This window comes from Muntiacus reevesi, chromosome 1, assembly GCF_963930625.1.
Source record: "Muntiacus reevesi chromosome 1, mMunRee1.1, whole genome shotgun sequence".
Classification (NCBI taxonomy): Eukaryota; Metazoa; Chordata; class Mammalia; order Artiodactyla; family Cervidae; genus Muntiacus; species Muntiacus reevesi.
The window spans coordinates 74,379,932-74,452,020 of record NC_089249.1 but is presented as its reverse complement, the minus strand read 5'-3'; the positions used below and the strand labels follow the sequence as shown (position 1 = coordinate 74,452,020).

At 36.7% G+C, this 72,089-nt stretch overlaps 4 protein-coding genes and 1 non-coding gene across 5 annotated transcripts; 3 read left to right on the top strand and 2 right to left on the bottom strand.

Annotated features, from left to right (window-relative positions):
• Positions 1–6,124: 6,124 nt before the first annotated feature.
• Positions 6,125–7,069, bottom strand: LOC136161213 (olfactory receptor 10T2-like). The gene has a single exon (XM_065925877.1). It carries the CDS (start codon positions 7,067–7,069, stop codon positions 6,125–6,127), a length of 945 nt encoding a protein of 314 aa, XP_065781949.1.
• Positions 7,070–27,730: 20,661 nt separating this feature from the next.
• On the top strand, positions 27,731–28,699 carry LOC136174210 (olfactory receptor 10K1-like). Its single transcript, XM_065944236.1, has one exon. It carries the CDS (start codon positions 27,731–27,733, stop codon positions 28,697–28,699), a length of 969 nt encoding a protein of 322 aa, XP_065800308.1.
• A 12,223-nt stretch (positions 28,700–40,922) lies between these two features.
• Positions 40,923–41,029, bottom strand: LOC136156645 (U6 spliceosomal RNA). The gene has a single exon (XR_010661136.1). It is a non-coding gene; the product is annotated as a U6 spliceosomal RNA (small nuclear RNA).
• A 7,017-nt stretch (positions 41,030–48,046) lies between these two features.
• Positions 48,047–48,988, top strand: LOC136161207 (olfactory receptor 10K1-like). The gene has a single exon (XM_065925864.1). The coding sequence runs from the start codon at positions 48,047–48,049 to the stop codon at positions 48,986–48,988; it is 942 nt and encodes a 313-aa protein (XP_065781936.1).
• Positions 48,989–62,540: 13,552 nt separating this feature from the next.
• Positions 62,541–63,488, top strand: LOC136161204 (olfactory receptor 10R2-like). Its single transcript, XM_065925849.1, has one exon. The coding sequence runs from the start codon at positions 62,541–62,543 to the stop codon at positions 63,486–63,488; it is 948 nt and encodes a 315-aa protein (XP_065781921.1).
• The last annotated feature ends 8,601 nt before the right edge of the window (positions 63,489–72,089 follow it).

Here is a 72,089-nt window from a genome sequence, read left to right as displayed (position 1 = left end):
AGATCTTGTCAACTAAAAAAAGATGTACAACTTGAGAGCTGTGAGTTAAGTTTTATTCGGTGCAAAATGAGGATTGCAGCTCTGGAGACAGCACTTCAGTTAGTTCTGAGAGATTGCTCCAAAAATGCAATGGGGGAAGATTAATATATGATTTTGGGGAAGGGGTAGTTCAGGGTAGTTCATTGCAATTAAGCCCTCATTTTACAAAAAATTCTCTGCTAGTCATGAGGAGCTGATGAAGGGATTTAGTGCTTTTCCAGATATCAAGAGATGCAAAGATTAGGATCATGAAATCAGTTCCTGAAAATATCTAAAGACCTGTTCCACAAGATTCCCTGAAAAACAGAGTGCCTCACTTCACCCTGAACTCCCTCAGGGGTGTTAAGGTCAACAGCGACAGCAACACAGGATCCAGTCTCCATAGAGGCAGATGGCAAGTGCCCTTGTTGTTCAGGTGCTGGCAATGCTCTTGGCAAGTGCCAGTTTGTAGTCAGCAATCTCAATACATGAAGAAATAGTCTACGTTGATAGGAAGGCTGAATTTTGTTAAAATGTCAGTTCTTCTCAGAGTGATCTGTAGATTTAATGCAATCCCAGTCCAAATTCCAGCAAGTTATTTTGTGGGATATCAAGACTGATTGTAAAGTTTATATGCAAAGGCAAAAGATCTAGAATACTAACATAATACTGCATATTAACTATATTTTCTAGGGTCTATGTCAGATGTTTCGACTCTTTGATCAGCCTTGATGGCCTTTTGGAGCCTCAATTATCAAGGAGGGACTGCTCTTCCTAACTAGGGTTAGAATTTTCCAGTTCCTGGAGATAACAAGGGACTTTGCTTAGAGCAAGTCTTTCATATGCAAATTAATCAATTCAGAGCCCATAGCTCCTAATGAGTTAATGTGCTCTTTGTGAATCCCATGGACTGTAGTCTGTCAGGCTCTTGTGTCCATGGGATTTTTCAGGCAAGAATACTAGAGTGGGTTGCCATTTCCTTCTCTAAGGCATCTACCTGATCCAGGGACAGAATCTGTATCTCCTGCATTGCAACTGGATTCTTTATCTGCTGACCCATCTGGGAAGCCTACTTGTCTGCTTTTTCAGGCTCTTACACTGTTCTGTTGTCCTAAGCATGGCATGTCCCATCTTCTCTTGGGAACTGTGTGCAATTAACTGTCTTTCCAATGACAATTACTTCCTGATGTGTTGTCCTCACCACATTTGAAGAAAAGTTAAATCTTCATTTAAAAACATACTGAGATAGGAAAAAAGTTAGAAAACTGATACTACCCAACCCCAGCAAATTTGGCAGCCTATGGCTCTTTTTAATTTAGTCTCCACAGCAGTGGACTTGCTGGGTCATAATTAGCAAGAGCTATTTTTCCCTTTCTAACTCTTCTGCTCTGTGACTTTGCAGTTGCACCTTTTAGATGCAGAGTGTAATTCTCAACCACAGAACTTTGGGCTTGGTATTGGGATTTAATTCCAAGAAAAAGAAGAGCAAAAAGGCAAAATGGTCTCCCAAGGAGACAATACCTGAAAAAAGAAGAGAAGCTAAAGGCAAAGGTGAAAAGGAAAGGTATACCCACCTGAGTGCAGAGTTCCAAAGAATAGCAAGGAGAGATAAAGAAGATTTCCTCAGTGATCAATGCAAAGAAATGAGGAAAACAATAGAATGGGAAAGACCAGAGATCTCTTCAAGAAAATTAGAGATATCAAGGGAACATTTCATGCAATGATGGAACTACCTAAAGGACAGAAATGGTATGGACCTAAAAGAAGCAGAAGAGATTAAGAAGAGGTGGCAAGAATACACAGAAAAACTACATAAAAATGATCTTAATGACCCAGATAACCACGGTGGTGTGATCATTCACCTAGAGCCAGACATCCTGGAATGTGAAGTCAAGTGGGCCTTAGGAAGCATCATTATGAACAAAGCTAGTGGAGATGATGAAATTCCAGTTGAGTTATTTCAAATCCAAAAAGATGATGCTGTGAGTGTTGCACTCAATGTGCCAGCAAATTTGGAAAACTTCAGTGGTCACAGGATTGGAAAAGGTAAGTTTTCATTCCAATCCCAAAGAAAAGTAGTTACAAAGAATGTTCAAACTACAACACAATTGTACTCATCTCACATGCTAGCAAAGTAATGCTCAAAATCCTTCAAGTGAGGCTCCAACAGTATGTGAAACAAGAACTTCCATATGTTTAAGCTGAATTTAGAAAAAGCAGAGGAACCAGAGATTAAATTGCCAACATCCACTGGATCTAAAAAAGTCAAGAGAGATCCAAAGAAACAGCTATTGTTTTATTGACTACACCAAAGCCTTTGGCTGCATGGATCACAACAAACTGTGGAAAATTCTTAAAGAGATGGGAATACCAGACCACCTTATCTGCCTCCTGAGAAATCTGTATGCAGGTCAAGAAGCAACAGTTAGAACTGGACATGGAAAAATGGATTGGTTACAAATTTTGAGAGGAGTGCATCAAAGTTGTATATTGTCACCCTGCTTATTTAACTTATATGCAGAGTACATCATGCAAAATGCAAGGCTGGATGAAGTATAGTTGGAATCAAGACTGCCTGGAGAAACATTAATAACCTCAGATATGCAGATGCCACCACGATTATGGTAGAAAGTGAAGAGGAACTAAAAAGTTTCTTGATGAAGGTGAAAGAGTAGAGTGAAAAGCTGGCTTAAAACTCAACATTCAAAAAATGAAGATCATGGCATCTGGTCCCATCACTTCATTGCAAATAAATGAGAAAACAATGGAAACAATGACAGACTTTCTTTTCTTGGGCTCCAAAATCATTGCAGATGGTGACTGAAGGCATGAAATTAAAAGACACTTGCTCCTTGGAAGAAAAACTATGACCAACATAGACAGCATATCAAAAAGCAGAGACATTACTTTGCCATCAAAGGTCCATCTAGTCAAAGCTATGGTTTTATCAGTAGTCAAGTATGGATGTGAGATTTGGACCATAAAAATAACTGATGACTGGAAAATGGATGCTTTTGAACTGTGATGTTGGAGAAGACTCTTGAGATTCCCTTGGACTGCAAGGAGATCCAACCAGTCCATCCTAAAGGAAATCAGTCCTGAATGTTCATTGGAAGGACTGATGTTGAAGCTAAGCTCCAATACTGTGACCACCTGATGCGAAGAGCTGACTCCTTAGAAAAGATCCTGATGCTGGGAAAGATTGAAGGTAGGAGGAGAAGGGGACGACAGAGGATGAGATGATTGGACGGCATCACCGACTCAATGGACATGGGTTTGGGTAGACTCTGGCAGTTGGTAACGGACAGGGAGACCTGGTGTGCTGCAGTCCATGGGGTCGCAAAGAGTCAGACATGACTGAGCAACTGAACTGAACTGAACTGACTGGGATTTATGTTAGCCAATGAAATACAGGCAGAGGGATAGTTTGCCAATTTCAAAGTATTGTTAGTCATTCAGTTGTGTCTGACTCCTTGAGACCCCGTGGACTGTAGCCTACCAGGCTTCTCTGTCCATGGAATTATCCAGGCAAGAATACTGAAGTGGTAGCCTTTCCCTTTTCCAGGAGATCTTCCAGACCCAAGGATGGAACCCAGGTCTCCTGCACTGCAGACAGATTTTTTACCATCTGAGCCACCTGGTCAAAAAATGCATTGCAGGTTTTTTCAATAAATGCTGGAGAGGATGCAGAGAAACGGGAACCCTCTTACACTCACTGTAGGTGGGAATGCAAAATAGTACAGCCACTATGGAGAATAGTGTAGAGAGTCCTTAAAAAATTGAAAATAGAACTGCCATATGACCCAGCAATCCCACTCCTGGGCATACACACCGAGGAAACCAGATCTGAAAGAGACACGTGTACCCCAATGTTCATTGCAGCACTGTTTACAATAGCCAGGACATGGAAGCAATCTAGATGTCCATCAGCAGATGAATGGATAAGAAAGCTGTGGTGCATATACACAATGGAATATTACTCAGCTATTAAAAAGAATGCATTTGAGTCAGTTCTAATGAGGTGGATGAAAACTGGAGCCTATCATACAGAGTGAAGTAAGTCAGAAAGAAAAACACCAATACAGTATATTAATGCATATATATGGAATTTAGAAAGATGGTAACAATGTCCCTACATGTGAGATAGTAATAGAGACTAGATGTAAAGAACAGACCTTTGGACTCTGTGGGAGAAGGCGAGGGTGGGATGATTTGAGAGAATAGCATTGAAACACGTATATTACCATATGTGAAATAGATCACCAGTCCAGGTTGGCTGCATGAGACAGGGTGCTCAGGGCCAGTGCACTGGGATGACCCTGAGGGATGGGATTGGGAGAGAAGTGGGTGGGGGGGATCAGGATGGGGAACACATGTACACCCATGGCTGATTCATGTCAATGTATGGTAAAAACCACTACAATATTGTAAGGTAATTGGCCTCCAATTAAAATAAATACATTAATTTAAAAAATGCATTGCAGGTTTTCTACTACCAGCATGAGATGATCTCTCCCAGTCTTTTAGACCTGGTAACTAGAATGAAAATAGCCGATGCAAATCTAATTCCAACCAATTCAAAATGGTCAAATCCAACGAATGTGAAACCTGAAGCAGAGTTACCATGTTGAGCTCAGCTAAGAACAGCAAACCATAACATAACCTGCTGACACATAACAAGACCTATTTTTATTGTAAGAAAAGCATAACATAAAATTTGCTATCTTATCCACTTTTATGTGTGTAGTTCAGTAGTATGAACTGTACTCACATGGTTATAAAACAGATCTCCAGAACGCTTCCATTTTTCAAATCTGAGATGGTAACCATTAAATAATAACTCTCCCTTCCCTAAGTGAAATAAGCCACTCTTAAAAGACAAGCTGTATATACCATAAGGCATTTCCTAATTTAATTCTTATGTAAACAGTGTTTTATTTATTTCCATTTTATAGAATTTAAGTTATAGGTATATGCTCACCCAGGACTTATTTTTAGATCTATGTTATGTGACACTTCAACTTTTACCCCCCTCCACATACCCAAGTAAGAACTCCTACTACATGTTGCTCAATTGGAAGGCTGAGAAATGAACACTTAAGAAATTAGGTTCATATAAAATTATGCTGCTTTATTGAGACACATCTTTTAAAAAATCCTCAAAAAATAGTCATGCAAATAAGTGTAATCCTCCTATATAGGTGATTACCATTTGGTTATTTCTTATAGCAAAGCATGAAAGAAAGAGGGAACCATAGTTTATTACTCTTTTCCTACAATATCTAGTTTAATGCTTTGCTCATATTGGCAGATTCATAAAAGAACTCTTGGATGGTCAACTCAATTTCACACTCCAACTGACATTATTGCAATCCTAGTTTAGGGAATAAAGAAAGGAAAATGAAAGGAAGTGGGAAAAAGTTAGCAATTTTTAATGCTTTCTGTCAGAAGAGCACCAAATTGCTTTGTGTCTGTTAACTCCTTTAGTTCTTACCATGCCCAGATGAGAAGGTGTCACGTTACATAGGGAATAACTGACCGTGAGAGAGGTTAAGTCTGACCCATGACATTTGGCTGGACAATGATTCAAATCAATATTCAAACCTAGGTCTTTATGATTCCAAAATCCGTGTGTTCTGCTTTACCATCAGCCTCATGGAACTTTGATCTCTCATCTATCCATAAATGAATTATTCTTTTTGTCTATAATTTTTTATTGTAAATATTTCTTTTACCTCAAAAAATATATGGAAGCATTCAGACACTTAAACAACATTCTCTATTGTTTCCTTCAGTGTAGGAAGAATATTAACAGACTGAACATTTTCAGAAAAATAATGCAGTATTTGTAGTGTTGATCTGAGAAAACTGACATTTTAAATGTCCAATAATAACATGGATTGAGTCTTTGAAAGTTGCCACATTCACATAACTTTCTGGCAACCAAATGGTACAACCTCTACAGTGAATAGAGGGCAAACAGAAAGGTCTTTCCAATAAAAACAACACGAAATGCTTTCTTGTTTTCTTTTTTTAAACAAAAACTATGTTTATTGGCATCCTTTCCTGGATACTTTCATGAATATAATTTTCCTGATTTATCAACTCACACAGTTTTGGAAAGCAAGTACCTACTGAGAACCTTTTTCAGAGCTGTCTTTACTTCTTTATTTCTCAGTGTATAGACAAGAGGGTTAAGTAGTGGGGTAATCACTGTATAGGTCACTGCCACAAGCCGATCCTTATCTGAGGAGTATAGGGATGTGGGCCTTAAGTAGATAAAGGAAGCACAACCATAGTGGACAATGACCACTGTGAGGTGGGAGGCACAGGTGGCGAAGGCTTTGCACTGTCCTTCTACTGAGGAGATCTTGAGGATGGTGGAAACGATGAAGACGTAGGAGATGAAGATCAGTACTAAGGGAACCAGCAACACCAGAATGCTGAGGAAGAAGATAACCATCTCCTTCAGGTTGGTGTCTGTGCAGCCCAGTTTTATGACTGGGGAAATGTCACAGAAGAAGTGGTTGATCCGATTGGAGGCACAAAAGGGCACACTAAAGACCAGGACGTTGACAACCACAGAGATCAGGAAACCACAGAAACTTGAGGCTAAAACCAGCTGTGTGCAGGTGGCTCTGCTGACAATGAGTGTGTAGTTGAGAGGGTTGCAGATGGCAACATAGCGATCATAGCCCATTACAGCAATTAGGAAACAGTTGGTACAAGCCAAGCCCACAAAGAAATAGAGCTGGGCCACACACCCAGATAATGAAATAGTTGGAGCTGTGGAAAGCAGGTTGGCCAGCATTTTTGGTACAATGACCAAGGTGTAGCAGGTTTCAGAACAGGAGAGGACAAAGAGAAAGAAGTACATAGGGGTGTGCAAAGTCCGATCCAGACGAATGACTGTCGTGATGGTGGCATTGGCCATCAGAGTGGTCAGGTAGACCAGAAGGAAGATAAAGAAGAGAAGGATCTGCAGATCCCCTAGGTTTGAGAAGCCTATAAGGATGAACTCGGTGATCATGCTCTGGTTCTGCCTTTTCATTGGTCACTCCAAATCAAACTCAGACATTCTGCAACTGGCAATAGAATGAATTTGACAAAAGTGAATGCCCCGGAATAGACCATGTCTGTGTTTCTGTACAAAATTGACAATACTAATCTGAAAAAATTAGTAACAAACAAGCACATTGATCAAGGGGTGAGGGGAAAGCAGTAGGCTTGAGGAGTAGTGGCATAAGAAAATCCCCAATTCAATGATATCTGAAGACATTATTTTCATTTTTGTAAGTTGTTTCCATTTCTCTGTCTTCTTATTGGCATAGAAGCTTTATACATAATGTACTAAATCAAGAGGTGATCTTAAAGTCATCTCATCTAAACCTGTGAGTTTATGGAAACTGAATTTCAAAAAGATTAAACCATTTGCTTAACCCACATGAGAGTGACAGTCCTGGAAATCACCTATCTTCAAATTAATTTTATGAAAGTATGAACTAGAAAAAGCAATTGAAATGTCATCTCTCTAGTCCCTTATATACTTGAGACAAATACTGCTTGCTTACATATACCAAAGTTTTGAGAATTATTTGCTCATGATTAGTTGTGAAACCTTTGAGATGGGCTTAGAATGACCCCATATATTGGGGTTTCTCTTGTCATGAGTGCATGGTAATTTGGGATTAAGAATCTAGCTAAAGTTCAAGTCAGGCTCAGAGCATGTCAATTCTTGGACTGATACCTTGACTCTCTTGACCACTGCCTCGATCTCTGAAAATGCCTCATTAATGTTCTCAGAAAAAAAGTCACCATTTTCTGTGGGAGACCTGTGTTTTGATTCAGAAATAACGTAATTCTAAAACCTTTACACTAGCGACTCATTTGAAAAGAGCCTGATGCTGGGAAAGATTGAGGGCAGGAGGAGAAGGGGACGACAGAGGATGAGATGGTTGGATGGCACCACCGACTCAATGGACATGGGTTTGGGTAGACTCTGGCAGTTGGTGATGGACAGGGAGGCCTGGTGTGCTGTGGTTCATGGGGCCACAAAGAGGCAGACACGACTGAGCAACTGAACTGAACTGAACAGAAGTCTTCTTTCCTAATTTGCACCTAAGTCTATAAACTTTTTAACATAAATATGTGTTGTCCAATCACAGTAGTCAAGTTCCAGTTATAAGAAGTCTATTACCTCACAAAGCAGACTGCTCTCTTGACAGATGGCTTAATTGGCCAGAGTCTCCTTACCCTGAGATGAACTATGGCTCCTTAAAATTTCCACACTTTGGTCTTGATTTGTTCTTTGAAGATACAAGAAAATTCATCATTCTTAAAAAAAAAAAAAAAATGACAGTCTTCTTGTTATTGGAATAAAATTATCATATCCCTTTATGGGTCTTATTTTCTTCTTAAGTTCTTAATTTTCTTATTTCCCCATGATTATCTCGAATTCTCTGTTCTGATCACTATCTCTGAGATTTTATCATTTTATCACTCTTTAGCTAGTCTACAGTCATCACACATGATAAATTTCTATCTTTGCCAATAAAAAATTGCTTTTCCTTTCTCATAATTCTTTAGCCAACACAATTAACTTTCATCAGTCCCTCAACACCCCATGTTAATATTTCTCTCCTAAAAGGCTTTGTTGAGTAATTCTGAGATTTGATTACTGTATGCAGTTACTTCTCTGTCAGCTTGCTCTGGGATCATTTGCTGTAACATAAGCATAGTGAGGCCAGAAGTGTGTAGGCTTTGGAGCTCGACTGCCTAGACAGGGAACATGGCTCTGCCACCTACTATATTTATGACCTTGTAGAAATTGCTTTCAAGTGCCTCAGGTTTTCATCTGAAATGGCAGTAATAATAATAGCAGAAACAAAACATTTTTGTGAGTACCAAATGTTCACAGCTATGTTTCTAAATGACATTAGTATTTGATGTGTTAGCTCTTAGTATGTAGTTCAACCCCTTCATGTTATAAAGAAATGGAGTCCCAAAAAAGTAAAATGTGAAGATCTAGGTTGCACAGCCACTTAACAGCAGAGGTGAGATTGTATCCCAAATATCCTAAACTACCCACTGTAAGACTGTATCTTCTAATTAATCAGAATCCTGTTTATAATATTTTCAATATTTCTTTTGTACTGTGTGCTTATGCACCACTGGAGTAGGAAATTGATCAGTATGTTCTTTATTCCCTGTGATCCTCACACAAGCAACATTTTTCACACTTCCATTTACTCCTAACTTTTATTCTTCCACCTTCAATACAGCAGATACATTTTTCCCCTTTTTGCTAAAATATATACCTGTTCTGCTCTTCAGGCATTTCCTTATTATTTTTCCTACCTTAAGTCATTTTAGGAATATTTTTGTTTTGTGTACATATGTGCTTAGTTGCTCAGTCATGTCCAACTCTTTGCAACCCCACGGTTGCAATATGCCAGGCTCTTCTATCTATGGGAATTCTCCAGGCAAGAATACAAGAATGGGTTGCCATGCTCTCCTCCAGGGGATCTTCCCAACCCAGGGATCGAACCCAGGTCTTCCATACTGCAGGCAGATTCTTTACCATCTGAGCCACCAGGGAAGCCCAAGAATATTGGAATGGGTAGCCTTTCCCTTCTCCAGGGGATCTTCCTGTCCCAGGAATTAAATTGGAGTCTCCTCCATTGCAGGAGGATTATTTGCCAGCTGAATTACCAGGGAAGCCCATTTTTGTTTTACATTTTAAAATATTTTTCTAAGTTTAGTCTTTCTCCATATCCAGATTGTACTTTCTTCAGCTGAATCTCTGCCTTCCATATATGGTCTCTGTCCCTGGTTTCTCTCTGGATCCTGATCCTATGACCCGCTGCATTTGTGCATGGTTCTCACCAGTCCTTCTGCCTTTGAATCTTTCTGTGATTCCCAATATATTTGTACAGTTTGATGGAAAGATGATATTGCTAAAAGAAAAGAGTTATCCTACAACTATAATACAAATGAAGCACTTACAGAGTTCTGGCACAATCTCAGTTTTCTTTATCCTGTATATCCCATCAAAGTATAAAGAAAGAGAGAAATGGAGAAATTTGTGAGAACATCATGCAGTATATTTTTCCAGAACTGATTGGGGAAAAATCTGGGTGCTAAGATTAGCCTTTAAAGATGAAAGAAAGCTCTGCTTGCTAGCTGAGCTAGAGCTAAGTGGACAGATGCAGTTTTAGCTGCTCTGTGTTCCTGATGGTAGAAGCTCCAGCAAATCCTTGGGTCTTATAGAGTTAGGGTACTCCAGGGGATAAATGCCTTGCAGGGAGTTATTCCTTTGGATTCTAGGCATTAATATAACTTTTAAAAATAAATCAAATAAATTATTTACTTTACTTGATTCATACAGGAGATATATAGTTTGAAATACTATGTTTTCTTCATATATAACTTATTGTGACTCAAGTTTTCACTTGCTAATAAGCTGTTACTCCCTTAATCATTAATTAGCCTTATAGAATATGGATATAGATAGACTCTTTTGAAGAATTAAGTAAATGCCATTTTTTAAAAATTTCATGTAGTCTCCTCTTTCTCCTTCAAGTTTGCTAATAGAATAAGCCAGATAATATTTCCTCTATCTCGCTGGCTTTAAGTATCTTAGTTATGTCTGTATTCTAAGAGAGCACAAATTATTTTTCTACATGTCACTATCTGCTAGATTCATCTCTTAAATACATTTTTTCAATGTGACATTCACCTATACATCCACTAATTCATTTATTAAATCAGTATGTTTTAAATATTGATGATATTCCAGGCACTTGATAATTGTTTTGACAAGGAAGATTTCACAAAGATAAGGATGGCACAGAACATGATAACAGTAGTTTTTGGACCACATAGACTTGAGCCTTCTGAAATGCATGTGAAGATGCCTATTGCTGGGTTCTGTTCAGGATACTCTGAATTAGAAATATTTGACATGGAGCCTGTGGATATTTTGTAATTATTTCAGGTGATTTCCTTATTCTTAGAAAGTTTAAAACAGTATACTGTCTTCTGTCTGAAAATAATTTAGTGTTTAGAGAGGAGGATGGAGAGAAAAAAAAATTCCAGAAGACAAAGAGGGCTAAGACAGGGTAATTACAAGGTGCTGTAACATTAATAAGGGGTATCATGATTTTCACATCCAGTAGCAAAAACTGTGTCTCAGACTTGTCGAACTGCCCTTAGATATCTATTCCTTCCAGGAATATTCCTCTTCCTGAAGAATTCAAGAGTTTTGTTCTATATAAAGAGAGAAGAAATCATGGATTTCTTGTTTTAATTTCTAATTATGAGAACTATAATGTTCTCAATTGATGTATGTGTGATATGGGCTAATAAAAAGATGACATCTTGTTGTTCCACTGTTTATCTGACTTCTGTGGAGAAAGAGATAGATATTAAGGAGCATGAATTATTTAAATTGATGACTGTGACTTTGTAGTAGAGTCTGAAGTCAGGCAGGTTGATTCCTCCACTTCCATTCTTCTTTCTCAAGATTACTTTGGCTATTCGAGGTTTTTTGTATTTCCATACAAATTGTGAAATTATTTGTTTTAGTTCTGTGAAAAATACCGTTGGTAGCTTGATGGGGATTGCATTGAATCTAGCTCTACAGGTCTGCAGAGCTATAACACTAAGCCTTTCTTTCTACTCATTTTTCATACTGCAAATCTAATACTAATAGTTTTTTGAACATTCATTAAGCAGCTATCATTATCCATTCATTAACTTGTCTATAATAACCTCATTAGGTAAGACAATGTGTGCTCAATCACTCATGTCCAACTCTTTGCTACCCCACAGATTGTAGCCCACCATCCTCCTCTATCCATGGAATTTATCAGGGAAGAAATACTGGAGTGAGTTGCCATTTCCTATTCCGGGGAATCTTCCCGACGCAGAGATTGAACCCATGTCTCTTGTGTCTTGTGCATTCGCAGGCAGGTCTTTGACCACTGCACCACCTGGGAAACCCAAGGTAATACTATTTCCGTTTTACAGAAAGAATCCAAGGAAAGCACAGCAGTACTGCTGAGCTAAGGAGAGTGAAATGAGTTTTGGGAGGCTAAAGCAGCTATACTTTGTGGAGCAAAATACCAAGGTGTTGGGTCAATTTAGAGGAAGAATTTCAGAAATACCCATATGGGTACCTTTTCATAATGAGCTGCATACTGAAATGCTTAGGCATAATATGAAACTCTACAAGACTAAACAACGACCTATGAGGAGTCTAAGTTACACAGTTCCTATAACTCACTTGCATTTGGGAGATGTTTGAGATCCAACTAGTTAGATTCAAAAAACATCATAGAAAACTTGGGGTGGTCAACAAAGAAGCAAAAAACATGCTTTAGTCATAAGGATAAACTAGATGTCAGTAAATGCCACTATCTGTTTTAATAAAACTTAAAAGTAAGTCTCAACCTACATATATGTGGTCAATTGATTTTCAACAAAGGTGTGAGACAATTCAATGAAGAAAGAAAAATCTTTTCATTGAGTAATGCCAGAAAATAGATATACTCATGTAAAAAAATAAATGTAGAACTTTTCATATAAGAAATTACTCAGAAGGGATTATATACCTAAGTATAAACATTAAAATGATGAAACTTCTAAAAGAAATTGTTTGTGATGCTAATGTAGCCAAGTTTTCTTAGAAAGAACACAAAAGTGCAAACCAAAACAGAAAAATAAAAATAGATTAGATTTTATCAAAATATTGACAGTAAAATATTTTGCTTTTCGAAGGACACCGTTAAGAATATGAAATGGCCAATTGGGAGAGAATATTAGGAACACACATCAGACAGAGAATTTCTTGTATCCAGAATATATAAAGAACAATAAAAAGTCTTATCATTTCATGGTAAATAAATGGGGAAAATTCAGAAACAGCGTCAGATTTCATTTTTGAGGGTTCCAAAGTGAATGTGGATGGTGACTGCAGCCACAAAATTAAGTTTAAAAGATTCTCCTTGAGAGAATAGCTATGTCAAACCTAGAAAGTGTGTGTGGTTTTTTTCTTTTAAGTAATTTAATTTTTGATTGAAGGAAAATTGCTTTACAAAATTTTGCTGTTTTCTGCAAAATATCAACATGAATCTGCCATAGGTATACATATGTCCCCTCCTTCTTGAACCTCCCTGCCATCTCCCTCCTCATCCCATCCCTCTAGGTTGTTATTGAGCCCCTGTTTGAGTTCCCTGAGTCATATAGCAAATTCCCAATGACTATCTATTTTACATATGGTGATGTAAGTTTCCATGTTATTCTCTCCCTACATCTCATCCTCTCCTTCCTCCCCTCCACCTCCATGTCCCTAAGTCTGTTCTCTATGTCTGTTTCTCCATTGCTGCCCTGCAAAAGAATTCATCAGTAACATCTTTCTAGATTTCATATATATGCATTAGTGTATGATGTTTCTCTTTCTGATTCACTTTACTCTGTATAATAGGCTATAGGTTCATCCAACTTATTAGATCTGACTCAAATGCATTCCTTTTTATGACTAATATTCCATTGTCTATATGTACCACAACTTCTTTTTCCATTCATCTGTTGATGGACATCTAGGTTGCTTCCATGTTCTAGCTATTGTGAATAGTGTAGCAATGAACATTGCGGTACATGTGTTTTTTTTTTCAATTTTGGTTTCCTCAGGGTATGTGTCTAGTCATGGGATTGCTGGGTCATCAGTTCAGTTCAGTTCACTCGCTTGGTTATGTCTGACTCTGCGACCCCATGAACAGAAGTATGCCAGGCCTCTCTGTCCATCAGCAACTTCCAGAGTTTACCCAAACTCTTGTCCATTGAGTTGGTGATGCCATCCAACCATCTCATCCTCTGCTGTCCCCTTCTCCTCCTGCCCTCAATGTGTACCAGCATTAGGGTCATTTCAAATGAGTCAGCTCTTCACATCAGGCAGCCAAATTATTGGAGTTTCAGCTTCAACATCAGTCCTTCCAATGAACACCCAGGACTGATCTCCTTTAGGATGGACTGGTTGGATCTCCTTGCAGTCCAAGGGACTCTCAAGAGTCTTATCCAATACCACATTTCAAAAACATCAATTTTTCAGCACTCAGCTTTCTTTATAGTCCAATTCTCACACCCATACATGATCACTGGAAAAACCATAGCCTTGACTATACAGACCTATGTTGGCAAAGTAATGTCTCTGCTTTTTAATATGCTGTCTAGGTTGGTCATAACTTTCCTTCCAAGGTGTAAGAGTGCCGGGAGCCAGCACACGAGATCCCACCCATGACAAGGTCATGAGGGAGAAAACCTAACGGGCAAGGCGGAGCAGGTTTTCAGGGATTCCGAAAAGCTGCCCCCGCGCTCACCTTAAAGATGATATCTGTCTTTCTGTTGCCTGCCTCAATGGACTACTCCCTAATTTCTGTAACATAGGCAGAAGGCCTTCCCAGATTTCTTTCCAAATAAGAGTCAATTTAGAACTTTAATCTATAAGTTTTTTGGGTGGTGGTATTTTATGAGATTATCCAGGGTGAAAGGAGTGTTTTAATTTAAACTCCTTTGCTGGTAGTTTGTTAGCCAAATGCATTTATGCCCTTGGTACTAATATGCATGATTGCTTATATTATCCTAATCATAAAATAGCATAAAGAACCTGATTATATAAAAGCCCTAATAGACATAGAGCCTTTTTGAAGGGTGGAGGCGTCCTATTAAAAAACATAAGAAAAATTACTCTATAGGTGGTTATTGGATTGTGATTTGCTTGCTGTGTTTTTGCTTGCTGTATTTTTGCCTTTAATGTGCTAAGGTTGTGTTATAGAAACCATTGTTAATATAGTTAAAGATCTAGAGAAATAAGAACTTAGCCCTAGTGTGGTAACAATGAGATGGTTGTTAATTGTCAGCCAGGAGTGCTAGGCAGAAGCTGCCTCACCGAAGCCGCAGAGTCAGTCTGGGGTAAACTTCTTAGATAAATGCAACTGACAACTTCTGCAGAAGGATTAATTTTTGTGTTAACAAGGTTAGACTTCTACTCTGTACTGTTGCCCTATTAGACTGCTACCTTTCAGTTAAGGTCACCAGAGAAACAGAAAATAGGTTTACATTCACCTGACTTGCATAAAATGTTAATAGGCCCCAAGGCCAGAAGATAATGAACAAGACCCTCATAAACAAAGAAGTATGCAGAAAACACCCTGGTTTCGTGAAGGATAAGCTGAAGTAATGTTAAACTATCTTCCCCTTAGAAATGTACTAATTTAGGGTATAAAAGTCATGGTAAAAAATAAAGCATGGCCAGACTGTTCCAGACTCTATGCACCCCCATCTGGTCATTCTCTCTCTCTCTCTCTCTCCCTTGCAGACTTGGCCCTATCAAGGCTAGTCTCACGTGTCTTCTCTCTTGCGCGCCAACGCCGTCCATCCTGAGAGTACCCCCTGGATCCTACCGAGGCTGGATCCCGGCATAAGAGTCTTTTCATTTCACTGAAATCAACATCTGCAGCGATTTTGGAGCCCCCCCCCCCCCCAAAATAAAGTCTGCCACTGTTTCCACTGTTTTCCCATCTATTTGCCATGAAGTGACGGGACCAGATACCATGATCTTAGTTTTCTGAATGTTCAGCTTTAAGTCAACTTTTTCACCCTCCTCTTTCACTTTCATCAAGAGGCTCTTTAGTTCTTCTTCACTTTCTGCCATAAGGGTGGTGTCATCTGCATATCTGAGGTTACTGATATTTCTCCTGGCAATCTTGATTCCAGCTTGTGCTTTATCCCGTCCAGCATTTCTCATGATGCACCATATGGTGGCTTTATTCCTAGTTTTATTTAAGGAATCTCCATGCCATCTGCCATAGTGGCTATATCAATTTATATCCCCACCAATAGTGGGAGAGCGTTCCCTTTTCCCACATCCTTTCCAGCATTTATTGTTTGTAGACTTTTTGATGGTGTGAGGTGATATCTCATTGTAGTTTTGATGTGTATTTCTCTAATAATGAGCGATGTTGAGCATCTTTTCATGTGTTTGTTAGCCATCTGTATGTCTTTGGAGAAATGTCTGTTTTGATTCGGTTGTTTGCTTTCCTGGTATTGAGTTGTATGAGCTGCTTGTTTATTTTGGAAATTAATCCTTTGTCTGTTGTTTCATTTGCTATTATTTTCTCCCATTCTTAGGGTTGTCTTTTCACCTTGTCTATAGCTTCCTTTGTTGTGCAAAATTGTTTAAGTTTAATTAGGTCCCAGTTGTTTATTTTTGTTTTTATTTCCACTGCTCTAGGAGATGGGACATAGAGGATCTTGCTTTGATTTATGTCACTGATTATTCTGCCTATGTTTTTCTTTAAGAGTCTTATAGGTTCTGCTCTAAATACATTTAAGTCTTTAATCCATTTTGAATTTATATTTGTGTATGGTGTTAGAAAATGTTCTAATTTCATTCTTTTACATGTAACAGTCTAGTTTTCCCAGCACCAATTATTGAAGAGGCTATCTTTGTCCCATTGTATATTCTTGCTTCCTATGTCAAAAATAAGGTACCCGTAGGTGTGTGGATCTCTGGGCTCTCTATTTTAAGACAGTTTTAAAAAGCAGAGACATCACTTTGGTGACAAAGCTCTGTACTGTCAAAGTTTTCATTTTTCCAGTAGTCATGTTTTGGATGTGAATATTGGACCATTAAGAAGGCTGAACACCAAAGAATTGACTCTTTCAAACTGTGATGCTAGAGAACACTCTTGAAAGTCTCTTGGATAACAAGGAGATCAAACCAGTTAATCCTAAAGGAAATCAACCCTGAATATACATTGGAAGGACCGACGCTGAAGCTGAAGCTCCAATATTTTGGTCACCTGATGCAAAGAGCTGACTCATTGGAAAAGACCATGATGCTGGGGAAAAATTGAGGACAAGAGGAGAAGGGGGTGACAGAGGGTGAGATGGCTAGATGGCATCACTGACTCAATGCACACAAGTTTGTGCAAACTCAGGGAGATAGTGACGGAGAGAGAAAACTGGTGTGCTACATTTCATGGGGTCACAAAGAATCAGACATGATTTAGCTACTGAACAACAACAGCAGCAGGTCAGTAAGAAGAACAAGGACTAAATAAAACTTGTCAATATCACAAAAACTGATATGGATCAATGGAACAGAATGGAGAGTCCAGGAATAAGCATATATATCTAAAGTCAACTAATCTTTGATAAAGAAGGCAAGAATATACAATGGAAAGAAGACAGTCTCTTCAATAAGTGGTGCTGGGAAAACTGGATAACTACATTTAAAGAAATAAAATTAGAACATTATCTAATACCATATACAAAATAAATTGAAATGGATTAAAGATTTAACTATAAACTGAATACAGTAAAACTCTTAGAGGAAAACAAAAACAAAACACTCTTTGGTATAAACTGCAGCAAGAGCTTTTATGATTGACCTTACAATAATGAAAATAATAAAAAGAAAATTAAACAAGTGGGATCTAATTAAGCTTAAAAGCTCCACAGAGCAAAGAACCATAAGCAAGTGAAAAGACAAACTACAAACTGTGAGAAAATATTTGCAAATGATGCAACTAACAAGGGTTTAATTTCTAAAATATACAAACAGTTCACATAGCTCAATATCAAATACAAAACAAACAAACAAATAAAAAGCAACCCAATCAAAAAATAAACAGTTTCATCCATCTCGTTAGAACTGATTCAAATGAATTCTTTTTAATGGCTGAGTAATATTCCATGGTGTATATGTACCACAGGAGACCTGCAAATGGCCAATAGGCACATGAAAAAATGCTCAACATTTCTATTTATTAGAGACATGCAAATTAAAACTGCAATAAGGTATCAACTCATAGCAGTCAGAATGACCATCATCAAAAAGTCTACAAATAATAAATGTAAGATACAGTGTGGAGAGAAGGGAACTCTCCTACATTGGTGGGAATGTAAATAGGTGCAGGCATTATGGAGAACAGTATGGAGATTCCTTAAAAAAAAAAAAAAAAAAGAAAAAACAGTATGGAGATTCCTTTAAAAAAAAGAAAAAAAAAAAAAACTAAATAAAGAGGTACCATATGATCGAGCAATCCCACTCCTGGGCATATATTTAGAAAAGACAAAAACTAATTCAAAAAGATGCATGGACCCCAAAGTTCATATCAATATGAACTATTTACAATGGCCAAAACATGGAAGTAACCTAAATGTCCATCAGCAGATGAGTGCATATTGAAGATGTGGTATGCATATATGCAGTGGAATACTGTCGTTGCTGTTTAGTTGCTAATTTGTACGTGACCCTTTGCCATCCCGTGGACTACAATCCAACAGGCTCCTCTGTCCATGGGATTTCCTAGCCAAGAATACTGGCGTGAGTTGCCATTTGCTTCTTCAGGAGATCTTTCCGACCCAGGGATAGAACTTATGTCTCCTGCTTGGTAGGTGGATTCTTTACCATTGAGCCACCTGGAAAGACCTACAATGGAATACATCTGGGTCACAAAAAAATAATGAAATAATGACATTTGCAGCAACATGGATGGGCCTAGAGATTATCATACTAAGTCAAGTAAATCAGAGAAAGACACATCATATGACATCACTCATATGTGGAATCTAACTGAAAAAAATGATATAAATGAACTTATTTACAAAACAGAAACAGACTCACAGATTTCCAAAACAAACTTATGTTTACCAAAAGGAAATGCAGGGGATGGGTGGGGCAGGTGGAGGAGCTTGGCATTAATACACATACACTGCTGTTTGTAAAATAGATAATCAATAAGGACCTACTTACTATATGGCACAGGGAGCTCTACTAAATATTCTGTAATAAACTATATGGAAAAAGAGTCTGAAAAAGAATAAATGTATATATTTGCTTGGATCAATTTGCTGTACACCTGAAACTAACACAACTTTGTAAATCAATTATATGTCAATAAAAAAGAGTATATTAAAAAAGGAAAGCAAAAGATAAGATAATTTTTAGTCATCAGAATGTATCAATGAGGATTCTACAGGGCTTTCTTAAAATTGAAATAAAATGATTGACAACCAAAAACATGGGTTCTACTTGAAGTAATGCCAAGTTCTGGAAATGGCAAACATTTCAGTAAATATAAAAGCTATTTTTTAATATAATGTTTTTTAAAGCCAGCCAAATATGTAAAAAATAAAATGAAATACAAAATGGCAATATAATATGAGAGTTATAATGTTTAGAAATACAATATATGAAAAATAGCATACAACTCAAAAGGAGAAATGGATGTACAGTGTTGTGAAAGGAATCTTGTATATGTAAAGTGTACTGACTTTACATTACGTTTGGAAGACTTGCTGTGATAAAATACATATTTTAGGGAAAAAAAACAAAAATTAAACAAAGATATTGCTAAAAAAAATTTAAAAGATGTAACAGAATACTAAAAACATTCTGTTAGCAAAATGAAAGTCAAGAAAAGGAGAAAACATGGATCAAAGATCTAATAGAACAAATAGATATCAGAAAGCAGAGTGATACACTTAAACCCAAAAATAAAATAAAGCATATCAATTTTTAATTATCTAAACACATCAATTAAAAGACAGAGATGAACAGACTTTGATAAAAATAGTAAGATTTCAATTATAAAGAAAACCTTTTGAAATATAAATGTTCATATAACTGTAACAGTTCAGAGAAAAAGCATAAAAACTCTAATTAGAAAGTCAAGGGACTATTTTAACATCAGACAAAGTGTATTTCAGAATTAAGAATATTAACAGAAGTAAAGGTTGACTACTTTTTAATGATTAAAAAAATGAGTAAAAATTCTAATGGTTAAAATGAATATGCATAATTATAAGAGAGATTCAAATTCCAGGAAGGAAAAAGTGATGATAAAAAAAAAGCAAATTCCAAAATTGCAGATAAAGATTTCAAACATATTTTTTCTGTAATTGATAAAAAAAAAAAGAAGCTAATAAAAGTTATATGGCCTAAACAATAACACCAAACATCATATAATTCATATTTATAAAGCATCATATACAACAAAACGCTTTTTCTTTCAAAGCCTATTTGCATAGGCAGAACACTTCCTGGGTCATTAAACACATAATTTAAGTGATTTCTCGACTCAAAATAAATCAAGGATGTCTACTTTTGTACCTTCAGTTCAGTGTTGTACTGAGAAAATTAGCCAATGCAATACAGTGAGGAAAACAAATAAAAGGCAATCATGTTAGAAAATTAGTAAAAACTATTCACTAAAAAATGTGCTTATTTAAATAGAAAAATCCAAAACAATCAAAGTAAAAAGCTAGTAAAACTTTTTAGTTACAAAAACCTGGTAAATGAATTTAGCGAGGTTGTAAGATATGCAAGGAATACAAGGTCATAAGCTGATATGTGAAACAGAACTGTATTTCTTCACAATACCAGCAAAAAAAGTGGAAACTGATATTTATTACAATAGCAATATATCAATAAAATGTCATCAAAATCATGAAATACGTAGGTATGGTAAATACTAAAAAAAAAAGAAAGTTACTGAAGAAAAGCAAAGGAGACAGAAATAAATGTAAAATTATAATATGAGCGTAAATTGAGAAACTCAAAGTTGTTAACAGAGCAATTAACATGTTAGATTTATTGTTAAACACAAGTGCAATATAAACCCCAGCATGCTTTTCCCTAGAAATTGACAAGTTGATTCTAAAATTTACATGGCAATTCAAACCACATAGAATAACCAAAAATAATTTAGAATAGATAAAACATTCACTCTATATAAGCACAATTTAGAAATAGATGACTCAGATTTCAATGCATACTCTATCACAATGTTGACCAACTGGTACTGGCACAAGAATTGAGAATTGGCATAAGTGACAGAGATCAAGAAGTGCAAATTTCCAGTAACAAAAGAAACAAGTCATGGGATGAAATATACAGCATAGGGAATATAGTTATTTATACTGTAATATCTTTGTATGGTGACATTGTATTGTATAGAAATACCAACTCACTATGTTGTACATCTGGAACGAATGTAGTAGTTCAGTTATACTTCAATTAAAGAGATATGCAGACACTGGGAGAAAATCATCAAAATGGTAACAATGGTTACCTCTAGGGCAGTAAGGAATACGGGTGACTGTTAATCTTCAATTTGTGCTTTTATATTAAAAATGAAACAGTATAGACACATGAGTCAATGCAACAGAATGTAAACAATGAAAATAATACTATAAATATAAGGTCAATACATTTTAAATGAAGTTGTCAAGGAATTTAAATGAGGACTGAAAAGTTACTTCAACATACCATACAAGGAAATATTGAGTGTGCACAAAAATCTCAAAACATACATTTCATAATAAAGCATAGGAGATAGTTTGCAGCTTGAAGTAGACATATATTATACAGGATAAAGTAAAAAAGAATAATAAGAAAAATAATGATAATTTAGACTATATCAATATTAAAACATCTGCAAACCTGCAATTACATAAAGTTGATTGTTGGACATATATGTCCATATTTATATATGGACATATATATTCATATGGATGTATATGTCTATATTCATGTCTGTGAATATGTTAAAAAACCACTGAATTGTACACTTCAAAAGTGTATATTTTATGGTATGAAAATTATATTTTATTAAAACTGTCAAAAAAAGGCATGATTTTATTTGCAAAGCAGAAACAGATTCAGAAGTAGAGAACAAGCAAACGGATGCCAAAGGGTATCCCCCTTTAGCATGGGATGAATTGGGAGAATGGGATTGGCATGTAACACTCTAGGTACCACATATGAAATAGACAACTAATGAGAACCGCTGTATAGCACAGGGGACTCTAATCCATGCCCTGTGGTGACCTAAATGGGGAGGAGACCCCCAAAACGGGACATACGCGGGCTTCCCTGGTGGTCAGATGGTAAAGAATCCACCGGCAGTACAGGAGACCTGGGTTTGATCCCTGGGCTGGGACAGTCCTCTGGAGAAGGGCACGGATACCCACTCCAGTAATTTTGCCTGGAGAATTACATGGACAGAGGAGTATGGTGGGTTACAGTCCATGGGGTCACAAAGAGTTGGAAAAACTGAGCGACTAACGCACGTATAGGAATAGCTGATTTACTTTGCTGTGCGGCAGAAACGGTCACAGAAGTGTAAACCTGTGTCCGACAAAAAAAAAAAAAAAAAAAAGCATGATTAATAAAATGGAAAAATAAACCATATAGCAGGAGTAAATATTTGTAAAATATATATCTAATAAAGGACTTGTATTCAGATCACAATGTCTGAATACAAAGACAAAAAAGAAAAACAAGCAAAAATTAACACATAGTAAAATATTTGAATACATACTCACAAAACAAGATGTACAAATAGCCAAAAACACATGAAAAATGATCAATATAATATTCTTTCTTTTTTATTAGTTGGAGGCTAATTACTTCACAACATTTCAGTGGGTTTTGTCATACATTGATATGAATCAGCCATAGAAAAACACATGATAAAAGTGAAGTAAAATATCACATTTAAGAAATTTAAAAGACTAATTACACCAAGAGTTGGCTGGGATGTGAAAACACTGATATAGGCATACATTGCTGATGGGAATTAATTATGAAACCTCTCTGAAAATGATTTGGCAGTTTATAAACAACTAAAAAGCCTCTCTACTCATGGGTACTCACCAAACATAAATGAACATATATGTCTACATGAGGACATAGAAACTAATATTCATAGGCATTTTCCTCCTATTAGCCTCAAACTGGAAATAATCTAAATGTCTTTCAACAGATCAACAGGTGAATAAATTGTGATGATTAATAAATGGGATACTTTAACCAACAACCATATTAATTAACAAAAAATGGAATACTCATGAAACTGTATGTCTCCAAAACATAGTAGGTGAAAAAAACGAGACAAAACTGAGTAATCTGCTTGTTTCTGTTTATATTAAATTTTAGAAAAGAGCAAACTGTATCAACAGAAAGAAAGGTTACTATTTCTCTTGTGCCAGGACTCAGTGAAACTTGACCACAAAAAATAGAAGGAAAGTCTTTTGGGTTGAAGAAATATTTTGTAACCTTATGGGGTGGCTGTTGCTTGGATATATGCATCTGTCAAAACTCATTATACTATACATTTAATTGGGAAAACTTATTTTATGATATTATTAAGTTAAACCTACAGAAGGTTAATATAATTATTTTTTTATCCACACATACCATTTATTTTAAACTTAAAGCTTTATTTGTAAGATAGCAAGCATTAATTATAATGCTCAATTAAGTACAAAACTACTTGTTAAAAATTTAGATTTTTGTGGATCATCCCAATATTCCTGACTAGAATTTTTATGAACAAGAATATGAAAACATGAATTTGTAATTAAGCTCACCTTTGATTCTTATAAACACTAAATTTGAGAATTGCTGGATAAATATGCTAATATTCTGATTTAAAATTCTATGAAAAATGTCCACTTGGTCTTCAGCACTATAGATAAGATTGCAGTGATTTTCTTTTTTTTTTTTTTCAGAATCCATCAGAGATAGACTGAACATCCAATTCTGATATGGGCTAATTATGTTCATGGCTGCTACTCCCCAGTTTCCTTACTGAGGGTATCTTTGAGAAACTGGCAACATTGTTTTTTTTTTTTTTTTTCTTTTTTTTTGGCATAAGTTCGACTTCTAATTAACCTTAAGGAAAAGTCTTCAGGGCAGTAGATCAGGCCTCAGGAGTCCAGTGATCATAGTACATGCTTCTAATAACCACATCCCGTGTGGTTCTAAGAATTGTATGAACCAGAACTTCTCAAGATTGTGACTCTGGCTGGACAAACAGGTTCCTGTTAGATAGAAGAGATTACTTCTCTTGACATAGAGGAGAGTTTCTGTCACAAGGAAGATTCACTCTCTTTTGCTGTTATTTTCTCAGATTCTGGTCTCTGGCTTAAGAATCTCCTTTCCTAAGGGACTCCAGATACTGACTAACTGCTTCTGTCTGAGTTGAAAGCAGGAGAGCAGTGTAGGTACTTGCTCAAGAGTGGGAATATTGATCTAGTTAGTCTGGGGCTTTGTGGGGTCTAGAGCTTGGTGAGGAGTAGTGCTTATGAGTACCTCCCCCACTGCAGTTCTGGCAAGTGGCAGGGTTAAGAAGGAGAACCAGGGTCTGCTCTTAATTGAGGTCCTAAGAGTGATTGAGCATGGTCTGTATAGTTTCCTAAATTTTTCTTGATGATTATTCTGGATCACTTTTGTTCCCACTAGATTTTCCTTCTTTCTTTCCCACTTCCTTCTTTGTTTCCTTCCTTCCTTTCTCTCTCTCTCTTTTCTCTCTCTTCCTCTTTCTTTCTTTCATTTCTTCCTCTCTCTTTTCCTTTCTTTTGTGTTTTAGTGTGATTGACATGGATCAAGTGAAATAACACTTATCAAATCTTAGGTTCTCTTTCTTCTGTCTACTCATGGATGTATGATTTTAGCTATAATTGGAAACTGAAACTTAAATTTCATTTTAGTAAGGCAAATTCAGGATGTTCATGTGTACTTAAGAATATAAAAATTCACTTCTTTGCTGTCTGAGACTGTCTATAATTTCTCTCAGTTAATTGACTGATACTTTCCCTAAGATAAATATTTGAATATCTTAAAAGTATTGCATCTAAAAAATGTATTGATTTTTCTCTCTTTCAAGGTACACACTATCCTCAAATATTGAATCACTATTTAAATCTAAACTACATAAAATCCCTGTGGAGTATCTAAGGGCTTAGAAAAGTAAAGGTGGGGAAGTGTCATCTCCAAGGATCATAACCTGAATTCCATCTATAGCCTCTAGAATATTATAAGGGGACTTGCAGATCATCTACCTGGAGGATCTTGGAATCTATGAGTTGAAAAGACTGTTAAGGGTCAGTACTCAACTGCTAGCCTAAATAAAATCTCCTTCTGTGTAATATCATGCAAAAAGCCTCTGCTTAATTACATTCTATGCACCCTAATTGTTTGTTACAATTATTGCCCTGTTCTCTTTAATTTTAAAATAAAGAGACTGAATATCCAAGAACTTTGCCCAAAGTCACACAAAGCTAGACTGGAAATGTATATCTCAATCCAAATTAAGGGATCTTTTACTTTAATCTTATAGCCAGCAGGTATTTGACTGGATGATCTTTTTATTCTTCTGCTTGTATATCTTTCTATCCCTAGTACCAATATAACACACTGTGGTGGTCTTTGAAGTCTTCTTGAGCAGAGGGCCCTGCCTTCTCAGAGACACTGTGCCAGTGGGTCTCCATACACCATGAAAGTTATATCAGTCACATAACTCGTTTAGATTATGGGACTATATTAACAGTATATAAAAATCCACTTAACTGAAATCAGTTGCCTTCATGAATCTTCTTGTCCCTACTTCATGAGGGGCAAGTAGTCCAGGTTTTTTTTGTGGGGGTGGGGGGTGTGGATATTGGGTCGGTAACAGGCATTATTTCAGAATCAGGTCTTTCTAACTTCTGGGGTCTACATATGATTCATAATGGGGATTAGACATAGATTAGTTGAAAGGAGGGAGAAGGCTATGGCACCCCCCTCCAGCACTCTTGCCTGGAAAATCCCATGGATGGAGGAGCCTGGTAGGCTGCAGTCCATGGGGCCGCTAAGAGTCGGACACGACTGAGCGACTTCACTTTCACTTTTCACTTTAACGCCTTAGAGAAGGAAATGGCAACCCACTCCAGTGTTCTTGTCTGGAGAATCCCAGGGGGCGGAGCCTGGTGGGCTGCTGTCTATGGGGTCGCACAGCGTTGGACACGACTGAAGTGACTTAGCAGCAGCAGCAGCAACAGCAGTTGAAAGGAGATCCAGAAAGATCTTGGGAAAGTGATATGACAAGGATAAACAATGATCACCACTGAGATTCCCTCAGTGTCTTGGAATAGACGGAAATTCATTTGTAAAGATAGAAGCATTCTATAAGGAAACTGTCTCATTAGTTTGTGTTTCTTGATACAGAAATCATATAATTAGTATACACGGATATATGTATATAATGGGGATGAACATAGTATATGCATTCTTTATACTTATATATAACAGAAATAATTTTTTTTTGGTTACAGGATGAAAAAATTTCTATTATTTGTGTTAAAGAGCTTTAAGACAAGTGTACGTGAGTATTCTAATACTAACTTCAAATAAATGAATAATTATACCTACTAAGCTTAGGACCAGTTTCTAGTAATTAAGAAAGTACAAAACTTATTACCTTCAGATTCTTACAATACATACAATGAGCTTCAGAAATTTCCAATCATTTAACTTAGTGTCTTTGGTATTGACTAGGAAAACACACACACACACACACATACACACACACACACACAAATTGTGGTAGCAGATGCAAATAATTCTTCAATAAAAAGTGATGTAAAAGCATACAAATAAACTGAAAAGCTTATAAATAAGCATTAGACACAACCAATACATGCTAGGTTATTTTGCATCCAGAGAATACTTTCTTATTTCTTAGGCTTGGTCAGTAGGAAATACACCTGGAAAAAACTTTCTGACCTAAAAATGAATTTTTTTTTAGCAGTTTGAATTTCTTTCTAGCAGTTTGCAAACTGTGTTTAGTAACAGAATATTCAAAAGCAATCTTTTGACATATCAATATATAAAAGATATAGCCTATGATATATGTCAGGGGTTGAAATTTGGAAAACTGCTCAATTTTCCCATTCTCTCTTACACTCTGTAACAAGTCCTTGGCCATTTTTGCAAAATTCTATTTTTCTGTGTTTCTTTGAGGCACCTATAATGGGCTTCCCAGGTGGCACTAGTGGTAAAGGAACCCGCCTGTCAGTGCAGGAGATATGAGAGATATGGGTTTGATCCCTGGGTTGAGAGGATTCCCTGGAGAAGGGCAAGGCAACCCACTCAAGTATTCTTGCCTGAAGAATCCCATGGACAGAGAAGCCTGGGGTCTACCGTCCATAGGGTCTCAAAGAGTTGGGCATAATTGAAGTGAATTAGCACAATCATGTACATAATAGGAAAAGTGAAGAGAGTTGCAAAATGCCACAGGTAACGAGTCTCTCTGTTTTTTTAACCAACTTAGTGACACTCCTTTTCCTGAAAAATAATATTTGCTTAAACTAATGTTATCTGTTCCATCCTTGGCTCATGATGTCTGAACACTACTCATTCTTTATTCCATAGTCTGATCAAGTTCAGATAACTGAAATCAACCATCCATATTTTTCACTTTTGGAGAGTTGGCTTCCTTGGGCTTGTAGTGAGCAAAACAAACAAACACACAAACAAAAAACAAACAAACAAACAAAAAGCAAAAAAAAACCCAAAAACCCACAATAATTTGTAATTAAGACACAAGGAAAAAAAATCAGGTAATTCCAATTCTTTTCTTTTAGAGATAACATGTTTATAGTCTTGGGAAAAGTCCGCTCCTAGATTGTCAATTATTCTATTCCATATTCAACCTTAATTCTTATTTTGGCAGACTATTTTGGAGGGAATGAATGAGTCCCATCAAACATCTGGAGATGCCTGCCACCTGAAGACTTTGTGCTGAGCTCCCCATGCCTTTCTCCATCCCTGGATCCTGGCCTGTGGCTCTGGCTCTAGCTCTCCTGTATAGCAGTGACCATGGAGTGGGCCAATGAGACCTTAGTGACGGAGTTTGTCTTCCTCGGCTTCTCCTCTCTGGCTGGGCTGCAGCGGCTGCTCTTTGCTGTCTTCCTGCTTGTGTACTTGTTCATGCTGGGCACCAATGCCATCATCGTTTCCACCATTGTGCTGGACAGAGCCCTCCACACCCCCATGTACTTCTTCCTTGGTGTCCTCTCCTGCTCTGAGACTTGCTACACCTTCGTCATTGTACCCAAGATGCTGGTGGACCTGCTAGCCCAGAAGAAGACCATCTCCTTCCTGGGCTGTGCCATCCAGATGTTTTCCTTCCTCTTCCTCATTTGCTCTCACTCCTTCCTGCTGGCAGCCATGGGTTATGATCGCTACGTGGCCATCTGTAACCCTCTGCGCTACACAGTGCTCATGGGTTTCGGGGTGTGTGTGGGACTTGTGGCTGCTGCCTGTGCCTGTGGCTTCTCTGTCTCACTGGTCACCACCTCCATGATATTTCACCTGCCATTCCACTCCTCCAATCAGCTCCATCACTTCTTCTGTGACATCTCTCCAGTCCTCAAGCTGGCATCTCACCACTCTTATCTCAGTCAGTTGGTGATATTTGTGCTTGGTGTGTTTGTCTTGGTTATCCCCCTGTTACTTATCCTGGTCTCCTACATCCGCATCATCTCTGCTATTCTAAAAATCCCATCCTCTGTTGGAAGATATAAGGCCTTCTCTACCTGTGCCTCCCATCTCATTGTGATAACTGTTCATTATGGTTGTGCTTCTTTCATCTACTTAAGGCCCAAATCCAATTACTCTTCAAGTCAAGACACCCTAATATCTGTGTCTTATACCATCCTCACACCATTGTTCAACCCAATGATTTACAGCCTGAGAAATAAGGAATTCAAATCAGCCCTTCAAAGAACAATGGCCCAAACTTCATGTCTTGTTAATCAACGAGCCAAGTTTTCACTATTCAGTTAATTGTATGCCTTTCATGTGACAGATAATATGTGCACTTTCACACAGTTTCTTAATTGAGTGTGGAACACACTACTATAGGAATATTTTGCATATTAGGAGAATGAGGCTCAGAGAAGTTAAGATATTTTGGCTTTCTACCATCAGTGATACTCTAAGAGGTCTACGCAGATGAGGGAAAGAGTCACTCAGTTAAAGAACAAATTTCATTATATTTCACTGCTATAAAGTTTGATTACTCAAAAACATATACATCAAAAAAGAAGTGAGTAAAGATACATTCAAATTGTGAAATTGAATAAAGGAAACCTCACTTTAAAAGATATGTTTTTTGACTTCACTCTACAGGTTGGAGGATTTAATTCCCCAACTGGGGATTGAACAAAGGCCCTCGGCAGTGAGAGAATGGAGTCCTACCCACTGGACTGCTGGGGAATTCTGAAGAAACCTCATTTTTAAATTGAAGTACAGTTGATTTACAAGTAGTGTTAATTTTGAGTGCATACCAAATTGATTCATATATATGTATTTATATATGCACTGTGCTGTGCTTAGTCACTCAGTTGTGTCTGACTCTTTGCTGCCCCATGGACTGAGGCCCGCCAGGCTCTTCTCTCCTTAGGGGTTCTCCAGGCAAGAATATTACAGTGGGCTTCCGTGCCCTCCTCCAGGAGGAAGATCCCCGGAGAAGGGAATGGCTACCCACTCTAGTATTCTTTCCTAGAGAATCCCATGAACAAAGGAGTCTGGCAGGCTATATATAGTTTATGGGGTCTCAAAGATTCAGACACAACTGAGTGACTAACTACACGCACACACACACACGCTCTCTCTCTCTCTCTTTTTCATATTCTTTTCGTACATCAGTTCATTTCAGTTTAGTCTCTTAGTCATGTCCGACTCTTTGCCACCCCATGAATCACAGCACGCCAGGCCTTCCTGTCCATAACCAACTCCTGGAATTTACTCAGACTCATGTCCATTGAGTTGGTGATGCCATACAGCCATCTCATCCTCTTCTCCTCTTCTATCCCCTTCTCCTCCTGATCCCAGACACTCACAGCATCAGTCTTTTCCAATGAGTCAACTCTTCACATGAGGTGGCCAAAGTATTGGAGTTTCAGCTTCAGCATCAGTCCTTCCAATGAACACCCAGGACTGATCTCCTTTAGGATGGACCGATTGGATCTCCTTGTGGTCCAAGGGACTCTCAAGAGTCTTCTCCAACTCCACAGTTCAAAAGCATCAATTCTTTAGTGCTCTACTTTCTTCACAGTCCAATTCTCACATCCATACATGACCACTGGAAAAACCATAGCCTTGACTACGGACCATTGTTGGCAAAGTAATGTCTCTGCTTTTTAATATGCTATCTAGGTTGGTCATAACTTTCCTTCAAGGAGTAAGCATCTTTTAATTTCATGTCTGCAATCAACATCTGCAGTGATTTTGGAGCCTAGAAAAATAAAGTCAGCCACTGTTTCCATTGTTTCCCCATCTCTTTGCCATGAAGTGAACGGACTGGATGCCATGATCTTAGTTTTCTGAATGTTGAGTTTTAAGCCAACTTTTTCATTCTTCTTTTTCACTTTCCTCAAGAAGCTCTTTAGTTCTTCTTCACTTTCTGCCATAAGGGTAGTGTCATCTGCATATCTGAGGTTATTGATATTTCTCCCAGCAATCTTGATTCCAGCTTGTGCTTCTTCCAGCCCAGCATTTATCATGAGGTACTCTGCATATAAGTTAAATAAGTAGGGTGCTGATATACAGCCTTGACATACTCCTTTTGCTATTTGGAACCAGTCTGTTGTTCCATGTCCAGTTCTAACTGTTGCTTTCTGGTCTGCATACAGGTTTCTCAAGAGGCAGGTCAGGTGGTCTGGTACTCCCATCTCTTTCAGAATTTTCCACAGTTTATTGTGATCCAAACAGTCAAAGGCTTTGGCATAATCAATAAAGCAAAAATAGATGTTTTTTTCTGGAACTCTCTTGCTTTTTCGACCATCTCACCAATGTTGGCAATTTGATCTCTGGTTCCTGTGCCTTTTCTAAAACCAGCTTGAACATCTGGAAGTTCACAGTTCATGTATTGCTGAATCCTGGCTTGGGGAATTTTGAGGATCACTTTACTAGCATGTGAGATAAGTGAAATTGTGCAGTAGTTTGAGCATTTTTTTGGCATTGTATTTCTTTGGGATTGGAGTGAAAACTGACATTTTCCAGTCCTGTGGCCACTGCTGAGTTTTCCAAATTTGCTGGCATATTGAGTGCAGCACTTTCACAGCATCATCTTTTAGGATTTGAAATAGTTCAACTGGAATTTCATCACCTCCACTAGCTTTATTCATAGTGATGCTTCCTAAGGCCCACCTGACTTCACATTCCAGGATGTCTGGCTCTAGGTGAGTGATCACACCATCGTGATTATCTGGGTCGTGAAGGTCTTTTTTGTACAGTTCTTCTGTGTATTCTTGCAACCTCGTCTCAATATCTGCTGTTTCTTTTAGGTCCATACCATTTCCATCCTTTATTGAGCCCATCTTTGCATGAAATGTTCCCTTGGTATCTCTAATTTTCTAGAAGAGATCTCTAGTCTTTCCCATTCTATTGTTTTCCTCTATATCTTTGCATTGATTGCTGAGGAAGACTTTCTTATTTCTCCTTGTTATTCTTTGGAACTCTGCATTCAAATGGGCATATCTTTCCTTTTCTCCTTTGGTTTTCACTTCTCTTCTTTCCATAGCTATTTGTAAGGCCTCCTCAGACAGCCATTTTGCTTTTTTGCATTTCTTTTTCTTGGGGATGATCTTGATCCCTGTCTCCTGTACAGTGTCATGAACCTCCATCCATAGTTCATCAGGCACTCTGTTTATCAGATCTAGTCCTTTAAATCTATTTCTCACTTCTACTGTATAATCATAAGGGATTTGATTTAGGTCCTACCTGAATGTTCTAGTGCTTTTCCTCACTTTCTTCAATTTCAGTCTGAATTTGGCAATTAGGAGTTCATAATCTGAGCTACAGTCAGCTGGCCTTGTTTTTGCTGACTGTATAGAGCTTCTCTAGCTTTGGCTGCAAAGAATATAATCAATCTGATTTCGGTGTTGACCATCTGGTGAGGTCCACGTGTAGAGTCTTCTCTTGTGTTGTTGGAAGAGGGTGTTTGCTATGAGCAGTACGTTCTCTTGGCAAAACTCTATTAGCCTTTGCCCTGCTTCATTCTGTACTCCAAGGCCAAATTTGCCTGTTACTCCAGGTGTTTCTTGACTTTCTACTTTTGCATTCCAGTCCCCTATAATGAAAAGGACATATTTTTTGAATGTTAGTTCTAAAAGGTCTTGTAGGTCTTCATAAAACCGTTCAACTTTGGCTTCTTTAGCATTACAGTTCAGGGCATAGACTTGGATTACCATGATATTGAATGGTTTGCCTTGGAAATGAACCGCGTTCATTCTGTCGTTTTTGAGATTGCATCCAAGTACTGCATTTTGGACTCTTTTGTTGATTATGATGGCTACTCCATTTCTTCTAAGGGATTCCTGCCCATAGTAGTAGATATAATGGTCATCTGAGTTACATTCACCCATTCCAGTCCATCTTAGTTGGCTGATTCCTAGAATGTCAACTTTCACTCTTGCCATCTCCTGTTTGACTACTTCCAATTTGCTTTGATTTGTGGACCTAACATTCCAGGTTCTGTGAGTCTGTCACGGCTAACGCCATGACAGGCAGCCTAGATTAGGAGTAGGCCTGGTTTCCCGGGGTAACATAATTTTCAAGCCTCCTGGAGCTAGCCAATAAACATATGCCTAGCAAGAAAAAAGGGAATCTATCAGGGGAAAGCTGAAAGCCCCATGTTGGGCCAACAAAAATTACCTTGCAACTATGTAACCAATCCGCTTGCGCCAACTATCTGCTGCTTTTTTTGACCTAATAAATACCCAAGAGAACTGGGGCTCGGGGCCTTTCGTCCTCACACACTTGGTGAGGGCGGGAGGCCCTGGCTCAAGTCAGTAATAAATTCCCCTATTGCAAGTTGCATTGTTTCGAGGAGTCTTCTTTCCCGACCGGGGACTCAGACTATGGGCAGAACAGATCCTAAGCAATATTTGCTCTTTACAACATTGTACCTTGCGTCTATCACCAGTCACATCCACAACTGGGTGTTGTTTTTGCTTTGGCTCCATCCCTTCATTCTTTCTGGAGTTATTTCTCCACTGATCTCCAGTAGCATATTGGGCACCTACCGACCTGGGGAGTTCATTTTTCAGTGTCCTACCTTTTTGCCTTTTCATACTGATCATGGGGTTCTCAAGGCAAGAATACTGAAGTTATTTGCCATTCCCTTCTCCACTGGACCACATTCTGTCAGACCTCTCCACCATGACCCGTCCATCTTGGGTGGCCCCACACCGCATGGCTTAGTTTCATTCACTGATTAGCTCTAACAATTTTCTGGTGCCATCTTTAGGGTTTTCTATGTATAGTGTTGTGCCATCTGAAACAATGAGAATTTTACTTCTTCCTTTCCAATCTGGATTCCTTTATTTATTTTCTTCTCTGATTTCTGTGGCTGGGACTTCCAAAACTTTGTTGAATAATAATAATGGCAAGAATGAGCACACTTGTCTTGTTCCAATCTTAGAGGATATGCTTTCAGTGTTTTGTTGTTGAGAATAATTGCTGTGGGTTTGTCTTATATGGCCTTAATTAAGCTGAGGTATAATCAACTATACATATGCATATATAATATCAAAGATATATTTCTCAGAGACAAATGCTTGTTATCACATTGAATAAAAGAAAAGGAATTTAAAAGGTTCTTTTTTTTCTGCCTATTAAAACTTTAGGGGAGGTTTAGTTATGCAGTAAATATAATAAATGTGATCTATGATAATTTTACATAATGGACTTTTACATGGCTAAAATGCATTTATTTCCCTCTTTGTTAAGTTTTTATTTATTTTTGCTAGAAAATGGAAAGTAATGTGTGGGTTTTGTTGTTTTGTTTTGTTTTGGTTCTTTACTACAGGAAAACAAAAACAAAAACAAAAAACCCATAAACACACTATTGCAAGTTCCTGACCCCAATTTATACTGATTTTCATTCTCCCATGATGTGTATGCAATGCTTTTTCTAAATGCAGTTTAGTTATCAGAATTTAATTATTCTACCATAGAATTTAATTACTCTACCATGTTTTGTTCTAGGTTTGGGGAATCCCACATGAATTTATAAACAGAGATTATAATAGGTAGTGGGTGTGAAAAAGAAAAGTCGTAGGGACAATTTTGGTCACTTCAGAAAGTAGTTACTCTGTATGTACAGATAAGATAATGAGCCATGGTCTCATCAGTTTGAAGCCATTGATAAGTTAGTTTTCTTATCTTTCTTGCATGTCTATATCGTAGCTGTCCAAAGAGGGAAACAAGTGAAATAAATAGGTATAATTTGCCATCTAACACAATCCATCTGTGCTGAATTTGGTAGAACCTATCTTCCACTTCTCCACTTTGGTAAATAATCTTCTTTTTTTGGTATATATTTATGGTTGGATGGCATCACACACTCAATGGACATGAGTTTGAGCAAACTCTGGGAAACAGTGAAAGGAAGCCTGGAGCGCTACAGTCCATGAGGTTGCAAAGACTTGACCACAACTTGGTGGCTGAACAACATGGCTGTATAAAAAGTGAGAGCTGAATACAGAATAAGGCATTACTAGTATGGCAAACTCTAAGTCATCAGATTGGAAGTGGAAATAGTTAATAATTATTTTTACCAAAATAAAAAAGATCTAATGTGTTTCAGAAACACTGAAAGATCCTAGAGAAGGACTAAAATAATGAATACTAAATGGATCCTCTTGCCCCCAAGTCCTCTAGTTAGTTATTAAAATAGACACATATAGAAAAAAAAATCAGCATGATTTCTATGAATTTTCTCTATAATAATTAAAAAATAGCTTAATATATTAAATATTCATGCATTTTGATTGTTAAAGTTGAAGAATTGTCTAATTACCACCACAGTCCAGTTTTAGGGCATTTTTAATCACTGCCAGAAGACATTTCTTATCTGTTTCCAATCAAATTATGTTCTGTCCCTAGCCTATGGTCTAATCTGCTTTATGCCTGTATAGAGTTTCCTATTCTGGAAAATTCATATAAATGAAATTTATAGTGTAACCTTATGCACTTGGCTACTTTAACTTAGCATAATGACTTTGAAGACAATGATATCTATACTTTTGTTGATATCTACTATATGCTATCCTTTACTTTTAACCTTCTTGATGAATGCTTTTATTTTTATATCTCTGCTACTGTTTTGGTGCATAGGATATATATGGAATCCCAAAAGATTTATTTAGGATACAAAAACAGATTCCATAAGAAAATTGAGTCAATATTTCTAGAAATATAATGAAATGCTTATTTGTAATATATATAGTGAAGTATTTGAATTCCGCACTACTGAATCATTACAGGTCACAAATATAAAACAAATAATGATACTGCTCACTAAAATAGATACATTAGTAGAATTAAAATGATATGCATACTAAAATGCATAAATGCAAATACTTCACCAGGAGTAATTTGGAAGACACCAATAATAAAAATTAAATAAATTCTAATAATAGAACTTACATCAATCACATTCTCTCACTAACATGAAAGCTATACAAATTAAAGAAGTTATTTAAATATCAACAAGGAAGTGTCTATAATAAATAAATATTCCATTCCTAAAAAATAATAAATGACATTTGCAAGCTCATTAGGAAAAAATGAAACAAACAAACAAACAAACTCAAAACAAAAACAAGAGAGCAAAAAATGGAGATAGCCAATATTGTACTTAGAGAGAAATGTAGTCAGTAAAATGGCAATTATGCTACTAGTAATAATAAAATAACATGCAAAGACTTAATCCAAAAACTAAAAAATGGGAGACAGAAATAAGAATAGAGGTAGTAATTCAAAACTGTGAGAGCCTTATTGAAGATTTTATATACTTTGATTTGAAAATCTAAATAAAATTAACAAGAAAGAATATGGTTACCTTTTACCCTGAAAATTGAGGTCATACATGAAATATGAGCTCCAGTATTATTAAGTTTTAAAAAGAATACTGATAAGTAAAACACTACACACAAAAAGCTGAAATGTCCGAAATTCAAGTTACAGGAGTGAAGGGAAAGGATCAGATTATTAATCATAATTGTCTCAAACACCTGTGAGCCAAGATCAGAACAACTGCATGACACAGGAACAGAAAATCAGAGAGGCAAGTACCAACTAAAATGAGGCGAGATATTGGGTTGGCCAAAAAGTTCATTCGTAAATGGGTATGTTGTTCACTACAGTTCTTGGTGAAAACGAAGAATGCGTTTTTAATTTTTACTTAAAACTGAATAAACTTTTTGACTAATTCAATAATAATGATAGTAAAAAACAGCTGGAATGTGCTTTTTGTGATACCTGCCAGGGAAAGCTGTTTTATCTTGGAGATACTGATGAAACAATTTCTGTAGAGGTGAGAAGTTGGACGAGATGAACACCCAAGTCCTTTATACACTCAAATGACAGATTTAAAGCTGGGAGTTCTTCTTAATAAATTTAGTGTGGAAGCTGTGTAGACATCTTCCTCATCCTGAGGCAAGACGGGGTGGTTATTATTTCCTCTATATTTATATAGCATGTCTTCTGTAATATATAAGGAGTGGTGAAAAAGGAGTGGTGAAAAAGGCATTGAGAAACAACATATTTGGTGGATTAAAGAAATAAAATGTCCTTGCAGAGATGCACAAAGTCTTGATTAATATGAGTCTTAGATTCTGTGCAGCTTCTTGCCTGGAAAATCCCATGGATGGAGAAGCCTGGTAGGCTACAGCCCATGGAGTCACAAAAAGTTGGACACAACTTCACTTTCACTTTCACTTACATTCACACATGCTTTCTTTTATGTTATCCATTAGATCAAACAAAACCCCTGCAAAATAAAAAAGCAAAATAAAAAAATATATTATCCAGGTTTTCTATATTTTAAAGTTTAGATTCAGAGAAAATCTATAACTTTTTAAAAGTTGTGACTTAATCACCTGAAATCTTTTAATTACTAATAAAATATTTTTTCCCTCATTATGTCTTACTCCTATATCAAAATCACCTTCAGGCCTGAGCAGTTCATTTTATTTATTGTTATAATTTTTATTGGAATATAGTTACTTTATAATGTTGTGTTAGTTTCTTCTGTACAACAAAGTGAATCAACTATACATATGCATATATCCCTTGGTTTTCGGATTTCCTTCCCATTTAAGTCACCACAGAGGATTGAATAGAGTTCCCTGTGCTATTCAGTAGGTTCTCACTAGTCATCTATTTTGCACATATTAATATATTGAGCTGCCTCTTGAGAAACCTATATGCAGACCAGGAAGCAACAGTTAGAACTGGGCATAGAGCAACAGACTGGTTCCAAATAGGAAAAGGAGTACGTCAAGATTGTATATTGTCATCCTGCTTATTTAACTTATATGCAGAGTACATCATGAGAAATGCAGGGTTGGAAGAAGCACAAGCTGGAATCAAGATTGCTGGGAGAAATATCAATAACTTCAGATATTCAGATGACACCACCCTTATGGCAGAAAGTGAAGAGGAACTAAAGAGCCTCTTGATGAAAGTGAAAGAGGAGAGTGAAAAGTTGGCTGAAAGCTCAACATTTAGAAAACTAAGATCATGGCATCTGGTCCCATCACTTCATGGAAAATAGATGGGGAAACAGTGGAAACAGTGTCAGACTTTATTTTTGGGGGCTCCCAAATCACTGCAGATGGTGATTGCAGCCATGAAATTAAAAGACGCTTACTCCTTGGAAGGAAAGTTATGACCAACTTAGACAGCATATTAAAAAGCAGAGACATTACTTTGCCAAGAGTGATCTGTCTAGTCAAGGCCATGGTTTTTCCAGTAGTCATGTATGGATGTGAGAGTTGGACTCTGAAGAAAGCTGAGCGCCAAAGAATTGAAATTCCCACCAAAATTGTAGGAGGTTGCCTTTTCTCCACACTCTCTCCTATATTTATTGTTTTATAGATTTTTTGATGATGGCCATTCTGACTGGTGTGAGGCTTTGATTTGCATTCCTCTAATCTTTGCAGCTTTGATTTGTATTCCTCTAGTAATCAGTGATGATGAAAGCCTTTTCATGTGTTTGTTGGTCATCTGTAGGTCTTATTTGGAGAAATGTCTATTTAGGTATTCTGCTCATTTTTTACTGGTTTGCTTGATTTTTTTTTTTTTTTTTTTTTTTACATTGAGCTGCATGGGCAGTTGGTATATTTTGGAGATTAATTCCTTGCCAGTTACTTCACTTACAAATATCCATTTGCAAATATTTCTCTTCATTTACAAATACTTTCTCACGATGTCAAGCAGAGCCCCTGCTTGAGTTTCCTGAGCAATACAGCAAATTCCCGTGGACTATCTGTTTAGCATATGGTAATGTAAGTTTCCATGTTACTCTTTCCATGTACGCAAAGATATACATCTGACCCTCTCCGGCCCTCTCCCCATGTCCACAAGTCTATTCTCTATGTCTGTTTCTTCACTGTTGCCCTGTAAATATATTCTTCAGTACCATTTTTCTAGATCCTGTATATACGCACATTTTGATTTTATTTTTATATGTGGTGTTAGGGAGTGTTTTATTTATTTATTTATTTATTTATTTTCACTTATTTTTATTAGTTGGAGGTTAATTACTTTACAATACTGTAGTGGGTTTTGTCATACACTGACATGAATCAGCCATGGATTTACACGTATTCCCCATCCCGATCCCCCCTCCCACCTCCTTCTCTACCCAATCCCTCTGAGTCTTCCCAGTGCACCAGCCTGAGCACTTGTCTCATGCATCCAACCTGGGCTGGTGATCTGTTTCACTATAAATAATATACATGTTTTGATGCTGTTCTCTCGAAACATCCCACCCTCGCCTTCTCCCACAGAGTCCAAAAGTTTGTTCTGTACATCTGTGTCTCTTTTTCTGTTTTGCACATAGGGTTATCATTACCATTTCTAAATTCCATATATATGTGTTAGTATGCTGAAATGTTCTTTATCTTTCTGGCTTACTTCACTCTGTATAATAGGCTCCAGTTTCATCCATCTCATTAGAACTGATTCAAATGAATTCTATTTAATGGCTGAGTAATATTCCATTGTGTATATGTACCACAGCTTCCTTATCCATTCGTCTGCTGATGGGCATCTAGATTGCTTCCATGTCCTGGCTATTATAAAAGGTGCTGCAATGAACATTGGAGTGCAAGTGTCTCTTTCAGATCTAGTTTCTTCAGTGTGTATGCCCAGAAGTGGTATTGCTGGGTCATATGGTAGTTCTATTTCCAGTTTTTTAAGAAATCTCCACACTGTTCTCCATAGCGGCTGTACTAGTTTGCATTCCCACCAACAGTGTAAGAGGGTTCCCTTTTTTCCACACCCTCTCCAGCATTTGTTGCTTGTAGACTTTTGGATAGCAGCCATCCTGACTGGTGTGTAATGGTACCTCATTGTGGTTTTGATTTGCATTTCTCTGATGATGAGTGATGTTGAGCATCTTTTCATGTGTTTGTTAGCCATCTGCATATCTTCTTTGGAGAAATGTCTGTTTATTTCTTTGGCCCATTTTTTGATTGGGTCATTTATTTTTCTGGAATTGAGCTGCAGGTGTTGCTTGTATATTTTTGAGATTAGTCCTTTGTCTGTTGCTTCATTTGCTATTATTTTCTCCCATTCTGAGGACTGTCTTTTCACCTTACTTAGAGTTTCCTTTGTTGTGCAAAAGATTTTAAGTTTCATTAGGTGCCATTTATTTTTGCTTTTATTTCCAATATTCTGGGAGGTGGGTCATAGGGGATCCTGCTGTGTTTTATGTCGGAGAGTGTTTTGCCTATGTTCTCCTCTAGGAGTTTTATAGTTTCTGGTCTTACATTTAGATCTTTATCCATTTTGAGTTTATTTTTGTGTATGGTGTTAGAAAGTGTTCTAGTTTCATTCTTTTTACAAGTGGTTGACCAGTTTTCCCAGCACCACTTGTTAAAGAGGTTGTCTTTTTTCCATTGTATATCCTTGCCTCCTTTGTCAAAGATAAGGTATCCAAAGGTTCATGGATTTATCTCTGGGCTTTCTATTCTGTTCCATTGATCTATATTTCTGTCTTTGTGCCAGTACCATACTATCTTGATGACTGTGGCTTTGTAGTATAGCCTGAAGTCAGACAGGTTTATTCCTCCAGTTCCATTCTTCTTTCTCAAGGTTACTTTGTCTATTCGAGGTTTTTTGTATTTCCATACAAATTGTGAAATTATTTGTTCTAGTTCTGTGAAGAATACCATTGGTAGCTTGATAGGGATTGCATTGAATCTATAGATTGCTTTGGGTAGCATAGTCATTTTGACAATATTGATTCTTCCAATCCATGAACACGGTATGTTTCTCCATCTGTTTGTGTCCTCTTTGATTTCTTTCATCAATGTTTTATAGTTTTCTATGTATAGGTCTTTTGTTTCTTTAGGTAGATATACTCCTAAGTATTTTATTCTTTTTGTTGCAATGGTGAATGGTATTGTTTCCTTAATTTCTCTTTTGTTTTGTCATTGCTAGTGTATAGAAATGCAAGGGATTTCTGTGTGTTAATTTTATATCTTGCAACTTTACTATATTCATTGATTAGCTCTAGTAATTTTCTGGTAGAGTCTTTAGGGTTTTCTATGTAGAGGATCATGTCATCTGCAAACAGCGAGAGTTTCACTTCTTCTTTTCCTATCTGGATTCCTTTTACTTCTTTTTTTGCTCTAATTGCTGTGGTCAAAACTTCCAACACTATGTTGAATAGTAGTGATGAGAGTGGGTACCCTTGTCTTGTTCCTGATTTTAGGGGGAATGCTTTCAATTTCTCACCATTGAGGGTAATGCTTGCTGTGGGTTTGTCATATATAGCTTTGATTATGTTGAGGTATGTTCCTTCTATTCCTGCTTTCTGGAGAGTTTTAATCATAAATGAGTGTTGAATTTTGTCAAAGTCTTTCTCTGCATCTATTGAGATAATCATATGGTTTTTATTTTTCAATTTGTTAATGTGGTGTATTACATTGATTGATTTATGGATATTAAATAATCCTTGCATTCCTGGGATAAAAACCACCTGGTCAAAAATATGGAATGCTTCACAAATTTGCATGTCATCCTTGCGCAGGGGCCATGCTAATCTTCTCTGTATCGTTCCAATTTTAGTATATGTGATGTCGAAGCGAGCACTAGGGAGTGTTTTAATTTCATTCTTTTGCATGTGGCTGTTCAGTTCCAACACTACTTATTGAAGAGACTGGCTTTTCTATGTTATAGATTCTTACTTTCTTTGTCATAATAAGGTAATCATAGGTGCATGACTGAGCACCTCATTTTAAACTGGACATAATATGAAACAAAGAACGTTCAAACTACTGCACAATTGTATCCATCTCTCATGCAAGCAAAGTAATGCTCAAAATTCTCCAAGCCAGTCTTCAAGAGTATGTGAACTGTGAACTTCCAGATGTTCAAGCTGGGTTTAGAAATGGCAGAGGAACCAAAGATCAAATTGCCAACATCTCCTGGATCATTGAAAAAGCAAGCATTCCAGAAAAGCATCTACTTCTGCTTTCAGTTCAGTTCAGTTACACAGTCGTGTCCAACTCTTTGCAACCCCATGAACTGCAGCACCCCAGGCTTCCCTGTCCATCACCAACTCCCAGAGTTTACTTAAGCTCATGTCCATGGAGTCGGTGATGACATCCGACCATCTCATCCTCTGTCGTCCCCTTCTCCTCCTGCCCTCAATCTTTCCCAGCATCAGGATCTTTTCAAGTGAGTCAGTTCTTTGCATCAGGTGGCCAAAGTATTGGAGTTTCAGCTTCAACATCAGTCCTTCCAATGAACACCCAGGACTGATCCCCTTTAGGATGGACTGGTTGGATCTTCTTGCAGTCCAAGGGACTCTCAAGAGTCTTCTACAACACCACAGTTCAAAAGCATCAATTCTTCAGCGCTCAGCTTTCTTTATAGTCCAACTCTCACATCCATACATGACTACTGGAAAAACCATAGCCTTGACTAGATGTACCATTACTGGCAAAGTAATATCTCTGCTTTTTAATATGCTGTCTAGGTTGGTCATAACTTTTCTTCCAAGGAGTAAGCAAACTCCAGAGAAAATGAAGGACAGAGGAGTTTGACAAGCAAGTTCATGAAGTTGCTAAGAATTGGACAGGACAGTGACTGAATAGCAACAACAATAATAGCCTCCTTTTTGGAAATAACACTTCTAAACTACAAAGATCAGGTTTGCTAAATTCATGTTCATTGAGTCGGTGTTGCTGTCTAACCATCTCATCCTCTTGCTGTTCCCTTCTCTTTTTGTCTTCAGTCTTTCCCAGAATCAAGGTCTTTCCCAAAGAGTCTGCTCTTCCCATCAGGTTGCCATAGTATTGGAGCTTCAGATTCATCATCAGTCATTTCAATGAATACTCAGGGTTGACTTCCTTTAGAATTGATTGATTTGATCTCCTGTGTTCCAGTAATGGAAGGAATTATGTCCTTTCCTCTCACATTGATGCCCAGACATATATCATAATTGGCGGCTAGGCACAGTTTTTCTTTGCTAGTTAAGAATACATGCTACTTTAATTAAATATATGGGATTCCATCACATTTTGTCACATATTTGGTGCTATAACTAAATCTGCAGTGAGGTATTACATTGTTCCATCAGGACACTTCCTTCTGAGATATGGTACACAGAGGAAGTAAGGTTCCCCATGTGTGCTAGCTAAGTTGCTTCAGTTATGTCCAAATCTGTGCAACGCTATGGACTGTAGCCCTCCAGCCTCATTTGTCCATGGGGAGATGTCCACAGCCTCATCTGTCCAGCCTCATCTGTCCACAGGCAAGAATACTGGAGTGGGTTGCCATGCCTGCCGCAAGGTTCCTAGTATCATTTATAAATAACCATAGTTTTCTTTTTCACTGACTTATTAGTTCACTTTTGTCAACAACAAGGTTCCCAAATACATTAGATTGATTTCTGAGCCCTCCTATCCATCTATTTATACTATTCATCTCTTTCTGTTGCAGTAGTGTGCTCTTTTTATTGCTAAGGCATCTTACTACTGGGAAGAGTAAGCCCTTATATTACTTTTCCTTTTAAAAATTAGGTTAGTTTTTCATGTAAACTTTAGAAATTTGACTTTTAGTTTGCCTTCTCAATTTATACAGTGATTTATATTGTTCCCATAAATAATGGAAGTAAAACCAATGAAACACTGAAGCAGTAATTAGTAAAAGTTTATTGTGCACACAACACAAAGATTGTTAACCAGAAATACTCAAACCAGCAAAAAAAAAAAAAAAAAGGCTCAGGGTAATATTGTCATAAAGCAGCTTATTAAGTGAGAAGGCAGTATTTTTTATTATTCAAAGTGGTCTGTTAAAATATTAAATTTTTCTTAAATGATAGGAAATTAATCAGTGGTCATATCAACTTCGGGAAACAGTTTAGGTTTTGATTATGAATTCAAGAGACATAAATAAGAAATGACCCAGGTCAAGTTAGCCTTGCAAAAATATGCTAAATTAAGCTTTGCATAACTAAACTGGTTTTGATTAAGGAATATTCAAAGTTGTTCTCCATTTGGTTTTGATTTTATAGAATATATGGACTTTATGGGGCTTCCCAGGTGGCACTAGCTGTAAAGAACTTAATGCAGGAGACGTAAGAGACGTGGGTTCAATCCCTGGGTCAGGAAGACCTCCTGGAGAAAAGACTGGCTACTCACATTAGTATTCTTACCTGGGAAATCCCTGAACAGAGGACCCTCGTGGACTATAGTCCATGGGGTCCCAAAGAGTCCAATAGGACTGAGTGACTCAACATGCACACGTGGACTTTATGGATTAGCTTTAATAAAACAGACAGCTTTATTCATTCCAGTAAAAACAATAGATAAGATAAGATAACAATTTAATGATATTCTCAATGATATTTAAGGTATTTGCTAAAACTAAGGCTTTTGAAAAACATCCCAATGTTCCTGATTAGAATTTCTATGGACATAAACCTGATAAGATGAATTTGTATATAAGGCCTCCTTTGATTCATATACACACTAAAGGTCAAAGTCCATGGATAAATATGTCAATATACTAACTTAAAATTCAATGAAAAGATGTCCATGGTACGCTGCATTACAGACTAAGTTGCAGTGATTTCTTTTTCATAATCTCTCACAGATGTACTGAATATTCAATGCAGAAGTGAACTCATAACATTAAAGGCTCCTGCTCCCCAGGTTTCTCAACTAAGGGTTCCTTTGAGAAATTGGCAACATTATTTTTCCAAAATAAAGTTGGCTTCTAATTAACCCCAAGACAAGGTCTTCAGGGCAGTAGATCAAGCCTCAGGAGGCCAATAATCAGAGCATATGCTTCTAATGATCACATCCCATGTGATTCTAAAAATTGTAAGAATCAGAACTTCTCAAGATTGTGACTTTGGCTGGACAAATAGATTCCTGATGGATAGCTGATGCTACTTTTGATGCAGAGAACTTCTGTCTCAAGGCAGAGTCACTCTCCTCTGCTATTTCCTCAGGTTCTAATCTTGGACTTAGATTCTACTTTCCTGGGATTTCAGATACTGAACAGCTGTTTCTAACTGAGTTGAAAGGAGATGTATTAATAAGTACTTGCTGAGCAGTGAGAATATTGATCTGGTTAGTCTAAGGGCTTTGTGGGGTCTAGACCTTGGCCAAGGGTAGTGTTATGGACACTGGACCTCACTGCAATTCTGATAAGTGGCAGGGTTAAGGAAGAGAACCAGGAGCTGCTTTTAATTCCAGGTACTAAGAATGACTGGGCATAGTTCTCTGAGTTTTTCTTCAAGACTATTATACTGGATCATTTATGCTCCCAGTAGATTTTCCATTCTTATTTTTTTAAAAGGTTGGTTGACTCATGGATTAAGTGAAACAAATACTTAATTGATATTCTTTCTGCTGTCTACTCATGGTTGTATATTTTAAGCTATAATTGAAAACTCTACCTAAACTCCATTTTAAAATGTCAAATTCAGGATATTCATGTGTACTTAAGAATATGAAAATTCAATTTCTTTATTATCTGAGGCTGACTAGACAATTTATCTCAGTTAATTAGTGCCTTCCATAAGATATATATTTGAAAGTCTCAAAATATTTTGCACCTGAAAAATTTGTGAATTTGCTCTTTTTTTTAATGTACACAGTAACCTCAAGTATTGAGTCACTTTTAAATCTAAATTACATAAATCCCTGAGGAGTATCTAAGGAGTCAGAAAGTAAGGTGGGAAAGTGTCAGCTCTAAGGATCATAACCTGAATTCTATCTGTAAGCTCTAGAATATTATAAGGGGACTTTCAAGGTCATCTAACTAAAGAATCTTGGAGTCCATGAGTTGAAAAAGATATTAAAGGCCAATACTCATCTGCTACCCTAAGTCAAATTTCTTTCTGTAGGATATTCTGTAGAACCCTCTGTTTAAATAATTTCCATGCATCCTGGCAGTTTATTATAGTTATTCCCCTGTCTCTTTCAAGGGCTTCCTAGATAGCTCAGTTGATAAAGAATCTGCCTGCAATGCAGGAGACTGTGGTTCAATTCCTGAGTCAGGAAGATCCACTGAAGAAGGGATAGGCTACCCACTTCAGTATTCTTGGGCTTCCCTTCTGGCTCAGCTGGTAAAGAATCTGATTGCAGTGTGGGAGTCCTGGGTTGGGAAGACCCCTTGGAGAAAGGAAAAGGCTACCCACTCCAGAATTCTGGCCTGAAGAATTCCATGGACTAGTCCATGGGGTCGCAAAGAGTTGGACACAAGTGAAAGACTTCCACTTTCACTTTTAATTTTAAAATAAGGAGAATGATATCCAAGTTAAGAATTTTGCCCAAAGTCACACAATGTTAGACCTAAAATATAGATCTTCTCACTCCAAACTGAGGGATCTTTTAACTTAATTTTATAGCCTATAAGTATTTGGCTGGAAGATCTTTTTATCCTTCTGCTCTTTATAGTTTTCTATCCCTAGTACTGATATAACACACTGTAGTGGTCTTTGATGTCTTCTCATATATACCGTGCCATTGGGTCTGCATGCACCATGCCATGAAAAGGACAAATACATCAATCACACAACTCATTTAAACTGTGGGGTTATATTGCTAATAATAGTATGGAAAATCTACCTAACTGAAATCAGCTACCTTCATGGGTCTGAGGGACAAATAATCCTAACAGCTGTGTTTTATGGTATTGGATAAATATAGATCGACTGAGCGACTGAACGGAACTGAAATATAGATACTCATTAAGAATCAGGTAATTCTAACTTCTATAGTCTACAATTCATACTCAGTGAAGTGAGGGTACAGTGGGTTTACATGTGAATTAGTTGAAAGGAGATTCAGAAAAATTTGGGAAATTGATGAAACAAGGATAAGCAATGACCGTAAATTTATATTTCCATCAAAGTTTTGAAATGAACGGAAGTCCATTTGTCCAGGTGGAGGTATTATCTAGAGAAACTATTTCATCAGTTTACTTTTCTCTATATAGAAAACAGATGCTTATTATACATATATATGTGTACATATTGAGGATATAATCTTCCCAGGTGGCACTAGTGGTATTTGGTATATACACCCTTTGCATTTATATGTAATAGAAATATCTTTACAGTTAGCTTTAAAGTGGCAGTCACTGAAAATTCCAATTGTTTGTGTTAAAGAACTTTAAAACTAGTGTATATGAATATCCTAATACTAATTTCAGGGAAACAATAGTTATACCTACTAATTTTAAGACCAGTTTCTAGTGATTTAAGAAAGAGCAAAATTATATTCTGCAAATTCTAGTAATAGGTGTTTAAGAAATTTTTAATCATTTTACCTAGTGTTTAGAAAGCTAACATTTACTATTGACTAGAAATATTGAAAAAAACTTCTGAGAGCAGATGCAAATAATTCTTCAGCACAAAATGATGCATAAGTATATAAATATACTAAAAGTACATACACAAAGACTGGATACAGTCAATAAATGCTAGATGATTTTGCATCCAGAGAATACTTTCTTTCTTATTAGACTTGGTCAGTGGTAAACACACCCATGAAGAAATTATCTAATATAGAATGACTTTAGAAATAATTTTTTCTAGCAGTTTGCAAACTATGTTTAGTACTCAGATTATTCAAAAGGAATATTATTGACATAGCAAGATACAAAATAAATAAAGCCTATGATTTATGTCAGGGGTTGGAACCCAGAAAGCTGCCCAATTATACCTTTCTTTCTCACTCTCTGTGACAACTTCATGGCCATTTTGCAAAACTCTATTTCTCTTTCTCTGAGGCACCTATTAATAGGATGGAAAAACGAAGTGTGGTACAAAATGCCACAAAGTCAATGTCTTGATTTTTCTCTTTTTTTAACCACCCTGATGACTATTCTTTCTCTGGAAAAAAAAAAAAAAAGAATATTTGTTTAAACTAACGTTATTTTCTGTTCCATCCTTGCTCACTGCTCTAGTTTCAGAATTTCCAGACGTGTTTATAATTCGTCTCTTCTTTTTGTTAGAAGCAACATTAAAGGCTTTTCTTCTATTTTCTTACTGCTTTGGATGCTGACATAAAATTGCAATTAATAGTTATCAAAATGTATATGCTATTTTTACCATTATATTTTAGCATGTAATAAGTTGTCAGTAAGTACAGATCCCTCCACACTTTTGCTCAGAGATCATCTAATTCTTCTTCCTTCCCATTTTATGGTTGATAAACTGAAGTTCACATACTGTTTCTGAACACTGCTCATTTTTTTATTCCATATTCTGATCAAGTTCAGATAGCTGAAGCTAACCATATTTTTCACTTTTGAAGGGCTGACTTTCTTGGGCTTGTGGTGAGCAAGAAAACCACAATAATCCATAAGTAAGACACAAGAGAAAACTGTTAGGCAAATCTTTAATCCTTCCCTGGAGAGAATGCATTCATAGCCTTGACAAAAGTCTACTCATTTGTCAGTTATTCTGTTCCATATTTAGCCTTAATTCTTATTTTGGCAGGCTATTTTGGAGGGAATGAATGAGCTCCATCAAACATCTGGAGATGCCCACCACCTGCAGACTTTGGGCTGAGTTCCTTATGCCTTTCTCCATCCCTGGATCCTGGCCTGTGGCTCTGGCTCTAGCTCTCCTGTATAGCAGTGACCATGGAGTGGGCCAATGAGACCTTAGTGACGGAGTTTGTCTTCCTCGGCTTCTCCTCTCTGGCTGGGCTGCAGCGGCTGCTCTTTGCTGTCTTCCTGCTTGTGTACTTGTTCATGCTGGGCACCAATGCCATCATCGTTTCCACCATTGTGCTGGACAGAGCCCTCCACACCCCCATGTACTTCTTCCTTGGTGTCCTCTCCTGCTCTGAGACTTGCTACACCTTCGTCATTGTACCCAAGATGCTGGTGGACCTGCTAGCCCAGAAGAAGACCATCTCCTTCCTGGGCTGTGCCATCCAGATGTTTTCCTTCCTCTTCCTCATTTGCTCTCACTCCTTCCTGCTGGCAGCCATGGGTTATGATCGCTACGTGGCCATCTGTGACCCTCTGCACTACACAGTGCTCATGGGTTTCGGGGTGTGTGTGGGACTTGTGGCTGCTGCCTGTGCCTGTGGCTTCATAATCTCATTGGTCACCACCTCCATGATATTTCACCTGCCATTCCACTCCTCCAACCAGCTCCATCACTTCTTCTGTGACGTTTCTCCAGTCCTCAAGCTGGCATCTCACCACTCTTATCTCAATCAGTTGGTGATATTTGTGCTTGGTGTGTTTGTCTTGGTTATTCCACTGTTACTTATCCTGGTCTCCTATGTCCTCATCATTTCTGCCATTCTAAAAATCCCATCCTCTGTTGGAAGATACAAGGCCTTTTCTACCTGTGCCTCCCATCTCATTGTGGTAACTGTTCATTATGGTTGTGCCTGTTTCATCTACTTAAGGCCCAAATCCAATTACTCTTCAAGTCAAGACACCCTAATATCTGTGTCTTATACCATCCTCACACCATTGTTCAATCCAATGATTTACAGTCTGAGAAATAAGGAATTCAAATCAGCCCTTCAAAGAGCAATGATCCATACTTCATATTCTATTAATTAAGGAGCCAAATTTTAGCTATTCAGTTAACTGTACACCTTTTATGTGTCAAGTAAGATGTGTGCTTTCACATTTTTCTCAAGTGTAGAGCATACTGTAACATGCGAATCTTTTCTTATTCAGAGAATGAGGCTCAAAAACGTTAAAATATTTTGACTTTCTGCCATCAGTGATACTTTAAGAAGGTTATACTGATGTGGGAAACAATTACTCATTTCTAGAACAAATTTCATTGTATTTCACAACTGTGAAAAAAATTGACTATTCAAAAACAATTATATCAACTGATAAGAGCAAATATACACCCAAGCTGTTGTGAAACAAAATAAAGGATTTCTCACTTGAAAGGGAGTCAGAAGGCCAGAGAGAGACCTTGCACACTGCAACTTGACTTCATTACAACCCTCACCAGGAAGACATCAATAACAGACCTCAACAGGAAGAATTCTCCTCTCCCAGAAACAATGCAGGCAAAGGGAAATTCTGCACTGTCCTAAACTCTCACTTTGCTTCAACTGACTTTCATTCAAAACAACTCTTTTCAATCCCCTCACTTTTCTCTATAAAGTAACCTTTAACTTTTATTTTTTTACCTGTTGAACTTGCCTATGGCTTTTGCTAAAGCAGGCTTGTCTCAAATGGCAATTCTCCATTATTCCCAAATAATTTTGCTGATAAAATAATTAAAAATTGGCAGTTTTATTTTATTTTTTATAATGACACTGTCCAGTTCCTTGGAACAGTAGAAGATAATCTTACTACTCTCTCGCCCCCCTACTCTCAGTTCTGCCTTTCATGAAGAAACTAAGGCAATTTTGGTACTGTCCGTGCTTGAGAAAACCCTAGTAATCCTTTTCAGTTCCTGATCCACCCACCTCAACCTACATATTGAAATGTCTTTGCTTTTCCGTGAGATTGTTTTGGTCTTCCTTTGTTTGAGTTTGAAACCTCACTATGGAGTCTCCTTCCTATGTGTATGCATATCCTTCCTATCTTTCTGCCACATTCATTCCCTGCACATCATATCTATTGCTTCTCTTCCAGGAACCTACTAAGATCGCATAATTGCATATCTCAGGTAATCTAAGAAAAAAGGGTTGAGTCAATGTTAATACTATAAAGATCTAGAAGGCCCTAATGACCAGAAAATCCATGAAAATATCCTCAATGACTTCCCTTGCCCTACAAGATAAAGCCAAGAATCCTTTGTTAGCAAGAATTTATCACCTAGTCTCTGCCAATCTCTCTGACATTTTTGCTTCTAACATGATTACTATCCATTTCTCACACGTGTCTAGTTGGGCCCTATTTGATTGTCCTCTAAGTGTCATTCTGTATTCTGCTCTGTTTCCTCATGGGCTCCCTCCGTTCTGTGGAATAGCTCCTCTACTCTATGTAAATTGCTTATTTCAAGATAGTCTGAGCTGCTCTCTCGCTTTCTCTCTAAAGCCTTCCTTGCTTCCTTATTTCAATCTTCCCTGGATAGTAGACTCTGCCTTGTGTTCTTACAGTCATCAAGATCTATTTTTATTATACCTTTTATTATTTCAACAAATGTTTATTCATTGCTTAATATTACCAGATACTATTTTAGCTTGTAGAAATCAACAATAAATAAATATGTGCAGTATTTGCCCTCTAGAACTGTATTTTGGTTTGAAACAATCTCATTAAAGAGGTAAATTCAGGGGAAAATAATTTACCACAGGTTGAACTGTCCTTTTTAAAGAAACACTGTACACGTTGGGGGGCAGGGTAGATAATAAAATAAATCTAATTCAGATTGAATGGTGTGAAGATGATTTCTCTGAGAAATTGATGGGTAACTTATAATTTGAAGGATAAGTAGGAGTCACCAGGTAAAATGGATTATTTGGGTAGATTCTTTCAGATTTAAGGGACAACATATACAAAAACTCTGAAGCAAGAAAGAGCAAGGAGAGTTGGAGGCAGACAAAGAGGTCAACATAACACATTTTCTTTATCTCTCTGTACAATGAATTTGAGCTTCCTGAAGGCACAGATTTTACATTAAACACAACCTCATCAACACTGTTCTTCGTATAATGCCTGGAACCAAAGAGATGTTTATATTATGAACTTCCTTGTCGATACTTCCATCTTTTTCTGCCAAGATTGCTCAGTCACCTTCATGTCCTGTCTTGGTGAATGTCAGCTTATCTCATCCACTCAGGCAGTCAAGCACTTGAAACTGATTCATGACTCTTTTTTTGTTTTTTTTCTTTCTACACCACACATTGGCTCAGCTACTAAATCCTACCAATTTTGTAGGTTATGAGTTTTTCAGTCATATTCCTTCTTCATTTCCACAGTCTCACCCTGTCTCCTTTGAATCACTTCAAGAACTTCAAAACAGTAGTAAGCAGAACAGCTAAAATTAACACAGGTCTTTAATTATTCTTAGTCTGGTTCTCCTCGCATTTTATAAGGCTTTGACTCACTTGTTCTTGATCTCCCTTGAACATAGTTATTTAAATGTGGTAGAGAGGCAGGATTACAAGAGGCTTCCAGACCCTCCAGGCAACACTTCACAGAATGAATCTAGTGCCAATAGTAGAGGCCCATGCTCACTTGGAGGCTTCATTGCAATGACCAGAATGTCAGTCTAGGACTCTTCATCTGTGTATTGGACTTTGACTTTCTCCTCTATTTTTTCATTGACACTACTCTGAGCTGAAGAAAACTTTTTCTTTAGGAGCAAGATAAGAGTCAAACACAGAAATACACCTAATTCCTATTTTATTTCCATGGCAATAATTTAGCTTACTTCTATTAGAAACTATGTTCTTAACCAAATCTGTCCAGTCATTTAATCAAATGTTCTTTTTATTCATAAAAGGATGGAGTGAGTTATCATGAAGGAATCTATATAATTTCAATCTGAATATTAAAAATTATCACTCAATAAACTATGCACTCAGATTCCTGTAAAGGAAGAGACTCACAGATTTCTATTTCAAACAATATAGAACTGAATGTTTGAAAATATAATTTGTTGTCTTGCCCTGAAAGCTGCGCCTGTGGGCAAGTAATGTACCCTATCTGAACCCCATTCTTCATATCTGTAAATAATAACTTATATATCTTGTCATCTTATATTTTATAAGTATTTTAATTTAATTTAATAATATTTTTACTCATCCAGCATTTTTGCTCAAATTGGTGGGGAGGGAGGTGGGAGGGGGGATCGGGATGGGGAATACATGTAACTATATGGCTGATTCATGTCAATGTATGACAAAACCCACTGAAATGTTGTAAAGTGATTGGCCTCCAACTAATAAAATAATATTTAAATAGAAAAAAATTAAAAAAATTAAAAAAAAAAATGTACATGCCAACTTTAGCTAAATCTTCACGTTAATATTTAATCACAAGGTTTGATATACTCAAATTTCCTAATGCAATTAAAATAAATATAAAAGTTGAAATAAAATAGGCTCATTTGTATACCTCTCAAATGTAATGCTGGCCATTACATTTGGGAAAATCCTCCTGTATATTACTTTGGCAATAGTTTGTCTGGCAAGGTGTCTGGCAATAGTTTCTCAATTCCTTTTTGTTATTGTTGTTGTTATAATTAACATACAAAATTGTATTCATTTCAGGTGTACAACACAGTGATTCAATATACTTTAGGGAATAACCACCAAAATAAGTCCAGTTATCATCTATCACTGCACAAACATGTTATAGTATTGACTATATTTTTATGTGTACATGATATTCCTGTGACATTTATTTTATTAATATACATGAGTCTGAGGAAGCTCGAGGAGTTGGTGATAAACAGAGAAGCCTGGTGTGCTGCAGTCCATGGGGTCACAAAGAGTTGGATATGACTGAGCAACTGAACAGAACTTAATCCCCTTTACCTATTTTGCATGTCTATTCTCCTGCCTCACCTTTGGCGACTACCAGTTTGTTCAGTATATGTGATTCTGTTTTCTGTTTTGTTTGTTTGTTTTACTTTTTAGTTTCCTCATGTAAGTGAAATCAAGTATTTGTTTTTCTCTGTCCTTATGTTATTTAACAAAATAGGTCCATGTTGCTGCAAATGATAATATTTGTTTTTTATGGCTGAGTAATATTCCATTGCATATATTTCAATGTTCATCTATAAATTAACATTTAAGTTGCTTTTATATTTTGGCTATTGTAAATAGTTCTGCAGTGAGCATTGGGGTCCCTGTGTCTTATTGAGTTAGTGTTTTTGTATCTTTAGGGTGTATACCCAAGAGTGGAATTGCTGGGTCATATGGTAGTTCTGGTTTTAACTTTTTGAAAAACCTCTATACTGTTTTCCACAGTGGTTATACCAATTTAGATTCCCACCAACAGTGTATGAGGGATACTTTTTCTCTGCGTCCTCACCAGCATTTGTTAGTTGTTTTGAAAACAGACATTCTGACAGGTGTGATGTAATATTTCATTGTGTTTTTCATTTACATTTCCTTTGTGATTAGTGGTGTTGAGTATTTTTTCATGCACCTCTTGTCTATCTTCATGGCTTCCTTGGGAAAAAAAAAGAGTCTATTCAATTCTTATGCCCATATTTTAATATATGCATATTTTGTTTGTTTTTTGATGTTGAGTTGTATGGGCTATTTATATATACTATTAACCCCTTATAATATAATATGATAATATAATTAGGGGAATAATTTTTCTTTCATAAAAATACTTTGCAATGGTGGAAGAAGGGCCACCTTGGTCACTCTTGCACACTAGTTATGTATTAATTACATTCATACTGTACTTTTTAATTACATAAAACTACAATAAAAGGTAAGCCTGTGGACATCTGACCCCTCCATTTAGTATTTCTAAAGTGGAATCTTCATGGAGACGGGGTCTGTGATAACCTAGAAACTAAAGAATTTCTTAGTCAGAAGGGCTATTACCTCCTTTTACCCATATATAGTCCTATCCTTAACAAAGTACCATTTTATTTTTACTTATTTCATAAGATATTTATTTCCTTTCTTCAAAATGCCATAGTAATTTAGGCCTCTCTTATGACTCTTACTGTGTTATGAATTGTTTAGGTAGTTATGTTTATATCTTATCTCCTCTACCAGATTGTCAGAATATGGGAGGAAGTACTTTGTCATACCCATGTATTAAATTTTCTCATTATTATCTATTTCCTTGTTACAGTAGGCAGCATGTAGATTACTGATAAATGTCTCTCAATTATGTTTGAATAATTGTCTGCTTTATCTAGCTAAATGGAACATTTAAAACTACACATGAAAGTGTACTAATATGAATCCCCCCTCCCAAACTTAGTGATTAAAAACAATAATCATTCATTTTGCTCATAAATCTCTATTTGGGGAGAGTTTGAGGATGCCTTGTTTCTGTTCCATACAATCAATTAAGCAACTTGACTACATGGAAGGACCCACTTCTAAGATGTGGCTCATTCATGTCTGACAAGATGCTGCTGATAGATGATCAGGAGGTGATCTAAGACTGTAGATTGGGAGCCTCATTTTTCTCATTTTGGCCCTCTTCATGGAGTTCCTCGCAATTTCGCACAGCCTGGTAACTGAATTCAAAGAGTAAATATTCTAAAATTTAGGAAGTGAGAACTGGTAGTCTTTTAAGACATAGCAACATTATGGCATATTTCATTGGTCAAGCTGTCGTTATAGGGACCATGTGTGCTGTGGTAAGTCACTTCAGTCATGTCTGACTCTTTGCAATCCTATGGACCATAACTCTCCAGTTTCCTTTGTCCATGGGATTCTCCAAGCAAGAATACTGGAGTGGACTTCTGTGCCCTCCTCCAGGGGATCTCCCTGACCCAGGGATTGAACCTGTGTTTCTTACTTCTCCTGCATTGGCAGGTGGGTTCTTTACCACAACACCACTTGGGAAGCCATAAACAGTCATAATTGTGATATTCAAGGGAAAGAGACATATAGACCACACTTCTCATTGGAGAAAGGTTCAAAATACTTGTGGCTATCTTTAATTTTACAGTCTTCCCTTTTACCACACCATGTTTACATCCTTTTTGCAAAATATGCTTACCTGCTTCACAAGGCCAGTCAAGCTCTTAACCAACTACAGCATCTGGTTAGTTCTCTCAAGGTCCAGGGTCTTGTGATTTAAATCAAATCCATCCACATACGAGCTGCTTTAATTGAAGCTTTTTCTGATTTAAAGTTCTAAGGGAATTAAAGATGCAGGTTATCTGCTCCTGATATACCTAAAATACTATGGTAAGATAAGCATAGGATAATTGCAACAGACGCTCCCTTTTGAAAAAGAAAGGAATGAAGCACATAGTGGTCACTGGTCAGTAAGAATCCTGAAATCCAACTGCGCACATGTTGACCTTGATTAGGACCTAGTCTATGTCCTGAGAATGATTCTCCACATCTCTTTGTTCTAACCCGATGTGTCTTTTTCCCATTCTCTGATCATTCTTCCTTATCATAAGACAACCAATTTTTTTCAGGTGGGTAGTTTTCTCAGTCTCATTACTCTGTATAAAAGGTTGGGGGTCCTAATATCTGCTTCCATTTTTATTGTCTCTCTCCCTCAATCTTAACAAAAAGTAATACAATTCCTTAAAAAAAAAAAAAAGGAGGGGTATTTTTTGTTTCTATTAATAAAATTAATTTCATTAAAGTCAAACACATTTCTTTCTTCATTGTGGACTATGTATGAAGATGATGTTTCTATTAAGATTGTTAAAACAAATCCATTAATTTAGAGGATTTATGTCCTTCAGATACTTGGAAACCTTAATTGGCATAGACTTTAATGTTTCTAAATTATAACAAAGAGTCTTACAGAGATATTCTTCAGATCTTTACCCTGGGATGATAGTCTCCTGAAGCACTTTGAATTTGATCTTTTTTCTGAGGTCATTTATTACTGTGAGAAACTTTGCTGGAAGATTTTGGGGATGGGATGAGAAACAACTTTATTTTTCAATCCCAGTGAGTTCTGGATTCTCTAGAGTTTCTCTAAATTCTTCTCAGAAACTTAATGACACCTTCTTTTTTTCATTTCTTCCTTCTTATGTTTTATTATAGATTTTCACCTTCTATAATCTTCCTACCAATTTACCAAAGGAGGTTCCATGAGTTCACAGTGTTTTTTATGTTTACTGAGCTATGAGTCATCCAACTTTTCAACAAAGCATATTCATATCCCCTTTTTACCAGAGTATGAGAGCAATTTCCTCTCTGTCCTTCAAATACTTACCAAGAGTTGCCTCAAGTCTCTTCCACCTTTCAGTGACAGATTTCTTAAACCTTTACAGAATCTCCTGTTTCAAACTCAATGCCACATTTTTAAAGTTTTTATTACATCAGCACCCTGCCTTTTGATATCAAATTCTGATCTTTTTTTTTTTTCTTGCATAGTAAATTACTGAGAACTTTTGCTGTTAAAACAGCAACACTTACTTATTTTGCGTATAAATCTAGTTTTGGCAAGGCTCCCTGGGGACAGCTAGTATCTACTCTTTGTGAGGTCACCTTGGGTGGCTTAACTAGGGTTGAAAGATCCATTCACACAATTGTTCATGTATGTGGCTGGTTAGTTTATGCTAACTGTTGACTGTGTGCTTATCTGAGGTTGTTGACTGAAAGCCTTGGTTTGTTATCATGTGGATTCTCCAAGTGCTGCTTGGACTTCCTCAGAACATGGTGGCTAGGGTACAAAAAATGGATGTTTCATAAGACAGTAGGAAGTTGTTTTGTGGAAAATAGGAAGCTGAAGTAGGAAGCTCCAGAGTCTAGAGCTCAGAGTTTATAAACCATTGTAACTTCACTTTTGCTGCAATATGCATATCAAAGTAATCATTCAGCCTATGTAGTTTCAGGAGAAATAGCCAATGCAGCATCTCTCCAGGTGAGAACTGTAAAATAAATAAATAAATATGTGGCTATATTTAATCTTTTGTATGTCTAGAGAAAGATAAAGCCTATTGATCAATCTTCTTAGCAAGGCATTTCCTAAAGATCTAGCCATGGTCACAATCTCTGACATAATTGAAGGAGAGTGAAGCCATCAAGTTCTATTCATTCTTACTGAATACCTTCAAATTTCCTACTGTTCCATCTCTGTGGCTTCTCTGATATAACTTATACCAGAGCAATTTACATGAACCTCTCAGAGAGACTTCCATGGATATCTAGTGCTTGCCTCATTTGTAGTTCATGAGTCTGGGTTCATTGCCAGAGGGAATAAATATGCAATCTGAAGTTAAAAGGAAGTTCTTCTAAAGGATAAGTCTCAGCTAAAATCTAGAACATGCACTATCACATTTTACTCCACAACCCACACATTGTTTTTCAATTTATTTATTTTAATTGGAGACTAATTGCTTTACAATATTGTAGTGGTTTTTGCCATACATTGACATGAGTCAGCCATATGTGTACGTGTCCCCCCCACCTCCATCTCTACCCCATCCCTCTGGGTTTTTCCAGAGCACTGGCTTTGAGTACCCTGCTTCATGAATCACTTGCACTGGTCATCTATTTTACATATGGTAATATGCATGCTTCAATTTTATTCTCTTAAATCGCCCCACCCCCATCTTCTCTTGCATAGTCCAAAAGTCTGTTCTTTAAGTCTGTGTCTTTTTTGCTGTCTTGCATATAGGGTCGTGGTGTTTCTCTTTCTGACTTACTGTGTATAATAGGCTCCAGTTTCATCCACCTCATTAGAACTGACTCAAATGCATTCTTTTTACAGAGGAATAATATTCCATTGTGTATATGTACCACAACTTCCTTATCCATTCATCTGCTGATGGACATCTAGGTTGCTCTATTTTCTTTTCATTAAAGAAATATTTATCATGCTCACATTATATTCCAGGAAAAAAGGAGTTTCTCATGTGTCCAAAAAACTTATGCTGCCTCTGCCACTCTGATACTTTGTCTTGTATTCTTTGTACCTTTCTTCCTCTCTTCTAGATTTCAGAAATGAGAATATGAAAAGGATATTTTTTTCCAAACTGAGAAAAAATTAGTTATTAGGTAGGGAAACTCAAAGAAGGTAGTTCTGTCTATTTTAACAAATATGATCAAGAAGACCTCCACCTCTCTAACTCCCCAGAGAATTTCCAGGAGGAAAGCAACTAATCTCCATGGTATATTAGAGAAGGTCTTTTCTATGACCAACTAATTTTCCTAGTGTATTACCATAGTTCTACTGACTAATTGGGGAAGTTATGACAAGAACTGGGCACAGTGTGGTAATTAGATCCCTAGGAGGATGGAGATCTCAATAAGAACCAAAGTTTTGAGGTCATGGTTAATGTAAAAAGGAAAGACCACTGGTCATACATATTGAGGAAATAGCTAAACTTCCCATGAATAAGGCAACATGACATTTTTTCTGTGAAACAATGTATACTTTATACTGGTTCAAAGAGTTTATAGGAAGTGGGAGGAAAACTTTGGGGCATTATGACAGGGAAGGCAATTTTGGCAAATTTTACCCAGAAATCATTGATGTTTTGGAGATATGTCTGAGAATGAAGACACTTGCATGTCACTGGGCAATAAACTCTGATTTGAAGGAATGTGAATTTTTTTTTTGAATTTTTATTGAGAAGAACAGTGACAATTTAGTCATTTACATGTAGAACAAATACAAAAATCGTTGGTGTTTCTCTGGAGTCAGTGATATTTTCCCCCAGTTATTAATAGTGGAAAATAGAAAGGTGATCAAATGATAGAAAGGGTAGCTGAATGGAAGAAAATATAGGGACGCAGTATTAGAAAGAAAGAAAACAAAACTTTAAGCAGACTATGAACTATATAAAAAATACAGAAAGTATTTTCACTTAGAAGGCAATGGCTTTGCAAAGGGGACCAAGGTGATGTCAAGAGTACTAACTGAAATCACTACTAAGTCATTTATGGACTGTTTCATTTCTTTGCTCATCAAGCCCTTATATTCCATATTTAATTTACTTGAACATTGAACTCTGATTTTTTTGTTTAGCTTTCACTTTTAATTTTACATTGTAGTATCATTGATTAACAATGTTGTGTTAGTTTCAGGTGTATAGCAAAATGATTCAATTATACATAGACATATATCTCTTTTTTTTCAGATTCTTTTCCCATTTAGGTTATTATAGAGTGGTAAACATAGTTCCCTGTGCTATACAGTAGGTCCTTTGTCATTGGGCTCTGTTTTGAGGATACATAGGGAAAAGTTGTAGTCTTTATTCCTGAGTCTGTCAAATCTATCGGAGAAAAAATCAGGAAAAAATAATTTGGATATAACATGTTGAGTATTTGGTGAAGACACATGAAACAATCTTTAAATATATAAGATACAATAAACCCTCCCTAGACAGGTTAGAGAAAGTTCAATAACTACTGACTTTTAAAAAGTGTAAAGAATGAGTGGGTCACAGATGAAGGCAAGAGGAAACTGGAGTCTGAGATCTCTCTCTCTCTCTCTCTCTCTCTCTCTCTCTCTCAGAATGACATCTTGAAATGTGATGGCATATATGGAAAACTGTAAGTATGTCAGTGCAATTCCAGTGTGATGTATATTTAAAGGATAAGGTTATAAATGTAGATGTGGAGGAGAATTATTTATCTTTTCAACCAAAGTAAGGGTATAACTTTATCTTGTAGGTGTCAAAGAGTGATTGAGCAAGATTATAAGAGATCAATCTACTTTTTTCACTTGTGAAAACTGCTTAATTACCCTATTTTCCTTTTCTTTTCCCCTCTTTTAATCTTTTCAAAAGCTTTTTTTTGGGGGGATGGGGAATCTATAATATCTTCCTTTCTAAGATTAAAACACTATCTTCTATTAGCCAAGTCTTTAAGGCAGAATCTTAGAGCAGGTTAAATATATCCAAAATTTTCCATAATAAATTTATTCTCAAACTTCAATTTCCACATAGGTCCCCAGGATGAGTTTGAAAAAGTAGATGACATATTGCAGAGGTTGGCAGGAGAGTGTCATGAAATAGCCATTGAGTAATGTTGTGTGGCTTTCTTCTCAGAAACTCCATCTTGCTTTCAATAACTAGTCACTGTTCTTTCTGAGGATGATCCTATGAAAGAGAAAATACTCAAAGCAAAGAAACCAGGAAATTAAAAATGTAGAGATCGTATCTTAGGCAGAATAATAGAAGAGTCTTTGTTCTGGTCAAAAGCACAGTATGTATTTCTTATAAAGTTTACAGATAAGACAATTCAAAGATATCAAAAGAAGACCTTAAGCTTTTGATTTGGGTCCTATTTCAAAATTTTGCTAAATATTTGTCTATGCAGAAGATCAAATAATAATGGAAATAGTGTTATTCTTAAAAGACTTTGAAGTGGAAGTCGCTCAGTCATGTCCAACTCTTTGTGACCCTTTGGACTATACAGTCCATGGAATTCTCCTGGTCAGAATACTGGAGTGGGTAGACTTTCCCTTCTCCAGGGGATCTTCCAAAGCCAGGGATCAAACCCAGGCCTCCCACATTGCAGGTGGATTCTTTACAAGCTGAGCCACAAGGGAAGCCCTTAAAATACTTTAAAGTCATCAATAAAGTGCTTTTAAAGTTAAAATAGAGAAGTTTGGTTAAGCAGATATTGAAGAAAATCACTTGGTAATTAGAAAAGAAAATGAGATGACAACAATTTTTAATGTATATTTTGTGTCTGCATTTAGATAACTATGTTAGATTTTTTATCCAAAATTTTTGAAGCAAAAGGTTAATATTGTACGGTAAATTAATATCAGTGGAACAAGTATAGAAAATCTATGAAATCAAATGCTATCTACCTTTTGAGGTTTGAAATAATTTAGAAAAGAAACTGGAATCATTGGTCATTTGTTGTTTCAACAAATTTTCAAGTAACTGGTATATACTAGACACCATGGTAAGTGTTGAGATGCATTTTCTGTCTCAGGCAAGTTATTATATTTGGAGATAGACATGAATATATAATACTAGTGGCAAAGGAAGTAAGATTCTAGTGATTGCTAAGAAAACACAGAAAAAGCTATAAAACATGATTAGGAAGTTGGAGGAAGGATCAGTGAGCATGTATTATTTTAAATGGGAATTTAAAGAAGTTCCTCAAAAGAAAAGAAGGAAAACAATAAATATAAAGCATAGACTATTTCCAGATGTAGGGGATGATATGAAAAATGACGTAACTGTTCAAGTATTCTCAATGCCTAAATGCATTTTCTCAATGACAAGGTAAAAGAATATGTGTTGGAAGTTATGAGTGGAAAGGTAAATTTGAGAAAATATGAAAGACAAAATACAGTTGCTCTAACTTTATTGATAATTGTGAATTATTGAGCTTATTAATAAGATAGAATTTGTCCGATTGAAAGAAAACTGTATTGCTATTGTGGAAGCTGGCTTTGAGTGAGACCAGGTGGAATCCTGGGAGCCCATTCATAATGCTCTGGGTAATAGTTCAGGTAAGAGCTGATTTCTGGCAGAGGGAAAGAAATGGATCTTAGAAGTACTGCAGATCAAAACAAATTGGAGGATGAGAATTTTTAAGTGTTTAAATATTCCTCAGAAATGTATAACAGAAGATTTTGAAAAGTTTTGTTGAGATAGAGAATACAGATAAAGGAACCAATTTAAGTGTGAAGTGGGAGCGGATAAGACTGTTTTAATTAAAAAAAATATATAATCTAGTACCAACAATAAGAACTGTATCAGAAGCCTTAGGGAATGTATCTGAGACTACCTGCTCAGGAATTCATAGACAGAACTGGGAACAATAGACTGTTGGGTTTTCAAGTCAGGTATATCAAGGATAAGATATATGACCAAGTGGGCAACCAATGAATACTGAAGCAAAACTTAATTATTCTAGCCACTTGTTTTCTGTAAGAGGTAATCAAGCTTAATGTCTTATAAGAGTAAGTAGCAAAATCATGAAACTAGTTTCAAGACAGCATCTGTAGTTCTAATCCAAATTAATTTTAATGAAAACATCATGAAAATGGGGTATGTGATTAGCAATGAAAGGAAACTCTAAGGACAAGCAACACAAAACATTCCAATAGATATTGCCCTAGATGAGGAATGTATTCAAAGCAAATGGGAAGTAGATTTTCAGATATTGGTGCTATTGTTTATAGAATATTTGTATCAGTAATATGAATGAAACTATGGTCACTTGAAATAATAATTATTACAGATAAAGAACATTTAAGAATTAAATTATCTAAATAAATAAATAAATAAAAGACCTAAACAGAGACTATATATGCTTGCAAGTTGGGACTATGTAAGTCTTTGAAGCCCGAGGAATAGGCTTTATTTGAGCAAGCATCTGTATATTATATGTAAACACATGTCCCCAGGTTCACTGCTAAAATCATTAGCAGAAAGTTATCACTGTGGGTGCATATTAATTTAAGATATTTGGCAACTTTACAATCCTGTTGCTTCTCTTTCATATCCAGAATGGCTACTTTATGAAGGGTAAGTCTCCTTGATTTCTCACCTCCAATGGTCTATGGACTTGATCATATTGACTTTATTCTGTAGGAGCAATTCTCCATGGCTAATTCCTCCTGTGTTACTGAGTTCTTCCTGCTGGGTTTCTCCAGCCTTGGGGAATTGCAGCTTGTCCTCTTTGTGGTCTTTCTCTGCCTATATTTGATCATCTTGAGTGGAAACATCACCATCATTTCAGTCATCTGCTTGGATCACAGCCTCCACACACCCATGTACTTCTTTTTATGTGTCCTTTCTACCTCTGAGATCTTCTACACAATTGCCATCCTGCCCAAGATGCTTATCAATCTTCTCTCGGTATTCAGGACACTGTCCTTTGTGAGTTGTGCTTCACAGATGTACTTCTTTCTTGGTTTTGCTGTCACCAATTGCCTGCTTCTGGGAGTGATGGGCTATGATCGTTATGCTGCCATCTGTCAGCCTTTGCACTACCCCATTCTCATGAGCTGGAGGGTATGTGGGCAACTAACATCAACTTGCATTGTCAGTGGTTTCCTAATATCTCTGTTGGGAACAACTTTGGTCTTTAGCCTCCCTTTCTGTGGCTCCAACAAGGTCAACCATTACTTTTGTGACATTTTACCAGTCATCCATCTTGCCTATGCTGGAAGTTACATTAACGAACTCGTCATCTTTATCTGTGGAGTCTTAGTGCTTATTGTGCCCTTGATCTTCATCTGCATCTCTTATGGATTTATTGTCTCTACTATCTTGAAGATACCATCAGTTGAAGGCAAGCGAAAAGCATTTTCCACCTGTGCCTCCCATCTCATTGTGGTCATCATCCACTATGGCTGTGCTTCTTTTGTCTACCTGAGACCCTCAGCCAAACATATCAATACCTCAGGCAAAGACAGGCTGGTGACAGTGACCTACACCATCATCACCCCACTGTTGAACCCTGTGGTATACAGCCTCAGAAACAAAGATGTACAGCTAGCTATTCGGAAAATGATTGTGAAGAAGGGGTTTTCTATTAAGACTTTATAATTACAACATTTTTCAAACAGTATACCCACGTTTGGGACAAAGGTATCACTAACTGTTTATGTCATAAAAGTTTCTAATCTATTTATCTGTGTAACTGTATAGCCTTGGATGAGTTGCTTGATATTGTGGGGCCTTAATGTTCTTTTATGTAGAGCAGTCTTGGTAGTATGTTTATCTCAAGGCTGTTGCACAGATTAAGGGAGATAGCAAAGTGTCTGTCACTTTAGCATAACTTTCCTACTCTTCTTTTCCCAGATTGATGGTTCTCAAAACTGTCTTAATAGCCATTATCTCTTGCCCTATGTTTGGCTTGTTTGCCAAAAATCTTCATGATTTTTTTTTTGTTAAAGATTGCATCCAGATTATAATGAGGTGCTTGGGCCAGAAGGCACTTTGAATCTAAGAGTGTGACTTGATGTGGTAAAATGTTACTGTACTAATAATTAGAAGATTTTAGGTTGACACTGGTTAGGTCATGACTTTCATATAACTACAGTTGTTCTCTGAATCTAAAAATACAAAAAATAGGGATAATATGATTTTCTTTTTTTAACCTAAGTTTTTTTTTTTTCCTGCATCTAATGGATAAGATTTTTTTTAAAGCATAAGTAATATGTAAAGCTGCATAGACTATAAGCCTCTATTAGCATATTAAACAAGGCTTTATACATTTCTCCAATGACCCTTTATTTCCTTGACTCTCAAGAAATGGTGTTTCTCAATGCCTTTTTTGATCACTCCTTTGAACCACTACTTATGCAATTAAAAGATATGCCATATAAATGAACAAGAAATAATAGCTAGCTAATCCTGCCTCAGGCTGAAAAGATGTCTCTGTTGTTTTTTACACTAAATTTATTAAGAAGAGCTCCTAGTTTCAAATTTGCCATCTGAATGTATAAGGCAGTGTACACCTTGGGTATTTATCTCATCTTACCTCTCACCTGTCTGGAAATTCCTGTCATCAATATCTCCAGGGAAATCAGCCTGCCCTGAATGGGTATCACAAAATGTACATTCATGTTGTTTTCAGCTCTCATTGTCATTTCCCTACAATTAACCTGATGTTTGTCTCTTTGTGATTTTTGTACTTTCTGTCTCTTGTGTCACCCAGGAGGGTTAATCTTAGTTAACATGTGTTTGAGACAGCTATGATGATAATCTGATCCTTTCCCATCATTCATGTGATCTGAATTTCAGACACATTCAATTCCTTGTGTGCAGTCCTCTCCACGTGCTGCTGCTGCTGCTAAGTCACTTCAGTTGTGTCCGACTCTATGTGACCCCATAGATGGCAGCCCACCAGGCTCCCCCGTCCCTGGGATTCTCCAGGCAAGAACACTGGAGTGGGTTGCCATTTCCTTCTCCAATGCATGAAAGTGAAGGTGAAGATGCTCAGTTGTGTCCGACTCCTAGCGACCCCATGGACTGCAGCCTACCAGGCTCCTTTGTCCATGGGATTTTCCAGGCAAGAGTACTGGAGTGGGTTGCCATTGCCTTCTCCATTCTACCCTTAAACTTACCAAAATTATAGCAGGAGTAATATATATATGTATATATATATATACACATATACTCATAAAGAAGTCAAACAGGAAAGGATAACGCACAGAAGATATTAAAGAAATATATAGAAGCAAAAAAAAAAACAAAAAAAAAAAACAACAAAAAAAAACCCGAGTTCCAAGGAGAAGAAAGAGTGCTGAAAATAGACTGACACAAGGTACAAAATCAACTAAAAGCAACCAATTCACAACACAGAACTGTGTCTGACCATTATCCTCAGAACTGAAATTATCAGAGGACACAAAATGAGTAAGATTGGTTTAAAGTCTCCTGCTGGCTCAGACCGTAAGGAACCTCCGTGCAGTGCTGGAGATGCGGGTTTGTTCCCTGGGTCAGGAAATTCCCAGAAGTGAATGGCTACCCACTCCAGCATTCTTGCCTGGATAATCCCAAGGACAGAGGAGCCTGGTGGGCTTACAATCCATGGAGTTGCAAAGAGTCGGACATGACTGAAGCGACTAACTCTTTCACTTCACTTCAAAGAACACAGATTCTCAACCAGAGCTTCTCAAATCATCTGCCATGAGGGAGCAGTTAGTTTTATTTTTCCATCTAATTACAAGCCAATACTTCAGCAAAATGTGATAAAAGTGAACAACTATAAAAATGAAATGAAAAAATAAATTTTAATATTTGCTTCTTCAAGAGGTGTGTCCACTGATTAGATGCTTCAATAATATAAAATTCTATAAACTGCTTAATACTCACATTCAATTCATATACCCACCTTAGAGCTCACAGATTGGCACTGGGCAGCCGACTGCCATTTGAGTAGCATGACTTTGTATTTCTTCCAGCCATGGTAGTAGGACTGGAGGTTTTGTTTTATGGCAATTAAATTAGGGGAATTCTGGACTAGAGCTATAAGGCAGATCTGAGGCAAATGTGAGGAGCTATAGGAAATGGCAACCCACTCCAGTACTCTTGCCTGGAAAATCCCATAGGAGGGGCCTGGTAGGCTGCAGTCCATGGGGTCGCAAAGAGTCTGACACGACTGAGCGACTTCACTTCACTTCATTTCACTTCATACTGAACACAGAGGGTTGGATGTGAGTGCTCATGTAACCTGGAGCATTCCCAGATTGTTTCCCACGATCAAATCCCAGGAGACTGACAGCCAGTCTTAAACAGTTCCATTAAGAAACAGAAGAATATCTTTCTGCAGGAGATGCCTGGAAGTTAGAGGCTACCTCAATTAAATAGGAAAAGTGTCTCTGCCTGATTCTTCTATAATGGCGCCCATCAGTTCACAAGGAACACCCATATACAGAGAGCTTCTAATCACACTTTTTATTGCCTTAGTCTGGAATGCATGTGAACAACCAAGGGTTGCCAGACATTTGAAGAAGACTTGATCAAAACATAAAAACAAACAGTTCTCAGAAAGAAAGAAAAAAAAAATAGGAAATGCATAGAAAAGAAATATTAACATTAATATCCTCATTTAAAATAAACCATATTCATGAAAGAGCATTATATTATAATTGCTTTTTTATGGAAACAAAACACCTTGGCAGAAAAGTGTACAAATAATGATTTGTATGTCAATAAATTATCACCAAGTGAACATAAATGAGTCAAAAGTACAGTATTACTAACACCTCATTACTCTTTCCTTCTTCTCCAGCAGAAAAAAAGCACTGTAACTTTTAATATCGGCATTAGTATTTGCCTGGTCACAAACTTTCTAACAATAGCATTCTAGAAAATATAGTCTCTAGAATTATTTTTATCTTTTTCTCTATTTTTTTCACTCTATTCACATCTACTATTTCCAGCATGTTTATTCAGTCTTGTTTTCCTCCAGGTTTAGATTCATTGATGAAAAAAATGGTTTTTCTTTCATTTCTAGGTGCTTCCTAATGTTCCTATTTCCACAAATGTCTGTTTTTCCAACCATGCATAACAAAATTATTTAGAATTCTGACCTTTGTTGTTATTTCACATCTTTTATCACTTTTTTTTTTTTTTTAGCTTATTTTGAAATAATTGGTTAGTTTTCACCTATTTTATGAGTATATCTTTCAGGCTTTTGCAGGTTGTGTTCCCTGGGAAGCATACTCTAAGACCCCTTGGAATGTAGAATATGTATTTAAAAGTGCTTGGAATTAACACCTGTGCAATGAGCGGAATGTACTGGGCAGGGAGAGAAGCCAAGCTAAAGGCATTCCTAGTGTCAGTATGAACTGATCTGATGGTGAGCTCTGTAGAGGTGTCCTGGGTTGGGCCAATATGCCCAAGAGTTTATAAAACTGTGATAATCAATGTCTGAGGGTGCCTGCTACAGAAAGGATGGTTATTTGGTTGAGGTGTCTATGTTGCTGTCAAAAAGCCTGGAGAGGCAGACAGCTGAAACCTGCCTACCTATATCATTGCCATCAGCTGGGGCAACAAATCCTTTATTTGAAATAGAATCTGTACAGTGCAGCTTGGTTTTCACTACAAAGGCACAGTTATTTCCTGTAGCAGCGTTGGTTTGCTTGGCCTTTTTCCTGTAATAACTTTATATGGGATCTGAACATAGTCTTTCGTGTTTCATGTTTCTGTGAAACTGATTTTCTTTTTTCTCTCTTTTTTTTTTTTTATTTGTTGGAGGCTAATTACTTCACAACATTTCAGTGGGTTTGTCATACATTGGAAATTGATTTTCTTGTACTCTTAGAAGGGAAGGCTGGTATTCCTAGTTTTGTAACCATAGGGCTCCCTCTTGTGTTGTCATTAGGATGTATTTAACTATTTTTTTCAATTTATTTTTTAATTGGAGGAAATTACTTTACAAAGTTATGATGGTTTCTGCCACACAACAAAGCAAATCAGTCATATATCACCTCCCTGTTGAGGCTCCCTCCTTTCCCCCTGTCTCATCCCTCTAGACGAATGGAGAAAGTAGCATAGATCTATATACATTACCATCTGTAAAATAGATTGCGGATGAGAAGTTGCTCTATAATACAGGAAGCCCAGTCAGGTGCTCTGTGATGATCTAGAGGGGTGTATTCAACTCTTAACTGGAAACTGTATGCTTTTCTTTTTTAAGCTGATTTTCTTGGATTGGTCAATTGATTTTTAAGCTGTTGCCTTCGGTTGTTGGTTTTTTCTCTTTTGCTCTCCTGTTATTAGGACTGTCAAAAAAAAAGTTGTTCTTTTTCTTTACTTTCTCTTGCACAATTTTTAATGACGTACTTTGAGCTCCTTGAATATATTTTGTTGATTTGCTTTTTATAATGTTGCCTTGCGGGGGAGGTCTCAATTTGCCTTTTTTGTTTACATTTTTCTTCATCTTACTTTTAAATTAAATAATAGTTTACATAAATAAAATTAAGATATTCTAAGTGCAAGTTATTTGTGAGTTTCTACAAATGCATTCACCCATTTAACCATCACAGCACTCAAGAAATAAAGTAATTTTGTCACCCACAGATTGTTTTATGCCACTTTCTAGTTGATTCCCTACCTTGAGATAACAGAGTGTTGACTTTTTTCCCACCTGTACTGAAGTATATTGACATATGAGATATGTAAATTTATTATGTACAAAATGATAATTTGGAACACTTGTATATTATGAAATGATTACCATACTAAAGTCAGTTAACATTTCCATTATCTCACGCAATAACCTTTGTGAGTGTGTTGTGTGTGTGTGTGTGTGTGTGTGTGTTGAGAACATTTAAGACAATTTTCTCAGCAATTTTCAAGTGTACAATACAGTTGTTAACTATAGTCACCATTTTGTGTGTTATATCCCCAGAAGTTATTTATCTTCTCATAACTGAATAGTTGTACTCTTTGACTAGTATTTCCCATTCCACTCTCTATTTCTATGCATTCAGCTTTTTAGATTCCACATAAAGGTGAGATCATATAGTATTTTTCTTTCCCTGTCTGACCCATTTTACTCTATATAGTATATTCAAGGTCTATTCAGGTTATTACAAAAAGTGGTTTCTTTCTTTATTATCACTGAATAGTATTCCATTATGTATATGAATAATATACACATAGGATATATATATATACATATATATAGATATAGTCACAATACTTTGTTCTTTGCATTGCTTTGTAGGATTCTCTAACAAAGGAAAAATATGTTTACTCATTTATCTGTTGATATGCATTTAATTTGTTGCCAATTGTTTGCTATTATGAATAAACCTGCCATGAACATATTTTGTCAAAGACCTTTGCGGATATAAAATTATCACTCCTCTCTCTTATATGTCTAGGTAAACATATTTAACTCTAGAAGATGTTGCCCAAATGCTTTCTAAAGTGAGTGTGCCAAATAAAACTTCATCAGTTACTTCATATGTTTTCCAACTACTGGTACTACCAGTTTTTTTTTTTTGTTTTTTTTTTTTATGTTAGTCATCCTATTGGGGTCAGTAGTAGTATCTTACTTAGTCATATCTTGTATTAACCTGATATCAAATTATGTTGGACTATTATTATTTTTTATTGGCTATTCATGTATCTTCCAGGAGTTTCCCAGGTGGCACTAGTGGTAAAGATCTGCCTGTCAAAGCAGGAGACATAGGAGATGTGGGTTCCATCCCTTGATCAGGAAGATCCCCTGGAGTAGGAAATGGCAACCCATATCAGTAGTCTTGCCTGGAAAATTCCGTGGACAGAGGAGCCTAGCAGGCTGAAGTCCATGGGGTTGCAAAGAGTTGGACACAACCGAGCAACTGACCAGATAACTTTCAACTAAATTGTTCCAGTCTTCTGCCCATTATAACAAAGCTGTTTTTATTTTTTTTATGTTTTTTTTTTTTTCAATTATTTTTATTAGTTAGCACTATTTATAATAGCCAGGACATGGAAGCAACCTAGATGCCCATCAGCAGACGAATGGATAAGGAAGCTGTGGTACATGTACACCATGGAATATTACTCAGCCATTAAACAAAACTGTTTTTAAATTGTTGAACTCCAGTAGCTTTTAGGATGTATTGAATAGCTTAAAATTGTTTTTAAGATATGTATTATGAATATTGTTCCCAGGTTTGTAGTTTGCATGTCTATTTCTCAGTAGTGTCTTCTAATGAGAGTGAGCTTTTAATTTTGCTTAAATTTACATTTCCCCCCTCTTCTATGTTTAATGCTTTTTGTGTCTTGTCTAAGAAACAATTTCCTAAACCAAGATTAAAGAAAACTTCCCTTACATTTGTGTTTAGAAGTTTTATACCCTTAATTTTTATTTCTGATATGATATTCATTTGTTTATGTTTCATCTCTTAACCAAATATATTGAAGTATAATTTAGCACAATAAGCATACCAAGTTGTGTGAGGCGAGCAGAAGTAACGCAGCTTAGATTAGGAGTAGGCCTTCCTACTTGGTAAGATTATCAGGTAGCTCTCACTTAACAATGACCACTGTTTGCCAATTAGGACCAATTAACACTGACCGATGTTTGCCAATTAGGAAATTAGGAACGGGGCGGAAACCCCCAGGAAAGTCCCGCGCGCGCGAAAGTATTGACCAATGAAATTGCTTTGCAAACGTGTAACCAATCCGCTTCTCACCCTATAAATTTGTGTAACAGCTTGGGCTCCGGGCTCTCTGACCCACACCACTGCGTTGGTTGCGGGCGGAGAGTCCTGGCTCCAGTCAGTAATAAACTTCCCTTCCTGCGAGTTGCATTGTCTTGGAAGCCTTCTCCCTTCCCGCTCGGGGATTCGGACATCGGGCATAACAGTTGAAGTACATAGTTTGATGCTTTTGACAAAAATGTACACTCATGACTGCCACCATAATCAAAATATAAAGCACTTTCATCATACCCAAATTTTCCTTCATGTCCCTTCCCTATCAGTCTCCCATACCATCACCAGCCCTAGGAAATCAGTGATTGCTTTCTGTCACTAAAACCTTAACAATACTCGAACTTCATACGAATAGAATCATGGTATGTATTTGTTGCTCTTTGGCTTCTTTTACTCAGCATATTTAAAAAATTTTTCCATGCCAGCTGTGACATAGTATTTCATCCTTTTCATTTCATTGTCATTGTATAAATATACCATAATTTGTTTATCCAATCACCTGATGATGGACATTTATTTTTTTCCCCCAATTTTTGACTCTTAGGAATAGAGCTCTACAAACATTTGTGCACATATTTTTACATAATTGTAGGAGGATATTTTTCGTCCTATTAAGCAAATATCTAAATATAGGATTCCTGAATTATATTCCAAATATATGTTAAGTGATTGCCACACAATTAGGCAAAGTAGCTTTACTGTATTACACTCTCAACAGCGATGTATGAGGTGTACCAGTTGCTTAGTACCCTCAACAAAACTTGTCAGTCTTAATTCCATTCATCAGGTAGCTTCCTAATGGTATCCAATTGTGGTTGTAATTTGAATATGCTTGATAAAAGTGCTGAATATTTGTCTGTATATTGACCTTCTTTTTATTTTCTTTAGCTGAGTACCTCATCGAATCTTTTATCCATTTCCTAATTGGAATGTCTTTCCAATTTTTAGATTGGATCATTTATCTTCTTATTGAATTGTAGGAATGTTTAATATTTTTTTAGATATAATTATTTGTCACAGGGAAATTATGGAAATATTTTCACCATGTTGTGATTTTCCTTTAATTCTCTACCAGTGTATTTTGAAGAGTAGAGTATCTTTGCAGTCAAAATATTTTTGTAATTACTACTGAATCATGATTCAGTTGGAAACTAATGCAGGGAATACAAAGTTAAGTAAGTGTTTTAAGAAGAACATATGAGTCAATAAATTGTGTGTCTACAAAGTTTTGGAAAGCTTGAAAGAATTGAGACTCTGTCATGGAATAAATTATTTCAAGAATCCATGACAATTGCTAAAACCCTTACGATAAGGAAACACTACTGCTACTGCTACTGCTGGTATCACCATTTTTTACAGACTTCTTTCAATACTTACTAAACATAGGAGCAGAGACTGAGTCTAACCACTACAACAAACTCTCAACATTCAGATTTCTGTTATTTTATTTCACTGTTTGAATAAGATAAAAGAAAGGTGACCT

Coding starts and splice junctions, on each gene's coding strand:
- LOC136161213 (XM_065925877.1), bottom strand. CDS start 7,069: ATGAAAAGGCAGAACCAGAGCATGATCACCGAGTTCATCCTTATAGGC.
- LOC136174210 (XM_065944236.1), top strand. CDS start 27,731: ATGGAGTGGGCCAATGAGACCTTAGTGACGGAGTTTGTCTTCCTCGGC.
- LOC136161207 (XM_065925864.1), top strand. CDS start 48,047: ATGGAGTGGGCCAATGAGACCTTAGTGACGGAGTTTGTCTTCCTCGGC.
- LOC136161204 (XM_065925849.1), top strand. CDS start 62,541: ATGGCTAATTCCTCCTGTGTTACTGAGTTCTTCCTGCTGGGTTTCTCC.